At 43.2% G+C, this 72089-nt stretch overlaps 1 protein-coding gene across 2 annotated transcripts; it reads left to right on the top strand.

Annotated features, from left to right (window-relative positions):
• Positions 1-8356: 8356 nt before the first annotated feature.
• SV2B (synaptic vesicle glycoprotein 2B) lies at positions 8357-47702 on the top strand. Of its 2 annotated transcripts, XM_077828514.1 has the most exons (12): positions 8357-8897; positions 23980-24160; positions 25945-26096; positions 28715-28848; positions 29794-29883; positions 32389-32499; positions 33363-33451; positions 34725-34889; positions 41476-41609; positions 42818-43018; positions 45351-45510; positions 47519-47702. In XM_077828514.1, the coding sequence occupies exons 1-12, from the start codon at positions 8357-8359 to the stop codon at positions 47700-47702; spliced, it is 2142 nt and encodes a 713-aa protein (XP_077684640.1). The 2 variants fall into 2 exon arrangements, with proteins under 2 accessions (XP_077684640.1, XP_077684641.1); XM_077828515.1 differs by lacking the exon at positions 42818-43018 and having other exon boundaries at positions 8366-8897.
• The last annotated feature ends 24387 nt before the right edge of the window (positions 47703-72089 follow it).

Consider the following 72089-nt stretch of genomic DNA (forward strand, 5'->3'; position numbering starts at 1 on the left):
CATCCTGGGCACCGGGCCGGGCCGGCAGCAGAGCCCTAAACATTTGTGGAGCTGGGCCCATGTTCCTGAATATTGGTGGAGCACGGGCACCACGGGCCCACATAACTCACAGTCCATGCTCACAAGCTTCGTAATGCATTTCTCCTCACAACACCTCTGTGAGGTAGCAAAGTACTAATATCCTCATTTTACAAACGGGGAGCTGAGGCACAGGGACACTACGCCCCAGATCAAAGATATTTTGGAGCCTAACGCCCCTTGATTTCAATGCCTTTGAGGAGCTGGGTGTAAGTGAATTGCTCAAGATCACACAGGGCGTTTGTGCCGGAGTAGAGAATTGAACTTGGTCTGCCCAGCCCTCAAGCTAATGCCACCAACTGCTGAACCATTCTTCCTGTCACACGTAGGTAGACGTACAGCACTCAGTCTCACTTAGGTATCCTGCCACCACCACAATAATACTCCTCTAAATTTAGTATCCCTGAAGTCCAGGATATTGTCCAATGGGAGAAGCGGGAGCTCAGAATTTCTCAGAATCTGGTCCCGGGTTAATATAAATGGATTCATTAATTGTGTCCACATTAATATTCACATTCAGGTTGGAACATCAGAAAAACATAACTGCACAACTCCCCTTCTCCTAGTCAAGGAGGAGAATTTCCTCCCAGGCTTGTTTAACAACCTGCTCTGCGAATGCCGTGTCCTTATGGCCGCTGTAGGATTTGGGCTCCTTCCCAATGCTGTCAGCAGAAAGCAGGGGTGGGGGCGGGGAAGGGGTGGTTGCTTTGCTGAAGGACCTGTCCTTCAGGCAGAAGGCTAAACTGAGCTACCATCTGCTTGTGGGGATTATGCTGGCTGCTAAAGATCCTATGACAATATTTCTGAGTCCTTCTACCTGCCCCTTAGCATCTCCCTCCCTGCATCCTATCTGGGAAAAGAAGGGAAATGATCTGAATTTCTCCTTTCAGGTCTTGTCGCCCTCTCCAGAGTGTGCATGTACACACATACACACAAGCTTTTCAGTCCCTGTGCTCCCGGGACGGGGAACTATAGAGCTCTTGTCTCTTCTTGTCCATTCTATTCTCAGCCATGCTCTCCTGCGCCTTTCTTCCCTGGCAATCTGCCAAGAGGGATTACCCCAAGACCTACCTTATTCCTTTAACCTGTGGCTACATGATGAAGTGGGGAGGGAAGCATCTGATCTTTGGTGAATAAGAGGCTAGAGAAAACAGGACAATCCCCAGAAAAGGTCCTACTACCATTTACTCTTATATCAATGTGACATGTATAAGAACTTGTGGTAACATTTTAAGTTGCTGAGTACAAATTAGAAGGTACCTTGCTCACAGGATAAACAGGCAACATTTGGTCACAGACGAAGTAGCTCCTGGATGTGCAGTAAGGTAGTGCAGAGTAAGTAGTATGTAGAGGAGGGGTACTTTCAGAGTAAATTATAGCATGCAGAGGCGGGACTTAATGAAGGATACGTTTTGTGTAGAGTCAGGATAATTGGATCCTACCTAGTATTTGGTGGGGAGGTAACTGGAGTGTAAATACTGAATAGAATACATAGCGAAGGTTATTGTGCAGTATGTTTAGAGGGTAAGTACTGTGTAGAAGAGGGGTGTACGCTGGAATGCAGATTCACCAGCCAGCAGGGAGACTGGAACAATTTGTATAGTGGGGGTGCAGAGAACCATTGAACCAAACTGTAAACCCTGGATATAATAGAAACCACTTCAAGTCAGGGCATGTTGCAGCACCCCCTGCACCCTAGTTCCAGCACCTATTGACCCTCCTCAGCTGGCATAATATCCCAGGTACGAGGTCCCTAAGCCTCAATTTATTGTAAAACCCAGGTTCCAAAACAGGAGCAAATTAACTCAAGATACTGGTACTAACTCCCAGCCTCCTACGGCTTTCCCAGCTCCCGCCAGCTTGGAGGGGAGAGAACACCCTTCCCATTTCACAACCCTTCCTGGCTAATATGGAGAGACACTCCCTCCCTGCGCTGGGACTTCTCTAACCCTGGCTCCCTCCTCTCTGCTGTTCCTGTCTGAAAGGCAGGACCCCTTCTCTCTCGTTTCCTGTAAGTCACATGCTTGCACCTTCCTAGTCATGTATCCTGTGACTATAGCTGGCAGTTTTAAAGGGCTCAAGGCCATTAACAGACACTCACTGGGATGTATGCATGCACCTCAAGGCCCCAGTGTCCTGGTACAAGGAATAATTATAGAAGATCCCATTCTGGAATCCTTCCAATGAGTCATACAACTACTAAATGGGACTACGTGTGTGAGTAAATACACCTCAGCGTGAGTAAGGGTTGCAGACTCAGGCCTAGAGTAAATTATGCTCTGCAGAGGTGGGAGTAAAAATAGGGTAAGTGGTGCAGAGAGTCTCAGAAATCGCATGGTAAGTGGGGTAGCTAAGAGGGGTATTTGTAGAGTAGGCAGCATTTAAACTTGTAGTAGTGCTTAGATACTTGGGTGATGAGTACTATGGAAAAACTTAAGGTAGAGGGCTAGATATGTTAGCAAGTAGCAAGTGGTAATCAAAAGGTAAGTAGTACAGAGTGTACAGAGGTAGAGGGTAATTCCAGGGTAAGTATCATAGAATCATAGAATCATAGAATATCAGGGTTGGAAGGGACCTCAGGAGGTCATCTAGTCCAACCCCCTGCTCAAAGCAGGACCAATCCCCAACTAAATCATCCCAGCCAGGGCTTTGTCAAGCCTGACCTTAAAAACTTCTAAGGAAGGAGATTCCACCACCTCCCTAGGTAACGCATTCCAGTGCTTCACCACCCTCCTAGTGAAAAAGTTTTTCCTAATATCCAACCTAAACCTCCCCCACTGCAACTTGAGACCATTACTCCTCGTTCTGTCATCTGCTACCACTGAGAACAGTCTAGATCCATGTATCATGTAAGTACTGGAAAATTGCAGGGTAAGTTACTGGTGGACATATCCCAAGGAAAAGATAGAATTACCTGTAACTTTGCTTGGATTATGTGTTTGCTGCTGAGACATGAAAGACTCTCAGTGGCATAACTGAAGGGCTGCCCTGGTTAAACTGAGAGCAGTCAATAAATCACTGAAATGACAACTCCTCCTTCCCCCATGGAACAGTCTCACGGCTCAACATCTCCTCCGGGGCAGAGTGAAACAAGAAGCTGCTAACAGGACTCCTGACAGGCAGCTGCTTAGAATAGCTGGGGCTAGAGCCAGCACCCACTGAACCCAGTGGTGAATTTTGCTACTGATGTAAATAGGAGTAGGATTGGGTCCTCAATGCACACTGACAATTTGGGAGTAGATTAAATATACGATGCCCCAGTATCTTCTCTGTCCTGACATTCGTGGAAACCAGTCACTGGTTATGAAAGTGCCTGGCCAGTACCATGTGACAGAGGAAGGTTCAAAAGGAGAATACAACCAGCTGCTGGCTGGATACACATTAAAGCAGAGTGAAGTTGTTAGCAGAGGCTGCAGTGTCAGAGAGACAGCAAGAGTGTGGGAGAGAGGGGACCACCTGCAGGTTGCAGGGAGAGAGATTTCCCTGCTCCCAGGAGGGTGTGCAAGCTGCAGGGAAAGAGCACAAGTTTCCTGCTCCGGAAGGATGTGTGCTGCATTACTCCATGCCGCAGGAGAGGAGAGTGTGTGCTGGGTGTGTCTGCAATCTGGGGGAGTGAAGGCAAAGGCAGGGGCTACCGTATAGCTGTTGAGTAAGACAATGACCCATGTGCCACTGCCCTTGCCGTCCAGATCGGGCTCTGTGCAGCCAACAGCCCTGCATTCTGCAGAATAAATATGAACTGAAAAGCTTTTTATCTGCCAAGACCTGAATTATATGGTTCACATTCTCACTTCAACAGCTGATAATATCACTAGAGCGGCATTAATTTCCTGCATACCTGACAATGCCCTTGATGTAAGGGGTGCCATACGGTAGGGAACAATCCTGACCTGGCAGGGTGATGGTCTGTGTGCTCCCCTGTCTCCTGTGATTCTGGGTGACACACAGAATCCTCAGCTCATGTTGTGGCATCTTAGGAAAGGAGGAAATGATTTCCAGCTTTTTTGTTGTCAAAGGTATCTATTTGTAATGTTAAAGTCTTGGTATAAATTTTAATGGTATTCAGGCATCTTGGGCCTGTGGCTGATTTGGTATCTTAAAGTCTGTTGCTGATCTGGACTCTTGAAAAGTTCGTTAATTATTATTATTATTATAATAATTTCATTTACAAAGAAAGCTTTACAGTTCGCCTTTACAACAATCAGCAGGAAGCAATGTCTTGTTTTCAGAAAAGAAAAGTGGCAACTGAAACTCTGCCCAGGTCACTTTCTTTGATTTGACAGGCTGAGACTTGAGGTCACTTTGAAACATAACCTGCCCACAAAGGCCCCTTGAACAATTCAACAGCAGGGGCTAATGTTCTTCCCGATTCTTTGTACCAGAACAGATTGTTCCCATTTAAAAACCCTTCCCCCTTCTTTTTAGAAGAAAATATTCTCCGTGGAGCTAAATTTTCACTGCCTCAAAGAGAATAATATCCACCCTGGGAGTGAACCTTTGTGTAATGGAAAAGGTTATTTCATAAGCAAGATGGTTTTTTAAGACTCCAAAGGAGTCTGGGGATTTTTTTTAACCCACACTGGCAGCCCTTTAGCAATGAAACTCGAGATGTAAAGCCTGTGAAATGCCTCCGCTGGGCTGTCAGTATATTAACTTCTTTGCATATAAACACATCCAGAGTGGATGCAAATACTTCTCTTTACTGCAGCCTGCTCTCGAGTTGCTTGATCTTTCTGACCTGATTGGCGTGCTGCTCTTCTTGGCTTTTTCTTTCATTGATTGGTTTTTCACGGTCCTGGAAAATGCCCCGGCTGCCTTTTTAACCTAATGGAAAATGTATGGGGTGACTCAGCAAAAGGAAAGGAAATGTGCTTAATGCAGCGACAAATGTCATGGGAGCTAAAGCAAAGATAGATGCTCTGACAGTGTCCACGGAGAGATACTGTTACCCCCCCACCTTCCCCATAATGAGAAAGCGGCCTCTGTATATGCCATACATTTAATGAAACACATGCTGCAGGCTGCACACGGTTAGAAGGAGCAGAGAGACCGAGCTCAGCATCCTGGCCTCTTTCATTTCAAAAGATTCTCATTTTTCTATATTCCTTGCACTGCGAGTGGCCCCTATAAATGGCTGGATTGTGCCTGACTGGGAGGAGTACAGAGCTGGTTGCAACTAAAGTAGCTCCCAGAAGAACTGTGCCATGGGGAGGATAGTGAAGCATGCTCATCCCCAGCATGGCTGGTGAAGAAGGTGTGCAAGGCCATGCTCACACCTCCTTCCCTCCGCCCTTTGGAGCAGCGTACACCCTTGAAGGTACTAGCAGGGAGCATTCTGTGCTCTCTGCCTCCCCCCGGGGTGGATGGGGTAGGCAGCTCCCCATCCCTCCCTCCTTCCCTTCTACCCCCATGCTAACTCAATCCCCTAAACAGCACTGAATTCTAGAAATGAAGGATGCTTGCAAACTAGAAGGTCATGTAGTGTATAACCCTGCTGGATGATCCACCATGGCGTACTGTCCAGCACTAAACGTGGGGACAAGCTTTTGTCAGCACTTAATACAGAGCAGCTGGTTTGCTGCAAGACACAAGAGTCAAACCACTTGTTCATCAGTGACTGGCTGAAGTGAGATGATTCTTGTGTCAGCAGGGACCAGTGAGTATAACCGTGCCTGTGCACTGGTGGAGACTCAGTTACAGGGGCCTTATTGGCACACCTACCATGCCACAAGGTTATTACCTGCTGCTGGGAAGGCTAGTGATGCCACTTATAGGGAAATCATAGATCAAAGTTAATGTAGATTTGAAGGGAGATCTTGATTGGCATACCACAAATATGGCAGTAGAAACAGTAGTAACTGTCTATATTGGGACCTGTCTCTTTCCGATTGTGTGCCCATGACCAGCAAGCCGGTGCCTCCCACAGTTAGTAGGCTCCATAAGCAGATTTGAAGAGTGGGGCCCTAGATGAGCTAGAAAGCAGATCTGTTACAGGACACCAGAGCAACAGGAGCAAAAGCTGTTTTACTCTGCATGAAACTCCTGATTCGGGTGTAAACATAACACAGCAGGAATCACAGGGCTTTGCATAAACACATGGAACTGCTTGGAGGATCCCCATTTGTGCTCAAGGGAACTCTTTTCAATGTAGTATAAAAAGACCTTGCTCTACATGCAGACTCTGTTTTAATCCAAATGATATTTTCGACGCTACTTTGACCGTAATGCCTTTTCCTAGCATGACGTGAGTGGCCCCCTTCAGAGCATTTGACAATGTTGGCTTTACTGCATTTCCTATCAGAATTGTGTGTACGTAATTTCAGCTTTATGGCATTTGCACAGAGCCCACATGATGAGAGTAATATTCTGAAGTGCAGAGTTTGCATTGTTATGTTGAATATCACCTTTGCATGCCATACAAATGTATGTATGTGCATGTGTATACACACACACACACAAATACAAAGTGTGTATAAGTGTATATATACATATACACACAAAATGATAGTGCTCACAGGTTACAGATTATATAGATACGTCAGTTGATGGTTCGTTTATATTTTATATATTTAGGTTTGTGCCTGAAAGCTTAAAATGAAAACCAATCTTATACCACATCTGACCTATAGTAGCTCTTATAGCATGATTATACTGAATATTTATTTACTAACTGACGCCTTCTTTCAAAAACCTTGTTTTCAGCTCTTTGTAAGAATGGGAAAAGGCACAAGAGAGCCAACTGGCTGAAATCCACTTGAAAAATAATTGACTACAGGTGTCCAAAATCTGAGGTTGTTTTTAAAAGATTTGGCTTCACTCCATTTTCTCCAAAGAGGGTCATGATTCCATATTAACTTCATTTGTTGCTGACTGAGAAAACTTCTCCTCCAGTGGCTGCTCGAAATGGAATAAGTGGGGCATGGGTGGGTGGGAGAAGAATTTCTCTCTGCATGCACTGCATCTGTCAGGTCTTTTTGTCCAGATGGGGATACATTTAAAAAAAATCCATATAATAAAATGACATCTGCGATCTGGCTTAAAAAGAAAAAGTGTAGCTCCCTTTTTCTTTCATTAAGATGATGATGAGTGCCTAAATATCATGAAGGCTGGGCTCCAAGTTGGCAGACAGATATTCCTCTGAAAAAGAAAAGGAGTATTTGTGGCACCTTAGAGACTAACCAATTTATTTGAGCATAAGCTTTCATGAGCTACAGCTCACTTCATCGGATGCATTCAGTGGAAAATACAGTGGGGAGATTTATATACATAGAAAACATGAAACAATGGGTGTTACCATACACACTGTAATGAGAGTGATCACTTAAGGTGAGCTATTACCAGCAGGAGAGCAGGGGGGTGGGGGGGGACACACGACTTTTTGTAGTGATAATCAAGGTGGGCCATTTCCAGCAGTTGACAAGAATGTCTGAAGAACAGTGAGGGTGGGGTGGGGGAATAAACAAGGGGAAATAGTTTTACTTTGTGTAATGACCCATCCACTCCCAGTCTCTATTCAAGCCTAAATTAATTGTATCCAGTTTGCAAATTAATTCCGATTCAGCAGTATCTCGTTGGAGTCCTCTAGTGACTTAAAGGCAAGGGAACTGATCAATCAGCACCACTCAACACCATGATGTCCTCTATGGAAACCAGTGCTGTAGCTTTCTAGGAATGACATACTATGATTCAAGACAGTGTCAGCCACAAGTTGGGACATCAGTAGGGTAATCATGGTCTCCAACCATTTGATAGCCTTTATATGCCTCCAATAACAGTCTCTGAATGTTCTATCTCCTTTTTGCACCCTCAGATAGAAAAGAATGAGTTAGGAATGTTGTCTATTTCACTCACTGCATTTCTCCTCTCAATTCAATATTGTCTCATCACTGTTTCTCTTTCTTTCTCAGGGCATGGCCTTCATCAGCACAATGGATCAGAAAAAAGAACAACCTACCAAGTCTTCCTAGCTCCTGGTTGTACAAAGTTGCTGATCCCTTACATATCTCCAGTCAATAGTCCCAACTACACCTTCCTTCCTACTGAAAGAAGCAAGTCAACAAAGTCTAGCTCAAACTTGAAACGTTACCAAAAGCCCTGTAAAAAACTCTCCCCTGAAAGTTTACAGTCATTCTCTTTGTGAGCTCAGTGCACTGTGCATCAGATTCCAAATCAGAGGGAAGTTATGTTTGTGTAGCTAGTAGCAAAGATTGCACAAATAAATAAACACGCGTATATATTCGAGATTATACACACCGCACTATACTGTGTATAGAAGTATATGCTCAGAATGGATGATCGGTATAGAAACAACGCAAATCTGTATCAAGGGGCTAAGGACATTGCTAGAGAGGTGAACCAGGTGTCAGATGACTACCGGTATCAGGATGGCAACTATGAAAGGTATGCACCTTCGGATGGCTATCACCATGATGGGAATGAGCCAACACAAGAAGAGGATGCCCAGAGCGATGCCACGGAAGGCCATGATGAGGATGATGAGGTCTATGAAGGAGAGTACCAGGGCATCCCTCACCCAGATGACATTAAGGGCAAACAGAAGAAGAAAGCCCCTGCCATGGCCGATGAGTTTAGAGACAAGGCTGAACTCATAGCCGAGCAGATGGAGGATGAGGAGCAGCTTGCCCACCAGTATGAGAACATCATCGAGGAGTGTGGCCACGGACGCTTCCAGTGGACACTCTTCTTTGTTTTAGGCTTGGCACTAATGGCAGATGGGGTGGAGGTGTTTGTGGTTGGCTTTGTTCTGCCCAGTGCTGAGAAGGATATGTGCTTGTCCAGCTCAAACAAAGGGATGCTAGGTAAGTGCCACTGAACAGCCTTCCTTCAGACGTTATGCAGCCGGGATGGATCCAAGCATAGCTTATTCCATAGGGCAGGTTCATTCAGGACCCTCCCCCTTTTCCCCATCCTGACTCACTCTCACGGGGCTGAGGATGGCTAGATGGAGCTGATTCCAGACCCTGTCCCTGCCCTTCCATTTGCTGTTGGGAGCAGGGCTGCTCAAGAGCAACATAACAGAATCACGCCCATCCCCAGACACTGAATGTGCTCACAGCTCTTGTACTCACAGCCCAGGACAAACCGGGCACCTGAACTTGAATTCCCGCCCCTGCCAGGCAGCCTAGTCTGCAGTTTCCAGAGAGCAAGTTTATTTGTAGAAAAATATTAGGCTTATGTAAAGGACAAACATGCATGGAGACATTCCCAATCCGAGCACCCAGGGAACCAGATTTCAACCCTTTTAGTAGCTCAACTTAAACGAGAAGCTCACAAAACGGTGTCATCCAGGTCTGATGGAGCCTAATGTAGGTGAGTCAGTTCACCTATATATTAAACTGTGTTAAGTAGGTGAGCAGAACCGATGTCCCAGAGGATTGTTTCTGTGAATCTGCCTCCCTCCCACTTCATTTCCATCCCCAGGAGGATGAGCTTCCCTTAGACATATTTGTTTATGTATGGGACTCTCCTATCTAATCAAATCTAATCTAATGCCCTTCACTGTGCTATCTGAGTGGTGTATAAATGAGGGGGAAAGAGAAACTTTCTGATCAGGCTTGAAGAGGAATGGATAGATGAGAATGAGAAGAGACATAGGAAGGCAGACAAGGGACACGGGGCTTCTCTGCAGAGAAGAGCACTCTTGGCTGGGGCTTGCCGCAACATTTTTTGACTGGAAAATTCAGTTTTTGACTAAATGTTATTTTTTGTGGAATTGTCTCCTTTCCTTGAGCACCTGGAAACCAAAAACCAAAAGAGTGTTGGGGTTTTGGCATTAGCAGCTTTCAGCTGTTTTTATTCATAATAATGATTGTTATTTGTGAGTCTGAATTTTTTCAGTTGTCCGGGTTTGGGTTTTTTGATGAACAGTCAGGTTTTTCTGCAGAATTCTCCCCCATTTTCTGATCAGCTCAACTTTTGGGCCAAGATTGAGGAGACTGAGGGGTGCATCAGAAAGGAAGCCGCAGCTAGGTTAGCAGGAAGTTGTGCAGAGAGACACAGAAAGGTTCCTTCAGATTGCAGATCTGCAGAGACGACGTCTCTCACGCTGACAGTGGCAGAGCGTTCCGAAGGGTGATGAGGAGGCCAGTGCTAGATTAGGGTAGGGAAACAGAAAGAGTTTCATTTAAAACCTCTAAAGGACAGTCTAATCACAACTGAATGGCTCTGATTCTTTGCATCTTTCTTTCCTCTCCACTGCGAATACTTTCCCAGTGTGATGATAGCAGAAATTCTGCAAAGTCTCAGTGAGCTTTAGAGAGTTACCAGCTGGAGTCTGAAGTCAGCATTTGTATAAATTGGCGGCATTTGTAACAGTTTTGAGCTGTGTCTCTCTCTCTCTGTCACCATGGTGCTATTGAACAATGGAGCATCTAGTTGGTGCATATCCTTTCCATCTGGTGATACAGCTTCAGGTTTTCACAGGTATCCCTTCCTCTGTGCTACCCCTTATGCCTGCAACTCCATCCCTATCACATTCTCCTTTTAAAAATCTCTCCTGAAAACCTCCTTTTCCCATGAAGTCTAGTCAACATTAATCAACCCTCAAACTGCATGGTTTGGTAGTAAGTCCAACGTTTGTCCAGTCGGCTCAGTATGAACCTGCATTGTATTGTGTGTCTCTTTGAACTGAAATCTCCTTGACTGATAGGATTCTGCATCCTCTGTGGTTGGTATGGTGCGAGTGGACTGAGAGGCCTATCTGAAATAACAACATGCTGATCTATAAGGGCTGGGTTCTGCACTCCTTACTCAGGTAAAATGCCCACCAAAATCAATGGGAATTTCATCTGCGTACGAAGTACAGGATAGAGCTCTATCTGGTTTAACACTCACAGAACTAGGAAACTTTATGCATCAACTCGCTTTTCATTTTCTCCATCCAGAGGCAGAGGTGGCTGCAGCTCAGTTCTATTCCTGGTGCATGTGTAGGTCTCATTTTCTTATCATGTACCTTCCCCCATGGCTCAGTGTTCCCCAGCTGCTGAACTTAGGCCTCCACATCAATTTGCAAGCTGTCACATTGTCTCCCCTGATGCTGCCTTTCTCACTAATGTTCTTCTCTTTGCCCAGACTCCATGTCTCTTTGCCCAAAGTCCAAATTAGCAGAGTAGCTGTGCAGTCATTTCCCTTTGGACACCGGATTCTTAGCTGAAGCTGTTTGCTAATGTGTACCGGGTCAAAAGTAGCCTATGGAGGATTCCTCCTAAATCTGGGGAATGAATTTAATGTCCCACATGAGATTAAAGAGTCGGCCTGTAACAACAACCAATTGGTTTCACTCCTGTCTTGTCCCCTTAGGCATTAAACAAAGGTTTATTTATTTTAACTGAGGTTGAAGTTGAGTGGAACAGTTTGAATAAAATAATTTTTTCCTGAAAACCTTAACCCAAATAAGGTATAGACTTCCCCAGGCCCCTAGGAGTCCAGGCTTGTCTGATAATGATACCCAGTCAGGCAACAATAAAGGAGGCTTAAAAGAGAAATGAAGCAACCATTGGAGTATCTGAACTGGGATGGTTGGGTAGTGTGTGCATCCATAGTGGTGGTGGACAAATCTCCCAGGTTTGTAGCTTATATCCTGGCCTGTGATCCCAGCCAGTTTACTCCAACTGAAATTAACTTCAAAGCTTGAGCCAGATCCATCCCCCATTTGCCACTTTAGCAGTACAAAGGGAACAGACAGCTGCCCTTATAAGGACCTCTCTAGCTGGTGTAACTTAGCTCAGAGCCACTTTTCTCTCTCCTATCCAACCCCCAAGTCCTGCATCAGCTGCATCACCCCTAATTGTGCATCAGCTGGACTTGGGGGCTGGGCATTTATTTATTTATTTCACTAGTTAATCTCCCCCCACCCTCTGAAAGCTTTTTCAATTTTCTAGGGCCAAAATGTCAAAAGAGATAAGGTCAGATTTTCAAAGGAGATCAGGATTCAGCAGCTCCCATTGGGATGCTTCTGACCAGCTTTCCAGCATGTTGTGTGGTGAGAACCTTTGAACAACTGGCCATTTATTTTGTTGTCTAGATTGGAGCTGAGATCTTTTAAAAATCTGACCTTAGAAATTTCTATCTTGGTGGAGCTCAGTTTAACATGCACCAGAGTCAGAAGGACCGATAAATCCCCCCCCCCAAATATCTTTGAAGTGTTTCTAGCCCAACCAGAGGTAGAGAGTACCAGAAGTCTCACGAGGAAGCTTGTTCTTCTGTTTTTCCCAACCCAATACTTACCTTACTCAACGTTCACAGAGTGCAGAGGAGCTTTGGGTAAGCAAGCAAACTTTTTGCATGTTTATCCAATTACAGCTTATAGACCAGGTCAGGTTCATCTGTCTGCAATTTTTAATGAAGGGGGATGGCATTTTCCTCCTAGTTCCTTCTCACTGGGAGTTCTCCTTAAGGTTAAAAGGGGCCTTTTTAGAACTTGGTTTTGCAGTTTTTCCACACCCCTTTCCTAGTTGTTTTGGGAGTCAGATTCTGGAGCTTGTATTCAGAACTTTGAAGAGCCAGATAGGGGAGGTGCAGAGGAAAGTGGACGACACCAATGGGGTATTTCCCTACTGCCACTGGTTGATGTGGGATAGGAAAAGGTTCTCAAATTCAGTACATTTTTTTTTAAATAAAAAAGGTTTGGCTAATATAGTCTCAACTGTCGGTGGTTTCCCTCCTGCAGCGGGCTTAATGCATGTAGGGGGAGTTGGCTTGGATTCTAGGGCTCTGAGATAAATCGACATGAAAAGAGATTGTGCTAAGAATGGCTTAGCAAACACTTAGCCTGCAGAGATGTGCAGGAGTATGAATAATGAATACTCAATGACACAAATACCCTCTGGCTCAGGAGGGTTCTGTGCCCTTGGTGTAGGATTTCTCCTCTTCTGAGCACCCAGGAGGGCATGGCATGTTAGAGCAGGCAGGGCTGGAGCTTAGCACCTGAAGAGGAGAACTATAAAGGTGCTAATGATGGATACAAAAAACCAAGCTTCCTCAGAACCTTTCTTGGCTCAACTTCGCTGGCCACACACCAACTACTCAAAGAAGGAGACAGAAGTCAAACCTATTCAGGAAGCCCAGAGCTTCTGACACATGCTCATTTCCTTCTGAGTATTCCAATTCTTTGATGTTCTAGGGGTTGTACTCTGGCAAATTAGTCTTGTTAACGCTCAGGGTTCAATGATACTTACAGACTGACTTGTCAGAATAATGGTAGCAATCAAAGAGCTCTTTTGGCTCAATCTGTGCCTAATGTGCAATGATAATCTGCAAGAGTGTGTCTGTGTGAAATGAGCAGAGGTTTTATTACAGTGGGCATGGCTTTCACTCAAATTACCATGGCCCCTGGGTCATTATACGCATGAATTACTATCCCTTACCTTTTTTACATACCAATAGAATCAGCACAAGGGTTCATATTTATTCTTTGGTGACTGTTCTTGTCATATTTTTTGATAAGGAAACAAGATCAGGTCATTCAAGACAGAGCTAAGTTTGCTTCCAGGAAGCTGCTAATGTTTGCACATATGAAAGTGACTCTTGTTCTCTTGGTCATGGGTGGAGGAGAGTGGGCAAATTGAAAATTAATGGGAGAAATAATCAAACTATTTAAGAAAAGAAGAAAGACAAATTGCAAGAGCTAAAAGTGGAACTGCCTAAAGGCCAAATTGGTGAACTTTGGCTTTTGCCGAAAGGATGTTTTGCCTTTAAATCCCAGTGTTTTGCATAGGTTCTGGACCTGGGGGTGCTGGGGGTGCTGCACCCCCTGGCTTGAAGTGGTTTTCGTTATATACAGAGTTTACAGTTTGGTTCAATGGCTGTCAGCACCTGCACTATAAAAATTGTTCCAGGACCCCTGGTGTTTTTCATATTTCTCCCATCAGAAAAAGTGGAAAATTTACCAAAATTACAGTCAGCTTGAGTAAAAACTGCAAACAAACAAATGCCCATAGAGTTTCTTGAAATGTGAGAAATCCATGTGACACCTCTGAAATTTCATAAAACATTTCAATTTTGTGCTGAAAATAAACAGTTCTACTTCAGATGCAAATTAACAGCTGTTTTAACCCCAGTTATTCCTCATGGTAAAGAACAAGTATTTGGGTTTTCCCTTGATGTGAAATGTTATTTCAAAGATGAGTGCTGGGGAAATTAAAAACCCACACCTACTGCAGTGAATATTTTAGCATACTGATGGCACTTATTTTTAAAATTTTGTGGGCTGAGAAGTTTGCTAATTTCTCACCAGGTTATTTCCACTTATTCATCAGACATTTCTGCTTTAGCTGAGTCTGATGCTGTAATAAATAAAATAATAATAATAATAATTAATAAATACATAAATAAATAAATGTATTAAATCTACTGCAACAGACGAGAAAATTCCTGCCTTGTGACCGGCTGAAAACAGTTCTGTGGTGAGTCAGTAAGTTTGTATTCACTTGAGAATAGGGTGACTGGATGTCCCAATTTTATAGGGACAGTCATTTTCTTATATAGGGGCCTATTACCCTCCACCCCGTCCCGATTTTTCACACTTGCCTGAGAAGTCCCCCGACATGAGGAGTGACTTGAGAAGTCACCCTACTTGAGAAATTTCTATTCATTTTGAGAATACTGGCATCTGGAGGAATATCAATCAATCAGATTATACCTTCAATGCATGCATATTGATTGGCGGTACAATGTGCATTCATTATTGCTATTACTAGCATCTCAGGGAGTTAATATTATCAGTTATTTACACAGGGCAGTAAGTGTATAAATACTATAAAAGATGCATAATAGTATCTTTCACTTCCATAGTTAGCACCTTTCCTATGAGGAGCTCAAATAGTTTAAGCTTTGCAAATCCCCAGTGAAGTAGGCTGATTGCCATCACTTTACAGAAGAGGAAACTGAGACAAGGAGAAATTGAATGATTTGTACAAGGCTGCAAAAGAGTCCACATCAGTGCTGAGAATAGACTTCAGATCTTTTAGGTACAAAGCTGCCCTTTCTTTCTACAAATTAATAATAATCTCATAAAAAGAAAAGGAGGACTTGTGGCACCTTAGAGACTAACCAATTTATTTGAGCATAAGCTTTTGTGAGCTACAGCTCACTTCATTGCATCTTTTTGCGAATACAGACTAACATGGCTGCTACTCTGAAACCTGTAATAATTTCATAGTAATAATTTAAATATAATACTATCTTCTGGATTTTTACTCTAATCTCCTGTTTAGAATGTTGGAGCCACACTTAAAAATTCTGCTGGTAGTTAATGCAGGTAGATAGGAAGTCAAGCCTAGCTGTGTGAGTTGGTTTAAAATGGATTATGTAACAGTACACTGGCTTTATCAGGGTTTATTATCCCTTTGAAACACATACTGGCCCAGCAGCTTTGTCTCTGTCATTATTTACTTGTTGTTTCAATGAATCCTAATTAACATCACGAGAAACTTCAGTATCTTCTTACCACTTACATTTTTTCTGGATAAACATATGTAAACCCAGGAATGGCTCCCTGATGGCTGGGGCCCTACCAAATTTGAAGTCCGTTTTGGCCAATTTCACAGTCATAGGATTTTAAAAATGGTAAATTTCATGATTTCAGCGATTTAAATCTGAAATTTCACAGTGCTGCAAACAACCATGTTAGATCACAGATGCTCTTAACCAAGCCAGAAAACTCCGTACTGCTGTGGTTAAGCTTGTTGTGTAGCTGGACACTTAGAATCAGTTTTTTAGTGCTGCTGTTCATGATTTTGACCCAAATCTGCTGCTTATGAATATTCTGTAATATTTTTCTTAAGATTTTCTGCAACACTTTTGCCTGCAAGTTCACTAGAATCAGCGGGCACGAAAGAGGCACAAACACAGCAGATATTCCAGTCAGCGTTGGCCAATATCTTCTTTGCAGTATTTGCACCTCTGGTGCTCTATCGAGCCGTGAAGGTAGAGCTTGGTGCAGCTTTGTGCAGTGCGATGATTGTCTCCTCATTTGTAAACACAGCAGTAATTTTATCTGACGTGAGCCAAAACGAACAGCTTTTCAGTTAATGGCAAAGGATTAATTTGGCTTCCTCTACTGAAGACTTCAGTTTAGCAGAGTGACTAGGTGTGAGGGAGAAAGGGGGGGGGGAACCAGATGGTGCTATGAATTTTAAATTGATGGACAAGACCCGTGGGGGTACTTTGAAAGACACGGAGCGCAAACACCCACTCACTTTCTGTGCTGGTGGCACCCGGTGAAATATTCAGCGCGCATTTTCAATGCCACGCTGGAAGATTCTGTGGGTTCCTAAATCCACCTTTGCTTTGACTTTGCAGAATTCCTTCAGAATTCCCAGCAGCCATAGATCACTCACAGCTAGTTTATAATGTTCCCCCCTCTCCCTTTGAATAGGAAAATCCCACTGTTATTATTTTAGGTGTGGTGACTCATTTTTTAACTGGTAGGGTAAGTCATTTTAAACGGTAGGTGAGCTATCTCCGCTTCTGTTTATTCAACAAAGCAAATGCTATATGAACCAATGGGAATTTTCTTTCTGTATCATTTGATTGCCATTTGCCAGGGCAATGAGATCTATAGATAAAGCAGCAACTGTCCTACAAGTAAAAGCACATAGGAAATATCAGGAACCAAAAAGGCCACCTGAACCAACATACATGCCTTTTGTTTGGCTATTTTATTTTACATCGTACAGATGTTCAATGTACCTGCTCCCTTCAATCCCCCACCCACAATCTTCTGCAAGAACAAATCTACTCAATTCTTCCTGAGTTTCCCATTTATTCCCAGGTCCTTAGACCATAGGTAAAATTTTCAAAAGCCTCTAATTGAGTGTAGAGCCTATATCCCGTTGACTTTCAACGAGACTTAGAAGCTAAAGTCCCATTTTCAAAAGTAATTTTGGCACTTATGAACCTAAGTCACTTTGGCAATTTTGAAAATTTTACCTTATGTCTTTTGGTTTCTGAAACTAGGACAGTTTGTCTCTAACAACTTTGCTGAAATATTATAATAATAGTAATAATAATAAATTAATAAGCACGTAGCATAGTATAGTATTATATCCAGCCTTTCTTATTCATAGATTCATAGAGTTTAAGGCCAGAAGGGACCATTGTGGTCATCTAGTCTGACCTTCTGCATAATACAGGTGACGGAATTTCAACAGAGGTCAAAATAATTTCTTAATTTGGAAACTTTGATGATGGCACCTCAAAGTTTTCCTCTTTTTCAATGGGAACAAGCCCAATGCCTTTACATTTTCTGCATAGCTACAGCTGGTTGAATTATTCATAACCAAGAGTTTATTCTTTGAATTTCACCTTTTTTCTTTTGACAAATATTTTCTGAGCAGATTGCATTTTTCTCACATGTATTCATTATTTTATATTAGTCACAGAATAATGGCTGCAAATAATGATTGTTCTCTAAATTGCTTGACAGCTGTTACATTTAATACCCAACATCTGTGCTTCTTTGGTTAGTTTTCTTAGGTCACACAGTATACTTCTATCCCTGGCTGGATGACTATAACTTTTGGAATGAGGTTTCTGGTGTGGACTCTCATGTTTCCAAATTCAAAATTTGTTTCCAATGAATATCCTTTAATATTTTCATAACATTTGCTATTTCATTGGACATTCCTGACAGTAAATTTGTTCCCTAGAATATTCTATGAAGACAAAAAGCAGGAAGAACACAGCAGGAGGAACTCAGTTTCAAAATCTGATCAAACTATTTTGTCCAGTTCTGCTTATAATTTATATTTCCAAAACCTAATATCACGTTTGTTTCCTTTTGGAGATTATAGAATTGTTGCTGCGGGACCATGTTCACAATATTCCAGAAAGGATTTAACACACAATGGTCTTAGAAAGTAACCATATTCCTCTTTCGTATCCCTTGTATCAGAATCTAATTTGCCTTTTTGGCTGCAGTGGTATATGCACTGGGTTCATGATTTCAATGATCAGTAATCCCCAGATCCCTTTTGTGCACAGTACTCTGGATGACAGTCCCACTAGGCTATTATTCTGCAAGTTGGTTTCCTCTGCACAGACTAATTAATAATGACTGTACCTTTGTTGAGCTGATCCTCATTTGCTCAGTCACCTAAGTAGCTGTGATTCCTTTTGATTCTGTCTGCTCTGATCCTGACTTGCTTTTCCTTCTGTTTTGTGTCTTTTACAAAACAGGTGATCTTCTTTCCATATCCTCATCCAAATCATGTACCCTTTCTGTAACTGGCCTCCTGCACAACGCCCCCAGAAGAAAAACATGGAGCACATTTTGGAAAAGAATAGTAAATGATGAATATCATTCATTGTTGTAGGATGTCCATCCAGGAAAATTGCTGTTTGTAAATTTTCTTTCCTTTACTTGTTCTGGCACTTACCCGTGGAGTGTTTTAGTGCAGCTGCCCAAATGAAGGTTTTATGTTGTTGGCTGGGATGTGTAGTCTTCACAAAAGGACCCCCCCAACTGTCCATCATAATAAATCATTCCCTTGATTTCATTTCAGCTGTGGAGTGGGTTCTACTGTAACTGATCACCAGTGCCTCAGAAACCAGTGAAGTGGTTCGCCTCTGATAGCCACTGAAATGATGGCTGCAGATCTTGGTTGTTTGAAGGTTTTAGGGGCTGGCTTGCCCATTGCTACTGCTTTACAAGACTCAATAAAAAAAAGTCTGAAACTGAATAGAAGCCATTTCCACTGAGTTATGTTTCGCAACACTAATCAATAGCTTTAATGCATCTTACATAGAACTCATCTTAACAAATGCTGTATCACAGAGAAATAATCTTGAGGCCCACCTTTAGCTTGGGTTCCTGAGCTCACAATCTGAACTGTTCTTCATCTACAATAGCAACTCCAGGGTCTTTCTTGGACTGCTTCTTCCTGTGCAGTTGTTGCCCCTTTGACACACCCGCACACACCCACCCCCACCCCCATAAAGCTGCCAGTATGCAGTGACTTTAAACTCAGAGCACTACACTCTCTGCATCAGCTGTCTCCCTGACACCAGCAGTGCAATCAATTCAAATCCCATCATTGATGAGAAATAACACTATTGGCCAAATCCTGCTTCAGCCCCAAACCAAGCAAAGATACACATGTGAACAGATGTCTGCCCTTCTCCCCTTCCTGGAGCTGAGTACCTTCAGCTGGGTCGGAGCAACTGCTGTTGCCTAAATAGACATCTGTACACTGGAGTTTGGAAAGCAGGATTTGGCACAAGGAGGCCTGACTACAAGTCTCCCCCACCCTTGCCTGCACAGTAGCCTCTCTACTCCCTTAGATGACATCCTGAGGCACTAGGGCGATGAGCCTCAGTTCTGCCCTTGGGGAGCAAAGGGTGCCAATAAAGAGCGCACGCAGACATTGTTGCAGACTGACAAGTTTGCACCTGCAGTGTGTCTGTGGTCACCAGCTGTGGTGCACAAAGCACCGCAATATCTGCTTCTGCGTCACACAGGCTAATACAGGATAAGCCGCTTTGTTAAATAAAATAAGGAAATGAGTGCATCAGGGCAAGATACTAGAGTGCTGATGCTTTTGCAGAACCGTGGATCTGCCTCAATATTATCACTCCTTTAACAAAGCCCTGAAGTCCACCAGGTCTCTTCTTTGCAGAAAGAGAGGAAGCAGCATTTGCTTCAGTCCAAATGGCTGAGTCAGACATTTTATAACCAATGGGACTTCCATAAAGTATCCAGAGTATTGGAACAGTTGCTCATTCACTCTGAGCTGGGCGGCCACTGCTGGAAAACAAATACCCCCCAGGGCCGGGCACCTGGCTCCCACGCCCTCAGTCAGGGTATGCAGTTATAATAATAATAGATCACAGGCCAAAGAAAAGAGTCCTGGAGGTTAGAATGCAGCAACCACCTCCTGAGCAGATTCATTGTTGTTCTTGTTGTTTTTAAGAAGCTTTGGATGAACAGCTGCCAACCTGAATTTTCTCTGCCGAAGACAATCAACCCTGCCTGATCATTCATTTTTAATCTGGGTGCAGGAACGTGGGTTTAGTGGTGCTGCATGAACATCCCTTATTCTGTTGGCTGGGCTTATCAGCAGGACAGGTGACTGTGACACACCAGCCAACCCGCCTGGGATGGGTTGCCACTTCCTTCTCCTAACTGGAATCAGAGCTGCTCCAGTTTGTGGAATCAGTGTGTCTCCCAGTGGCTAGTGTAAAAGTCCTAATACACATGGCAGCCCCTGGAGATTCGCCTTCATTATGATTTTGGGTATTGTATGTATTGCTACGGTGTCTTCCAAATCTCTAATTTTAGTGAATGTGGCAGAGGCCTGTGTTTGTGGAGAGAGAGGCCCTGAGTTCCCATGCCATGTGAGTGCTCTTTTTCTGGCTGCCATGCTGTCTGTATATCTGTAGCCAAGATAGGTGAGGTCATATCAATATCTCTTATTGGACCAACTTCTGTTGGTGAGAGAGACCCGCTTTCGAGCTACACAGAGCTTTGCTTCGGGTCTGGGAAAGGTACTAAGAATGTCACAGCTACATACAAGGTCCAACAGATAGTTTAGCATAAGTAGTTAGCACATACTCTAAGGGACCAGTCAAAGTAAAGTGCCCCGTTAGAATATGTGTTAACTACTTATGCTATTACTTGTCTAACCAATCAACCTGGATGGAATTTTGAATATCAAATAGCAAATGTGCTCAGAGATCTGTTTGTGATCCAGCCACAGAATGAAAAAGAATAATTGGAAAAAAAATGTTGAACAAATCCATACAATGAATACATGAAAGGAAATTATGATTAGGTCATGGAAAGTCTGTGAACAGAGAAAGAAAACTAAATAACTCACTTTGAGTTAATCCCGCAGCTCTAGTTAGGGGACGGCAGTGGTTTTAATAGTATGTACTTTCCCAAGATATGATTAACATATGCCCCCAAAAAATCAAGCTAATTTACAATCCAGAAGAATATCGGAGTTGACGGTGCCAGATGCTCCCCTACATCAATCTGCTGCCGAATGGTTGAATGGTGAGTGCAGTCATCATCTTAAGTCAAGTCATTTATGCAAGAATGTTCATTATTGTTCCCTGGTCTCCCACTGACAAGTTTTTTTGACAGGAGGTTTTACACATGATAGGACAGTTCCTGAGATGCACCGGTAACTGTCAGTGAAGACAGGCTTTGGTTCAGGGACAGGGCTGAACCTCTAAAGGATCAGAATTTTTCTTTAGCTAGGCATAAGAAAGGACACTTTTACCAGAACCTCTTTGGTCTAAAAACAGGGCTGTAAATCATAGAAATGCTGGGCTGGAAGGGACCTCAAGAGGTCATGCTATCCAGCCCCCTGCGCTGAGGCAGGATTAGGTAGATCGAGACCATCCCTGATAGGTGTTTGTCGAGCCTGTTCTTAAAAACCTCCAATGATGGAGATTCCACAGCCTCCCTTAGTAACCTGTTCAAGTGCTTAGCTATCTTTCCAGTTACAAACTTTTTCCAAATAGCCAACCTAAATCTCCCTTGCTGCAAACAAAGCTGATTGCTTCTAATCCTACCCTCGGTGGACACGGAGAGCAATTGATCATTGTCCTCTTTATGAGAACCTTTTATACATTTGCAGACTATTATGTCTCCCCTCAGCCTTCTCTTCTCTAGACTAACATAGCACATGTTTCCCAAACATCTTCTCATTTTTTGTTGCTCTCCTCTGGACTCTCTCCAATTTGTTGACATCCTTCTTAAAGTGTGGTGCTCAAAATTAGGCACAGTACTCCAGCTGGTGCCCCACCAGTGCTAAGTAGCATGGGACAGTTACCTCCTGTCTTACACATGCCACTCCTAACACATCCCAGAATAGCAGACTCTCACAGTATCAGCCCTCTGAATCATATATGGACACCTAAATGGGAGCGGGCTGGTTGTTGGGAGGTGCTGAGCACATTCATCTCTTTGTCTCCAGCAGGAGTTGTGGGTGCTTGCCCATTGCCCAGTTTGGCATCTGACTTTGCGTCCCAGCTTACAGAGGTCCCAGGGAATCAAGAGGCTTGTCTCATGGTGCTTCATCTGGGATACCATCCACATGTTTATCTTATGAGCATCTCAGTGCCAATCTGTTTGCACATCACTCTTGGTGCAAGATGGGTTGGGCTGGGTTTCCTTCTAGCTGTTTCCCCAGTTGCTTAGTGATAGTAGTGTTGCATCACAATTAAGTGAGCTTAGTTTGCCTTTTCTGTTTTAAAAATGTTACTGGCTGATGTAATCTGGACAATGTTATAGATAGAGAGACTGCAAACTGCAAAATCAGGGCCATTCCAAGCTTTACAGGTGGGACTGTTACTGCAGTGGCTGATCAAAGCACACCAGAGGTGCGTAGAGTGCTCTGGCAACCAAAAAGAATACCTGCTGGATTTGAGGATGCTCATTGCTTGCTGAGTTATTAACAGCGCCCAATCCGTATTCTCTGTCTTGGGGCTGATATTTTAGTCCTGGTTGGTTGGTTGGGTTTTCTATCACCAATCTGTCAGCAGGATGAGAGGCTGTTGCGTGAGTTCACCTCCCTTCACTTGGCCCGGGGTTTTCTGCCTCACACTCCGTGGAGAAAATTAAATAGAGGAAGATAAACAGTTTGGAGATTGAATGATCTAATTGTCCCTTCTAGTCTCAGAAGTCTATGTCTCTATGAAATACAGAGAGGAAAGGAGGTGATACACTTAAAGGGGCACTCGGATGAAATATGTAACCTGCAAAGAAAATTCCCATTCCTTTAGCTCTCCCTCTGCCCTCTCCCGGTTGCCTGAGTTATCATCAACCGCCACACAGCACCCCTGCCTGTGCTCCCTCAGCACCAGTTGCACTGAGAGGGGTTAGTAGATATAAGATGTCAGACTCCCGTTGAGCAGTTAGTGGCATGCAGCAGGGACACGTGCATTTTAACTGATCTGCTTATGCCTGGCTCTGGCTGATGTGCCTAGGGAAGAGACGGCTGCGGGCCTAGTCAAATGAGACAGCTCCTGAGGCTTTTTTGAGGGGGCGGAAATGAGGTCTCACCTGAAGCTGAGTGAATTGGGTGTTTGTTGTTACCTTGAATTGAGTCAGAGGAGGGTCTGAGAAAAATAATAATATACTGAGTCCTAATAACAGCCCTGGGAGGCAGGCATCATTATCACTGTTGTACAGATGGACACGCTGAGGCTGGGAGCAACAAACTCAAGGGCACATGGTGAATTGGTGGCAGAAGCAGGAGTAGAATTCAAGCATTCCTGGCCTCTAGCCTCATGCTCAGACCACTCAGCCACACGGACTCTCTAGAGAGCGGATCCTGGAAATAATAAACAGCCAGGTGCCTGAGGGGTTTACATTTGAGAGCTGGGCCTACCCTGTTTGTAAAATATTATTCTTCATAATGAACATTTTGTATCCTGAGAGCACCCACTATATGCCAGGAACTTTCCAAAGAAATATGACTGCAGGTTCCTCCAGACTCATGGGGCTTTGAAAGTCCAAGGGTTGGGAAAGCGACATAAGTTGACTCCCTCTGAAGTAGCCTGAGCCTGAGGTACCATTTTGGATGTCACCGGAGGGCGTACTCCATCTGAAAGCTGTTTGACTTTACAGCTCCCAGAAATCTGATGCTCAGATGAGGATGTATGAGTCCATCACTAGCACTGGTGAAGCAACTTTGGCTTGACAGGTATCTGGCAAAGGGTGCTATTTCGGTCAAGTAGAAAGTGAATGTGTCAGACACTGACAGGCATTCAGGCTGGTGAAGTATTTCAATATTTGCTAACAGGGCCTTGGTTGGTGGCTGGTTGGAGGAAGTGCTCCAAACATTGGATATGTGTGAAATATTGACTTAATTGCCCTGTACTGCACATGGGAGAGGATGTCACTCAGCTCCCTGTCTTTCTTTCCTCTAGGGCTCATAGTCTACCTGGGAATGATGGTGGGAACTGTCATTTGGGGTGGCCTGGCAGATAAACTGGGAAGGAGGAAATGCCTCATCATATCACTCGCAATCAACGCTGCCTTTGCATTCCTCTCCTCCTTCGTCCAGGGATATGGATTCTTCCTCTTCTGCCGCCTTATCTCCGGCTTCGGGTGGGTAACACTCTCTTTAGCCTCCCCGCTCCAGGCTGAGGTTTAAGACAGGAGAACCCTTCCTTTGTGCTAGACGAGACTGCACAATGATTTGGGATTGCCAGCTGAGGAAATGGAAGGACTGACTGGAGAGGTTCTACACAGCATGCGTGTGTTGTAAATAAAATGTTCACATCTCCCTGGAAGGATTTAGAGCCAGGCAGGGAGAAGACACTAGACAAGGGGGATTATATAGTTTGTTTTCCCTTAAACAAAACAATTTAATGCTTGGAAAATTGACAGTCAGATATTCTGAGGTCTTAGCCAGAAAACAGGTGCATAAAAGGAAGCATCTGTTCACCACTTCAGGATAAGACACCTCAAAGTTGACCTAAGAGAACTCAGTCACTGAAATCTCAATCTTCCTGCTGAAACTGTGAACATGGGTGCTGACTGATGTAGACTGCAATGTAGACGCTTGTCTACTAGGACTGTACTGAGATCTCTACCCATTTCATAGGCATGAAACAACATTAAGTTGGTAACAACTTTCAGTCACTACTGACCTGCTCTGAATTTGAATAGGTGATTTAGAGGTGACAGGATCTGTAGCTTTCCCAAGCCATACAGTCTCCCAGATTGCTGATACAGTGATATGGCCTGGCTTATACAAAGCATCAGGAAGATACTTTCGGCAAAGACAGAATTCCAGAGCTCACTCTTTATAAATGTCCACGTTATTAATAAGGAGAGAGGGGAGGGCCCATACCCTCTCATTTATAGTCATTTGGAACTTTGCCTTTTAAAAGGTAAGCTTTTGTTCAGGAGAGAGAACTTGTATTAAACCTTTGACAAGAGACTGCCTTATCCTAATTCATTCCCCCCTTATCCTAATTAAGCCAGGAATGACTCCACTGACGTCAGTAAGGTTACCCTGGTGCATGTGATATGTGAATTTGGGCCCATGACCAAGATTTTCAAAAATGGCCAAGTTTTTCAATGCCTGGCTCGAGACACAGTGTGGGGGACTGATTTTCGAAAAGAACGGAACACTGAATTTGTGAAACTCAGGCCGTTTATGGTGTCTCAGTTTGGACACCCCAAAATGGAGGAACCCCAAATCATTTGAAAACATTGGCCCATTTTAAAATTGCTAATTCCAAAATGTTTTATAGAACTTCAGAAATATTTCGTATGATCCCAGCACTCCGGGGCTCCTTTCATCTCTGAGTCATGAGGCAGCTGAGCTACTCTGACGAGATGGTGAAGGGGATGGGGAAGGGCAATTGCAGAATGGGTCCTCCCTTGTGTGGACTCAGTCAAATTTGACTGGAGTCACTAGCAACCAAAGGCTGTTATTGCCTGGCTGTTTGCTGCCCCAGTGAAATGAGTTTGTGCTCTCCTGTGCAGTTCTCCAGTTTCCTAGGGCACAAGCATCCAAATCACAAATGCTTTGCTGAGCATATCCATGTCCCCTCGAGGCCAGGTTAATTCACATTGTTAAAACAGGAAAGTAAAATCAACTTTCTGCTCGTGACAAGCTTCCTGTGCATCCTTCACGTTTAAGAACAACCTGGTTTGGGGAACTTCATATTATTCTCTCATGACTCCCTGAGTAGAGAGTCTGTGAGAATCGCTGAGAATTCCAGTGAGTTCCTGAAAGAAAAGCTACCCTCCCACTGCGGGGCTGTAACTCTGGAGACCTTTACTATAAATGAACCCAAACCTATGAGGCTCCAGATGTGCTGGTGACACCTGTTTGGCAAAGTCCTTTATTCTTCCCATGTGGTGTTTTCTCTCCTCAGCATTGGGGGATCCCTCCCCATCGTCTTTGCTTATTTCTCTGAATTCCTTTCACGTGAGAAGAGGGGGGAACACCTGAGCTGGCTCTGCATGTTCTGGATGATTGGTGGCATTTATGCCTCTGCAATGGCTTGGAGCATCATTCCACACTACGGTAACTGCTTTGTGCTTTCGGTTACAGATAACACCCTGCGCACACACGTATAAGGACATACAGTTAGTGCGTGGCAAGCTGGCATGTACATCTACAGTGCACCAGCCTGCTGCAAACTAACTGTCTGCGTGGACTCTGCCACTGGGCACTAAAAAGTCCATCATGCACTTCGACCTACTCCCGTTTCAGATTGGAGTAGCTTAAAGTGCACTATGGAAAGCTTAGTGCGTGGCCGCATCATGCACATGGCCAGTTAGTGGTTGGCAGGCTAGTACGTTGTCAAATTACACCCCAGCTTGCTGCGCACTAACTGTTCGTATAGACTAGCCCTTACTCATAAACAACACATACACCATCTCGGGTGGGCTATCGATTCTTAACATGATAGTTGTAAGTTAGCCCTGCAGCTTCTGTGATGTGTAAAACCAGAATCCGACATGCTTGTACCAACTGCAACCAAACTCACCCCTGCCATCCTGGAACTTTCAAATCCCACCTGCCTTTTTACAGGAACTCAAAGATAATCAGTGGAATTCATCCTGCAAGTCAGGACATCCCCAGCAGTACAGGAAGAATTGTCTAGCTGTAGCATTGTAGTTGCTATTGTGATTGGGGCCCTATACATACCGATGATAGAGAGAAATTAATTGAATGATTGATACTTAGGCAGGATGATGGGTGATGGCTCCTTTATGATAAAAGCCTCTAATACATCACACCTTTGGTACTTCAGATTATAAGTGCTGGCCTCTCTCTACGAGTGGTCAAACCCAGCATCACAAATCCACACATTCCTGAATTTGGGGATAGTTTAACTCAGATAACTTCATGGCTCATGTCCATGTTGACTGCAGAGCTGAGCTAAGCAATTATCAATAAATTGTAACTCTGCTGAACACTAATATCAGGGCTGGGGAGCTAAGCAGCACATTATCACAGTCAGTACATCCCACCATGCCTTAGCCAGATACCAGTGTATTTGGGGTAATTTTTGTGTGTGAATATGTCTCCCTAAAACGTATATTTGCTGGGATCACATCTGATTTCCACTGATTTTTCCATGGTGTTGAATATGGTAGAGAGAAAGGACTCTGAAATGTACATTACCACTATGAGGAACAAAAACCTGCATGTCACATGGTTTTCCTGGTAATTCATTTGCATCACCTAGGAAAACATCAGACTGTCAGTATCTATTGAGAAAGATTAATTCCCCTAGTATCCAGTATTGCCAGCTGTTTGCAAAATCCTGATTGAGAAAAGTAGGACAGTCCAAAAAGATCATGAAGAGGGACTATAATATCTATCTATCTATCTATCTATCTATCTATCTATCTATCTATCCACCCACCCACTCACCCACCCATCATACAAGCTAAAACTGCCCTCTGTATTTAGAAAACTTCACGTTTTGGCCAGAAACAGGCTGTTGGAACAGACATGTAAACTAGAGTGCAATGATGTCAGGCTAAAGCACATGCATTATTTGCAAACAGGGTTTTAAAACCCACGCCTTTAAAGGGTAATATTTCAATTTTGCAGATTGGTCAGCATTGTCCATGTCACATGTTGGAGCATCTGAGCCCCATGCTGTATGTTTTTTTCCTTTCCAGTATCCCTTTGTTCCATATTGTTTGGGAACTCAATTGAACGTGTGTAGCATTGTGGTTGATACAGTTATCATTGCTGCAAAAGCTGTAATGAGTTTATTTCAATATTATGACAGAGAGTAGATTATAAAGAAACATTTGAAATAAACATCCTCCCTGAGATCTGACTGTGGGAAGGCAAACCGAGAAAGAAAGAATTTTGGTTCATGATGTTTTCTGTGTGCCTTTGATTAAAGTTTGATTACACCCCCCCCCCCCCCAAAACCTGCTTTGGTCAAGCTGCCCTTTGAGTTTTAAAGTGTCTGTGCTGCTTTCAGACTCCTCCGTGCCCCTTGTTTGCTGACTATGTGGCCTGGGCAGAGCATGAGAGAGAGCCCAGAGTGAGGTGTGGCCTAAATGCAGCACTAGACGCAAGGATCTCCTGAATTTGAACCCCAGCTCGGACACTGATTTTGTATGTTTGGGGGAAATCATTTTGCTTACCTGCCCCTGCTTCCTCTGTAAAATGGGAACTAATGCTTCCCTTACAGATATGTTGTCAGGCTGTCTCGTAAGTGCTCTGGAAATCAGAAAAGGGCTACATATTAGAAATTCTCTGTAATGTTATGTAAGGAGGTCACAGAAATGTAATAAAATATACCAGTGGATCCCATGTCACCCTTGCTAGGTTCTCGCTCCATGGATGCACAGTATCCTTAGTTTTATTGCATAGCTCACTTCCAGACTGATTTCTAAACTTAAAGGTAAAGGAAGATTTTAAAAAGGCAGGAACTTAATAATAACCGATTCCATTGTCTGTGCTGAGCACAAACCCATGGAGTGTTATCCATCTGACTGTCTGACGGAATCCACAGAGGAATTCATTACCAGGCATAATAAATCTTTCATCAGACAGGACTTTGTCAGCCTATCACCACCTTGCACAGAGCCCGTAGGGTTCAGTTGGTATCTGAGAGAGAAATCTGACTAGATGGACAGAATTTTCACTCTGGCTTTTGTTGGTCGTAGGCTGGGGTTTCAGCATGGGAACCAGGTACCACTTCCACAGCTGGAGGGTATTTGTAATCGTCTGTGCTCTGCCCTGTATCTCTTCACTGGTGGCACTTAAATTCATGCCGGAAAGTCCACGTTTTTTGCTAGAGGTAAGATGACTCATCTGAAAACTGTACTCCAATATCAATTAACAAAGGAGATCTGGTCCTCACGTGTTTCTGGCTGTCTCTTCACTGCCCTCTCCCCAGCCCCCTGGCCACACACCCAGTTTCATTTAAAACTTAGAGACTCTCTGTATTAAGGTGCTAATCACATACTTTCATCATATCACCTTTTAAGGTTGACATCTGCATCACACAACAAGCAAAATGCAGACACCTGGGATTCATAAACCCATCAAAGGGTTTGCGTACCTGATTAAAACACAAGCACGTACGCTTTGGGAATGTAAATAGTAGAGCTGGGCAGGAAGAGGAGTGAAGCGCAAGAAACAGGAGCATGATAAAATACATGGTGGGTTGGATCTCAGACCCAGCAGGGGAAGTGCAGTACTCACACAGCTGAAGGGACAGCATATAATTATTTATTGTTATCACCTTGCACTTACTGTACATAGCACCTTTTACCTGAGGCTCTCAAAACAGCTGACATACACGGATTAAACCTCAGACCCCACCATGATGTAGGTAAGCATTATTTATTCCCATTTTATAGATGGAACAACTGAGGTACATAGACTTGCCCAAGGTTACACAGCAAGTCACTAGCAGAGCTGGGAAGAGAACCATGTCTCCTGACACACCCTCTGCTTAGCCTGGAGGCAACACTTTGCCTAACTCCTGCCTCCCAAATAATAGTTACAGAGTGGTTTCCTTCTTCTACTACAAAACTACTGCACAGTCAGCAAATATAAACCTTGATGGTTCAGCCTTCTGCCCTCTGCTTCTCCCCCCTCAACACATGACGCGGCACGGCACGGCTCCGTTACACCCAGGCCTCCAGAGCTGGTTCCCTGTGTCATTTTTAAAACCACATGGCTGTTGACCACAGTATTTAATGGCTCACTTGAGATGTTCTTCCCTTGGTGTTTCCAGATAGGTAAACATGATGAAGCCTGGATGATTCTCAAGCAAGTTCATGATACCAACATGCGGGCTAAGGGGGAGCCGGAGAGGGTGTTCACGGTGAGTGTGGTTTCCTTCAGGAAAGCAGTTCGTTATACTGTGGTAAAGGGGTCACTGGCACGTGAGAGTCTTCATAGGCCAGGGGTTGGTTTGGAATCTGCTTTAGTAGGCTTCAGAGCTGCCTTATTCTCCCCCCTGTGGTTTCCGGCTTCTCACACACTATGTGATCTCCAGCAGCCAGGAGGAAGAATGGGAGAAGATAAGGACTGCACACTTCAGGTCATATACCAGCCTTGTTTTGCGGTGATCAGTGCCAGGAAAGTTTGTGGGAGTTGTATATGCATAGGAATAAAGCACAGTGGATAGCCTAGCGGCTTTCCAGTTATACTCAGACAGCTAATTGCTCTGTTCTAGGAGCAAAGTAAACGAGAGGGACATTACTCATGTGGGAAATCCGGACGACTCCTTTCTCCATTCCAGCTTCTAATCAAACTCTGATTAAGCTCCATGTACCTCCTAATGAGCTTCCTGAACCCCATCTGCCTGGTAGCCAACCTTTAATCTCTCTGAAGGAAAGGGAGGTGAATGATTACTACTCACTGGGCCAATGCTCGGGTGAAAAATTTGAAATGGGCAAAGTCTAATTCAGTGAGCTTAGAGAAGGCGTGTGGTGGGGTTAATTGTTAATCACAGTGAGTGCATTGTAAACAGTGAATGCACCAGCTAGGGAATGCTCCTTGAATTAGGTTGTTATGTATGAGAAGGCACATACCCTTAAAGGAAGAAGGGAGGGAAGAAAAATTTGGCTGCAGAATTCAGCTTTTTGGTGCAAAAAGCCCGATTAACTGGTAAGAGGAGTTATGGAGGAACAGTATCCATAATGAATGAGCCCATCAATAATACAAGAGATTAATTTACTGTACCTCCAAGTGTGCTAAGACTCCAGGGTCAGAAAATGGGCTTAATGAGCCTGAGCTATTTCCAGGGCACAAGCTATTCGACTGCTGTGAAAGAAAGAAAGAAAGAAAGAAAGAAAGAAAGAAAGAAAGAAAGAAAGAAAGAAAGAAAGAAAGAAAGTTATCTGCTCCTGTAAAACTGGGATGGTCAGATCAGTTATGCTGCAGATCTATAAGCTGTGGCCAACTGGATACTGCATGTTTCAGATGCTCTCCCCTCTGTGCATGCCCCTTATTAAGGAGCTGTCCCCACCTCTCACCTTTAATATACAGTGGCAGCCTCAGTCCACACCAGCTTCTCTCCGATTTGCACCAGGATAAACCGGGCACATTCATGTTATAATGTGAGACTGACCATCCTTGAGGATTTAGGGCCCTCTGAGCCAATGCTGCTCCTGGATTAAAACCATGTTTTGTCTGTCACTCCTGTGTCAAATCCATGTGTACCTTGCTCCTGCATCTGATGATCCTAAAGGCATCTGCTCCTGTTAGGACTCAGTCCGTCAATCTATACTGCACTCATGAACACTTATTATTCCAACTAAAGATGTCCTATTTGCTATGTGTCATAATGGTCTGAAATATTGTACTTCATATCTGGAGTTTGGCTGTTGAATCAAGACTTACTGAAACCTCTTGGCACAGACAGACAATGAGCTCTCCTTGCCTTGTACTTTCCACGTGAAGTTGTATTTTGCTAATTGGCCAGCAGGAGCCAGTCAGTCATGCACCAGCTGTTACTGGGTCAATTCCCAGATCTGACATTTAAACAGTTCCAGTCAGGAGAACATAGACACTGTCTTATCGAGTTGGGTGAATCATTCATACTGAATGAATTATTCAGTGAATTTCACCTCTTTTTCTGCATGTGAACAGACTGTGATTTTCTTGAATATGTTCTTTACTCAAAATTATTCACCAAATACTTTCTGTTACTGATTCCTAGGTTATAACCCATTCACGAGCACTTACTTACAAGTATTCAATATTCAAAATTCAGGCTATTTTGACTGGACAAATTAGTCATATGGTATGTTTTTATTCCCTGATTGGATGAATTTTCTGATGCAAACATACACATTTATGCACTCAGAATTGACTTTCCACAAATGTTCTTCCACTGGCACTTAAAATTTGCTGTTAGAGAATGCTTTCGCCAGTTGCATTTGAGAAAAGAGAACATGAAAGCAGTTGAAGCAAGTTTCTTTAAAACTGTATTAACTATTCACTGAAATTTTTTGGCAGTAATTGTCAGCTCTAATTACCTGGCGGATTCTTAAAGACATCAAGATTACATAGCATAAGTGTGTTAGCTTAACGTGTTGGGTGTTAGAATTACATTTTATTATCAATCTAATAAGTGAAGATTTGAGGTTGATGTGAAACATTTGAAATGTGTCACAGAGGGAGACAGAGAGAGACTTTTAGCCCATGAGAAAAACTCAGTATCCAATGGCAACACATCAAGAAAAGATAGCAGGGGAAAATGCTTTGGCAAACATCAGAGAAGATTGCTTTGCAGGAGGCAGAGAAGGAATTGTGCAGAAAACAGAGAAATGGTTGAATCCATCTAGGGTCAATTGCTGAAACTTTGGTTTGTGCTTTTCAGGTCGCCCACATCAAAACTCCAAAGCAAATAGATGAGTTTATTGAAATCCAGAGCTCAACAGGGACATGGTACCAGCGCTGGCTGGTCAGATTCACGACCACGTTCAAACAGGTATGGAGCATGAGGACCATCCCACAAGAGCTTTCAATGTGTTGAGATTCTGATTCATATTCACAACATCCCTCGGGTTACTGTGTAGGATAAATGGGCCTGGGCTCTGGTAGCATTTGCTATACTCCCCTAACCCCGATCTTCACCCTGTCTCTTCTTAACCCAAGCCACCAACGAGTTCCTGAACTGATTAGCCATACACAGCATATCAGTTAAGCTAATATGGGTCAGATCAGAGCATACAAGTATCTGATTTCCCTTCTATTTGCACAAACAGAGAATACCATCCCCAGTGAATGAATTAAAATTCTATCTGCTTAATGTTGCTGCTTGCTAAGGCTGAGTCTCCAGCATTATAATATAAACATTTTGGCCAGCTACGGATTTCACACCTGCCATTCTGCTGCCCACCACGACAGCCCACAACTTAATAGCAGCTGTGGGGTTAAACCTAGATTCTTAGGCTCCAGAAGCACAAGCTCCTTCCACTTGAAGTAAAGAAGAATCTCCCTTAGCTGTTAGCAGTCTAGGTTCCATAAGACACAATTTAGTAGCTCCAGATCCATTTAGTGGAGGGCAGTGTTACATGTACACATTAGCCAGCTCATTACAGATATGCTTATACTGAAGGATACTGGAGCAAGGCTTCATGAACATTGTCCCTTCAGGTCCTCATATGTATCTCATGAATCTATCCCTGTGAACACAGTTTGGAACAAACACTGGATCAAAGCAGATCATCCATCTTCCCCAAATGAGCCCTCTTCACTGTTAATATTAAATTCATTATCTGGTCAGAAATGAATCTTTCAAGATCTCTGCTAGGATTTCTCTGTGACTGAAACCTTCCTGTGGATCTGTAGGTCTGGGACAACCTGTTGTATTGCTTGACAGCCCAGTACAGGATGAATACACTGATTCTGGCTGTGGTTTGGTTTTCAATGGCCTTTAGGTAAGTCCCTCCTCTAACTTTCTCAAGAAACAGTAGCCATCTGAGGGCTTAATTGTTGCAGTCAGGGTCCATCTACTATGAAATGTGCTCTCAGCTTTTGTGGGATTAACTGTGCATATAAATAAATTGCTACAAAAATCAAATTTTGTCCCCTTGATCCTATTTTAAAGAGACAGAGCCAGTGAAAAACTAGGCCATGGTCTACTAAGTATCTACGTTTTACTCAGTGATCTAACTGCCCATAACAGAGAGTTTAATATACCTTGAACAAACCAGGCCTTGGGGAAATGTTGGTACTGCATGGTTCAGTAGTCTTATATGGAGTCTTTCACTTCTAGGTCCCTTGTCTGAATCCTGTCTGTATTAGTAGTGTCGAAAAGTAATTCCTACCAGCTGGCTGGCTGTTCATTGGTCTGTGTCAACTAAGAGGGTGGATTTCAGTCCACTTAAGAACAAATAAGTGTCCACACTGGGGACACCACCCCCTGATCTGGTGATAAAGATGAACAAATAGTTTATAACAAAAAATGGTTTGTCCTTTTCTGTTCATAGAACATCTATGAATGGATCATGGCTTTCCTGAATACAACCATGATTCAAAAGTATTAGAAAAATGTTAAATGATTTTCCTAAGCTCGGTGGCATGTACTATGCTGTTTAATTGTGATTAGTCACATACAGCACATGGTATAGTTTCTGATCCTTGTGCAGCTGAATGTAACTTATGGTCGGGTTTCTGGTGTTAATGCTCATGGGAAGTGAATTTACAATTCTCTTTTATGGAGAATTAGGGAATGTGTAGTTAATCTTTGCTTTCCACAAGGAGCCATCCCAATGCAACTTGATTGCACTTGTTCCAGAAGGTGAACGCAAAAGAACCACAGACACGAAAAAGTGAATTTGTTAACAAAATTGGAATTCAATATATATAGAATATTTTTACTGTATTTACCCATCTCTTGTTGGCACCAATGGTGCCTTCTTCATTGGGAACCTCAACTGATAATTCAATAAGGGCTGAGAATTCCCTAGAGACTGAACTACCTGCTTGTCACTCCAAGGCAGGTTTTGCCATTGTCCATGACATTCCTGTGGTGTGGATAAATGGAAGACTTTTCTCTCCAGTCTGTCAGTCTGACACTTTCCCCAAGCACTAAATTTACCTAAAAGCATTGACAGAGAACCAAAAATTAGAGCTGCTTACAAGTCAGATATTGTCCAAAATATGTGTAAACTTTATCCTGAACATGCCCCTTTCCTCTCCTTGCTGCAGTTACTATGGCCTTACTGTCTGGTTCCCTGACATGATCCGATATCTCCAGAATGAGGAGTATGAATCCCGACTGAAAATCTTCGAGCGGGAACATATAGATCACTTCACCTTCAACTTCACAGTGGAAAACCAGATCCATAGGAATGGGGCATTTGTCAATGATAAGTAAGTGAATGTGACCTGATTTCCTTTATATCTGGGGGGTGAGGGCATATGGTTCAATAAAACTTGGCACATATCATTTCTAGAGAAAGAGCTGAAATTTTCAAGCATTTGAATGCTCCCCAGGCTTTACCTCATACTAGTAAGGGGTAGCAGTGGATTGGACATTCTAGATCAGGGATCGGCAACCTTTGGCATGTGACCCGTCAGGGAAAGCTGCTGGCGGGCTGGGCCGGTTTGTTTACCTGCAGCGTCTGCAGGTTCAGCCGATTGCAGCTCCCACTGGCCGCTGTTCACCGTCCCCAGCCAATGGGGGCTGCGGGAAGCGGTGCGGGCCGAGGGATGTGCTGGCTGCTCTTCCTGCAGCCCCCATTGGCCTGGAGCGGTGAACTGCAGCCAGTTGGAACCGCAGTCGGCCGAACCTGCAGACACTGCAGGTAAACAAACCAGCCCGGCCTGCCAGGTGCTTTCCCTGATGGGCCACGGGCCAAAGGTTGCCAATCCCTGTTCTAGATCATTACTAGTCTGGGCATGTTGGTGATCACCAGTTCATGACTCTCTGAAGTTTTAGAATACAGCCAGTTTTTCAAACTAATTAGACAGGCAAATGCTGCAACTGCATGTGCAAATTGGGTAATTACCTGGGTAAGTTGCCAGTTAAGCATGTTTACTGTTTGTACACACAGGTACCTGATTTAAGCATGCAGTTACAATAACTGCATGCAGAAATTAGACATGCATGTCTACTCAAAACTACATACCTTGGCCGTTGTTTGAAATCCTGAAATCTTGGCTATTAAGTTGCCATTCCATAGCAAGGCAGTCTAGCATTTAGTGGTACTGTATAAATAGGGCCCTCAGCATCAGGTGTGTCATACAGTCCCTTTCATGTCATGCTGCCAACTTCCTAGGAAATCTAATTGCTCTTGTGGCTGGGGCCAGACTAAATGAACATTTAGGGTCAGGCAGAGAAGAATGATAGTCCAGTGGTTACGTTCTATCCTGTGACCTGTGAGACCCAAGTTAAATTCCCTGATCTGCCACAGACTTCCCGTATAACCTGGAGTGAGTCACTTAATCTCTCTTAGTCTCAGTTCCCTGTCTGTACAATGGGAGCAATAGCACTAGCAATAGCTCTTGGGATGATGTGAAGATAAATCAATTAAAAGGTTGTGAGGTGCCCTTGAGGGCCATAGAAGTACCTCAGCTAGATTGTGTCAGGTCCTACTTACGCCACCTGTAATTGCCATTCTTATAGTATTCGTGTCTGCAGTGCATGTGGTCTGATCCCTTGGAAACACTCCTGGGGAGAAACGTAGGGTATGGCAAGGGATGAGGAAGAGGTGGGCCCATGATCCTGTCTCAATTCTCTACCATCAGGCTGGCAGCAACAAGGGAGTGTATAAGCACTTCTGGTCTGAAAACACATGCGTGTGGATTTGAAACTCATTTTCTATGAATCCTTATGCCTGTGACCGTGACATCTGTTTTCAGCATATATGTTTTGCCAGTTGAACTTAGTCAGCTGGATATTTGAGAAAGGTAAACCCCAAGCCCCTAGTAAAGCCATGGACACAGCCAATGAAACATTATGTAAATTAATAGTGGAAAGGATATTTGTAGGAACCATCTTTTTGCATTATTCACCCAGCTAGGCATAACCCTCATTCTGTGGGAAACACCACGTGCAAACCTATGGAGCATCAAGGGCAGCTTTCTACAGATCATGTGGTCTTTCTGCTCTGCTCTCTCTACACCCTAACCCATTTATCCACATCACCAGTCCTAAAGAAGTGTGTTTGAGGAATTCCTTTCCCAGAATTCGTCTTCTAACAGGCTCACATGTCCTTGTGATGGGACCTTCTTCGTCTGGGACCAGTGCATGTGGAATCAGAGCAGGCATTGCTTTCCTGGGCCTCTTTGGATCCAGAGGTGGCTTTCTTCTCTTTCCTTAGGACACACTGACATCTAGTGGTCCTGAGCAAGAAAGATTTGTTTTCTTTTTAAATATACTTTCCACTTTTGCTTCCTGAAAGCCAACACTTCTGTGCTCCCTTAAAACCATTATTTACCATGGCCACCATTCCGCACAATCCCAGTCAATATGAGTTTTGCCGTTGCCTTTGTATCTGACTCACAAACTTCTCCCACACCCACCCTTGCCAACTCAAAACAAAATATATTGGCCAGATCCTTAGTTAACGCTTTAAAGTCAACGGAGCTATGCTGATTTACACTAGCTGAGGATCTGACCCTATGTAACTGTCAAGACATGTATTCGTCATCACTGTGATCAGTTTGTATGTGGTATCTCTTTTCCCTACCCTGGGTCTAGTTTTTCTTTTTGGTCTTTCTGGGCTGAAAGCTCTTTGGGGCAGGGACTGTGTCTTCTTCTGCATCTGTGCAGCATGGAGAATGTATTGGGCACTACCGCAATATAAACAATGAAAATCATGGGGGGAGGGGCTGTGACGGGGCAGTGTGCCACACCCCTGTCTTTTCCACAGGCTGCTCTAAGACCTTCTTGTTTGTAAATGCCACTGTTTAGTTAATTTTCGGTGTTTTAATCCCTCCGCCATACATAACAATGTCTCTACACCTTTACACGCTGTATCTCAACTTTCTAACTCCTTCTCCAAAGGGTGGGGAATTAAGGTGACTCTACTTCCGAGGACTTCCTTTGTTGGGCTCTTGTAGCTTTCTGGTTGGTTTGTTTCTCTCTCCCATTTTCTCTTTCTCCCCCAAACCCTCCTTCCTGTGCCCTTTTGTACAGCTTTCCCTGTTAATGCCTAATTGGCTCATTGATTTACTAGCTCCAATCTGGCCTGGTAATCAGGTACACCTCTGTCCAATTAGGCCTTTTTTAGTGGAACCTAATTAGTACAAACAGTGACCAGGGTGCTGACTCAAGTGCTAGCCCTCAGCACTCTGTTACAGGGACCATGTCCACATGTCTAAATGGAAATTCACCCCATCGCCTTCTAGGTGTTACAACATAAATTACTCACATACTTCCAAACAGACTTAGACTCTCTAAAATCTCAGCTGCACATGTGTGTCCTGGGAGGAATACATTATGGACCCAGAGTTACCATCCTACAATCACATTTTGTTTTTTTCCTAGTAGTTGAAAACTACATGGCATTCCCTATCGCTATTGTCTGTTTCCATTTGTCAAACATTGTTTTGGGTTACTTCCATATGTTTCTAATGGAACTTGACATCAGTGTGGCCTTTTTATGGTTGCTTCTTTGTTTATGCCCAATCATCCTGGGTGAGACCACTACTGCAATAGGATGCAAATTCTCCTCTTCCCTCCCCAGAATCCAACCTAACAGGAAGTGTGTTCAGTGGTTAAAGTGCAGGGCATCCAGCCAGGACTCCTCTCTCTGCAACCGAGTAACTACATGACCTTGGATAAATCACTTCATTCCCTTTTGCCTTCCAACTCCTCCAGCTACCCTCTATTTAAATTGGAGATAATGTTGACTGACACTGCTGTGATGCTGTTGTGAAGCTTTGTTAATGGATGTCTGTAACGTGTTTCAGATGAAAAATGCTACAGAAGGACCAGTTGATAGACTCATAGACTTTAAGACCAGAAGGGACCATCATAATCATCTAGTCTGACCTCTTTCACATTGCAAGCCACAGAACCTCACCTACCCACTCCTGTAAAAGACCCCTAACCTCTGGCTGAATTACTGAAGTCCTAAAATCATGATTTAAAGACTTCAAGTTACAGAGAATCCACCATTTACTCTAGTTTAAAGCTGCAAGTGACCCATGCCCAATGCTGCAGAAGAAGATGACCCCCACCCCCTCCCGGCCATGATCTTTGCCAATCTGACCCGGAGGAAAATTCCTTCTTGACCTCAAATATGACAACCAGTTAGACCTGAGCATGTGGACAAGACCCAACAGCCAGACACTTTGGAAAGAATTATCTGTAATAACTCAGAGCCCTCCCCATCTAGTGTTCCATCACCAGCCATTGGAGAGATTTGCCACTAGCAGTCGCAGATCAGCTACCTGCCATTGTAGGCAGTCTCACCATACCAACCCCTCCACAAACTTATCAAGCTCAGTCTTGAAGCCAGTTAGATTTTTTCCCCCCACTACTCCTTTTGGAAGTCTGTTCCAGAACTTCACTCCTCTGATGAAGGAATCAAAATGGTTATCGGTCTGGCCTATGGGAACTTACGACAAAACCCTGGGCAGATCCAAGGCTGTTTGGTAGCACAAAGAATTCCTTTAGACTACAATACAATAGAGTGTCTTTTGGATCTGGCCATAGAAAGTAAACAGACTACACCCCAAATACCCCCCATCCCACAATCTTTTTTGTTTGTAAACTACTATGAGGGCACAGTTTTTTGTATCTGAATTCTCATAATGCAAAATTAGAATATAGGATATGGCCCAAGGATGTGTGTGTGTGTGAGAGAGAGAGAGAAAGGGGGGGGTATTATGGCAATTTCAATGATGTGTGTGGGTGCGGGTGCACATGCGAGTACAGGTATTAAATGTTCTTCCCTTTCAGCCCTCCCTGCATGTTCTTTTGCCTTCCTGGTCCTGCTTTGCATCTGGACAGGCTGATGCTCTTCAGCATTTGTGAAAGGAAATAAGCTTCATTTCCCTTCTGCGGTAACCTGGCAAGTTTCAGCCACAGTTAATATAGTTAGGTATTCCTTGGTAGCACTTGGGAGTAGCTTCAGAACTATTATCTCCCCACTAGGGAGCAGCCACACGCTGGATTGCAGGACTGGGACAGTGTCTTGGTGAAGGGACTGGGAGCTTGATTGTGCAAAGGGCTGATTATTCAGCTGAGGTGCTGAATGTCCTCAGCTCCTCCTGACTTTAGGGAGCATCAAGGATACTTGGCATCTTGTAGGATTGAGCTCTGGGTGGGGATGTGACCAGACATTCATCTCTTCGGGGTGAAAGGAGCCGTCAGCCATGTGATTAAGGGTTAGCCCAGTCCCTGTTTGGTTCTTTCCTAGTGCAGTAACTCACTCAGAAGCTGCTCAGACTGTGTTTCAGCACTACCTGTATCACATCCTGATATGACTTATGTCTCCATTTTCCCGTCAGCCCTTGGCTGTGAGTTAAAACCCCACTGGACGCCACACAACTGCCCTATAACTCCTTGAAAGATGACTGTTCAGAAATCAAACTGCCGGGAGAGGGCTCTTTACAGGCCTTGGAGAGTAAATGCCTCACAGACTATTACTGAGCAAATGCAAATCAGCCTCAGTTTCGCTGTAACCTCTGAGACCTTCCTTATGGAACATAGAGCTTGATTAGTCTTCATGTAATGTTTGAGCATTAATAATGTCTTTTTGAGGCCTCTATTGAGAAGCATGTAGCATTAATTTAGTGGAGTAAAAACATCAAACTAGCAGATGCTCAATTAAACTAAAGTGCTGGATCTTTATTCAAAGCTTTTTATCTGGTGCCTGCCCTGGTCTCATTAGTTTGGATGATAACACTTGCACTTACACATACACACTCTTTTACATCTTCTAAGCACTCCCCACATATTAGCGAATAAATTTTCACAATACCCCTTTGAGATACTGCAGGTAAGTAAGAATAGTGTCACCCATCTAAGAAGTGGGTAGCAGATGTCAGGGCCTTGCAGGTTGGCTTCCCATGACAGGAGAAATCAGCGATGCGGAGCCTGAGTATATTCTTAGTTTAAATTGTTTTATTTAAACTACACACAGTAGTCCTTGAACAGAGGCAGTCGCAAACAACATGCAGGTGAATCCCTTCTTCCAAAAATCTCAGCCCAGGACCAATGCCTCATTCCCAGGAAGCAATTCTGCTTGAAGAATTGACTCTAGTTGAGAAATTAAGGCAAGAAGAAAACCTAATTGCTGTTTGCAACAGCCCCGCAGAAAGAAACTACATCACAACACTAATAACAATGCTGCATTTCTTCCAGAAATGAATAGTGCTCGCACAATAAGGAAAAGAACTTTGGAAACAACGTGTAACAGTGCCATCTGGTGATTCCCTCCATCATATTGTACAGATGGGGAAAATAAGGCACAGAGATGTTATCCAAGGCCACAGAGAGAAACAGTGGCAGATATGGGACTGGAGATTAGGTGTTTGTGCCTCTGAGACCTCATGCTTAGCCCAATAGATCCAATGGCCTCTGATAAAGGATATTTTTATTTACCCTTGGCAAGGGGATGGGAGGAAGAACAGGGACAAGAGGCTCTGCCCAGGGACAGAGAGAGTGCTATGCATTGCTGCTGAGTGATACCTTCTCCAGCTGATCCAGCAGCAGTATTGATAGGAGCTGTATCCAGTCCTCCTTGGCTGAAAGGGTGGATTGGTTTGATGTGAGGACTCTGAGGAGTGAAGCAGGTGCAGGGAATCCTAGATGACATATTTCTACTAAAACAACCCCTTTCTTGCATTCACAGAACACTTTTCCTCAGGAACAATCCCATAAACAACCATTGTCACTCTGTGTGACCACAGCATTTGCACGTTAGGAAGTTATTTGAAGGGTCACTGAGTGCTTTGTGCTTACTCACTGTTACTTGGGGTGGCTTCTTTTCTTGCCCTGCAGATTTACTAAGATGAAATTCAAATATGTGACATTTGAGGACGTGCTGTTTGAGGAATGCTATTTTGAAGATGTGACAGCCATCGAGACCTTCTTCAAAAACTGCACCATTATATCCACTGTCTTCTATAACACTGGTAAAGGGATTCCTGGCTTGGTCTAGTCTGTGGAACAATGAACATGTCTGATTTGTGATGAATGGTTTGTAGTGGTGCTATAGAAGTGCGTGTGTTGGGCTGTGACAGTGATCAGGGAATAAGAAGGGGGAAGTCAAACAAGAGACCAGTTGTGGTGTTAGCTCTGTGACTATGGTGAACTTCTGTAGAACCAGGTGTATATACTACAGTTGCCTTAAAATGTAAGATGAACTAGGATTTTCCCATTTTTCAAGACCCGAGCTTATCATTCCATGCACATATGTGTCTGAGTCACAAAATTTACATTGAGATCAGGATTTTGCCAGAGGTTAAGACTGCTTCCATCTGTAGCTTCCATCTCATCTTTAGTTTCAGGTAGCACTTGATGAGGGCTTAGAGCAGATCAGACAGCTGAATTCCCAGCCTTCCTTGATTGCACTGCTTATGGTGTCATTGACTGTTGAATGACACCATAAGCAGAAACCCAGAAAAAATGAATTCAGACCTTGGCAAGTTAAAGTAATAGGGGAACTGATTAAACAATTTTGGCTGAAGATAGTCATTTCTCAGCCCATATCTAGCTTCTGATTTGGGATCTCAAGCAGCTTAACTAATTTAATTGATTCACTTATTAATTTAAAAAGAGCTTTTCACTTCCCCTTTAACTGAAAACAAACCACTGGATGATGGAAATTGCAGACGATAGCACTAGCTCCTGGGTTATTGCTCATCACTGGTTGAAATGCCAAGCAATTAGGGCCAAATTATGTCTGCTCCAGCATGGGTGCATTAAAAGGGTGCTCCTCTTCCCTCTAGTGCAAAGGGCAGGCATAATGCTGTAGCCAGCACTCCCCAAGCACTGAAGGGTAGGGAGATGATAGACCTGCTGACAGCACTGAAGAACCCAGAGGAAGCTTTATGAGGCAGTTTGGGTGTCTGTGCACAACCCCGTTCCCTGCATATCAGCTAATGTAAAGAGGTGTACAGGCTTATATCTGTTCTACATGTGTTGCATACAGTGGCCTTTCACATATTATGCCTGCTTCTGGCTACTCAGGCATAATGCCTCCAGCTACCTCCACTCAGGCAGGGAACACCTTTCCACTCTGATGCACCTGCATCTAAACTGAGCTCTGAGAATGTACCTTTATTCCCAGCTGCTGTTGCTGCTACTTTGAGGGTCCAGTCTTTGTCTCTTGCCTTCTCAGATCTTTATGAACACAAATTCATTGAGTGCAGGTTTATAAACTGCACCTTCCTGGACCAGAAGGAGGGATGTCACCTGGACTTCGAGCAGGAAAACGACTTCCTAATTTATCTTGTCAGTTTCCTGGGTAGTTTGTCCGTGTTGCCTGGCAACATCATCTCAGCACTGCTCATGGACAAAATAGGAAGGATAAAGATGATTGGTGAGTGAAGATGATGGTCAACTGACATGTCAACAGTTGGGTGCGTGGATGACCCTGGGCATGATAAAGGCATACTGTGAATACACAGGTGTCTGTTTCTGTGCGCACAAATGAAAAATGGTCCGGCTAAGTGGGCAATGAGTCACTCCAATACCAAATAAAGCAGAGGAGTCAATGGTTCAGTGAGTAGGGCACTAGATGAGCACTTAGGGCACCTGGGTCCTATTTCATAGATTCCAAGGCCAGAAGGGACCATTGTGATCATCTAGTCGGACCTCCTGTGTTACACAGGCCATAGAAATGTATCGCTCTGCAACTGACCCACTGTAATAACTTGCACAAGTCACTCCCCCTCTCTGTGCATCTCCACTCCCACCCTTTTTGTATTCTGTTTATTTAGACTGGCAGCTCTTCATGGCAAGGGTTGTCTCTCACTCTGGGTTTGCCCAGTACCTAGCATATGGGGCCCTGGTCTTAGTTGGGATCTCTAGGCACGGTTGTGTTGATAGTGATGCTAATGCTGATGCAGATGCCTGTATCATCCTTTGTGTTAGAGGCGAGACAACGCTTATTTGTAATTGATATAGAAAGAGATTCTTTACTATAGCTTTTGGACACAGAGAGGACCCTATAATTCTCTCTCAGGACCTCAAGCTCCCAAACTGAATAAACTCAGACTGTACCTAAATCCTGGACTGGATCAAGCATCCATGGACTGGATTACTGATTATGCTACATACTGATAAAGGTGTCACCTTCTTGTCTTGTGGGACTAAATCCTCATTTTATGTGACTGTGATGCATACACAGGGATTTTCTGATGTTGTTTCACAAAGTGGCCAGGTAATGTCATCTAGTGCCTATATAGCTTAATCACATCGTGGGATGGCAGCACCAAGCTGTATCAACATCAAAGTAAATTGAGAGCTCTTGTAATGGACATGGGACACACCCAACCAAACCAAAAGTGTCCTGTGAAAAAATTGGGATAGCTGACAAATGTTAGAGCTAAATAAAAATCAGAATTTCCTTACTGCAGGAAATTCTGATTGTTCAGCATTTCTTTTCATCCCAAATTGGGAGAAAAGGTTGAACTGCTGAAACTTTTCACAGAATGAAAAGTTCTGAAAAAAATTTGAATTTGAAAAAAAACCTCACATTTTGTTTTGGCATTTTTTATCAAAACAAAACATTTTAATATGCCCAAGCTGAAATATTTCATTTTGGTTTGTTGAACTGATCCAAAATACTTCATTTCCAATCAGTTCAACATGAAACTGCGTTTCCCTGTAGTGGTACATTGCTTCATGGGAGCTTTAGTTCAGGTTGCCTGAAGCCCCTATTATCCCCCATGGGCTATGCTCCCTGACCTACATCTCTTATGATATACCCGAAGTTATGTGACTCTCATGATGCACCATGTCACTTAGTCAGAGGAATGACTGTGTTGCATTGTGGGAGATGTAGTCTGGCCAGGCTCAGCCCATAGGAAAGAAAGGGGACCCAAACTACAATTCCCATGAGGCAATGTGCCACAACAAGGTAATTTAGTTTTATGTTGAACTGACCTAAAATGAAACATTTAGTGTCAGTTCAACAATCCAAAATATTTTGATTCAGTCAAACTGACCCAAAACAAAATACTTGGTTTTGGTTTTCCTGACAGGAAATAGAAACACTGGAAAATCATCCTAAGGGAAAATTCCCAGCTAGCTCTTGCAGATATTAACAGTGTAGCCACTATATCATTGAGGCTAATGAACGATGAATGTTCTCACTTTCTCCCTTGGGCTTGTGCATAAAATTAGAGCCCCTATGTAAATGTGCCAGGCAGTTAAATAACATCTTTATAATTAAGGGAGACCCCAAGTGCTTTATACCATTGACTGCAAATTAATCCTGAGATTACTGATGAGCCAGGTGATTTGAATGCCATATAAACTGCCCTAACTCCTCACCCAAAACTCAAACCATTTTTCAGCTTCAGCAACCTTCAGACAACTCTTCCCATTCATCAGTGTTCACGTTGACTTGCCTCTGCTCATCCTGGGTCCAGCTGGAACTCTGCAATACCACACGAAAGAACCCATGTGTGTGATATCTGCAGGGTGAGACTATTGGTGACATCAGCCTAGTACCAGATTTCCAGCCTGTTTCCTGGCCCCAAAGAGCTAGACAGCATCATTTGGGTGCTGAGCTGAGTCTTGTGGAGATCACTCATCTCTAGGGAGAAAATCCATCATCTGAAGACACTTCTTATTAATGGTGGATTTGGCTGCCCAGAGATGCCAAGAGAATGATGCCAAGCTTTCTCTCCTTACTTCCCCGGCAGGTGGCTCGATGCTGATTTCTGCAGTGTGCTGCTTCTTTCTGTTCTTTGGCAATAGTGAGTCTGCAATGATTGGCTTGCAGTGTCTGTTCTGTGGGACCAGCATTGCTGCCTGGAATGCCCTGGATGTGATCACCGTGGAGCTCTATCCCACCAGTAAAAGGTAACTATGCTCAGAATATTCTTCTCTTTGATTTCTATTCTCTGACTTCAGGCACAGCCACTCTCACATCTTAAGAACCCGTTATTGAGTTAAAATGTATGCGATGGAAGGGTTTGTTGTTTTTTAAAATCTCAGAGGACCTACTACTTCTGTGGCTACCTTTGATCAGCACAGGTATTCAGAAGTAGAAGTGGGCAAATAACTGATTTGTTGGTTTGGTGGCCGTTCTGGAAAAAAAAAAAAGAATCAGAAAACCCCTAAACAGTTTGGGTCTAAATGAATCTAAAGATTTTCAGCACTGTGAGTGAATCAAAGAAAAGCCCATTTGGGGTCTGTTCCAGGGTAGGTGGGTAGGATTTGAAAGTGGGTCTTCTACATCTCTGGTAAGTGCCCTACCCACTGGGTTCAAGGTGATGTGGAGATGCAGATCAGGGGAGTGGTAATAGCAACCCTACCTCCTCTTCCTCTGGCTGTTTTGTGAATGGCCAAAATGATCTGTGTCAAATTCACAAATCTTTTCCAGTTGACCAAAACTGCATTTTCTATCTAATAAACTGCTTTCCAAAAAACTGTGCCCAGCTCTATTCACTAGCCTTATTGTACATGTAATATAACTTGCGTACATGTATTTGCACAGGCAAGTGTAAATTACGCACAGACAGAACTTGTATATGAAGACTCTGTCAATTGCATGCATGTGATTAGAGGACAGGTTGAAGCCCCTTTGGAAATGTGTCCTCCAGTTTCTTGTCACAGTGTACCACTCCTGATTATTTTAGCTTCCAGCTCTTGCAGACAACCCATAAAGATGTGGATTTGGGAGATGAGGCACCGTATTCAGGTTTCAGGAGTGAGTTTTTGAGAGAAGAGCCTGTCTACATCAGGATAGTGACAAGTCTCTTCTGCCCTTTTCAGTCTATTGATGACGGCTGTGAGGGAAGTACTGGGACTGCACTGTGACAGCAGTGGGCTCAGCTGCTGGGTGAATCAGGGTGTGTGGGAGCACTCTGACTCTCCAGAAGTTACTCACTCTAACCAGCACTTGGAGTGGCTTTGATAAGCTCTAGAGTAAGCTGTGCTCATCACTTTATGTCCACAACCAAACATTTATCCATGACGTGAACTTGCTGGTTTATTTGTAATGAAAGAGGTGCCAGGGCTCAAGTAACTTTTTTACTTTCATAAGTATTGCAGCAAGCCCAGAGGTGCCGGGGCTCTGAACTGCCAAGCCCAGAGGTGCTGGGGCTCTGAACTGCCAAGCCCAGAGGTGCCGAGGCTCTGAACTGCCAAGCCCAGAGGTGCCGGGGCTCTGAACTGCCAGGCCCAGAGGTGCCGGGGCTCTGAACTGCCAATCCCAGAGGTGCCGGGGCTCTGAACTGCCAATCCCAGAGGTGCCGGGGCTCTGAACTGCCAAGCCTAGTGGTGCTGGGGCTCAGCTGAGGCACAAATTAAGCATTGCGTGAACTCCAAGAGATGGTGGTGTGGAAATAAATAAAGGCTCCCAAATATACCCTGCCTTTCCCCCCAAAAAAAGTTCAGGGGCATTCATTCAGTCTGGCTCCAGTTACTTGCTGGGAGCATAGACTCTGCATATCAGATCAGACTGTTGGTCTACTCAGCCTGCCATCCTCATGCCAGCAGTGGTCAGTATCTGATTTTTCAAAGGAAATTGGACGCTCCATGACATGCACCTGAGCAAATGTTCAAGTCTGCACTTGTGGGGATGGGGAAATTCTTTGTTGACAATTGCTGGCGAACAGCATGTGCTCTGATGCATGAGGTTCCATTAACTTCCATCGCTCAAACCAGTCTTCATTAAGAGCGTAACCATTACCACACTGGATGACAGCAGTACCTGCTGCATCATCCTATAATTAGAATAGGAGCTGCTAGTATTAGAGGAGTCGTGCAATGACACAACTCTCCTTTACCAATGGTAGAACCAACCAAATAACCCGCAGTCCTGTCTGACTCCTAATCACCACTTTCTGCTCTTCCTCTCCTGCAGATCAACAGCCTTTGGCATCCTCAACGGTCTCTGCAAGGTTGGTGCCATCCTGGGGAACTCTATCTTTGCCTCCTTTGTCGGGATAACCAAAGTGGTTCCCATCCTTCTGGCCTCCTCTGCGCTGGTTGCAGGAGGGCTGCTAGCCCTGAGGCTACCAGAGACTCGAGAACAGGTCCTGATGTGAGCAATTGGGCAGCAGGGAAATGAAGAAGAGCTACAAAAAAGAGCCATGTCTAGAAAAATCAAAATGTCCATTTATCCTTTTCTGCGGATACCTCAGATATAGGGAGGGGGGAAAAACAACCCCTAATTTAAGACCATTTCCCATCCATGATTGGCTCTTTGCAACCAGGGTACATACACACTGCAGCACTTTGCTCATTTGCTTTAGATCCAACCCACACTGGGGAGAGACTGAGGATCTGTCCTTCCCATGCATGCATGGGCATAACTGACACAAATATTAACAGCAGCATTGTGTGTGCAGGAATCAAGGGGGAGAACAGATTCAAACCTTTATATGCCCTGGATGAGTTGCAAGAAAACATCTGCATTTACAAGTTGTCTTGACTTGCAAAAGAACTGGAAGATAGTTAACAAACCAACTCTGCTGAGGTTAGGTCTAGCTTTGGGGGTCAAGATTTCCAAAAATGACTAGTAATATGGAATATCTTGATTTTGGGGGGCCCAATTTGAGACACCTTTCAGGGGCCTGATTTTTAGAGGGTAAGTGCTCAGTGCTTTCTGAAAATCAGACCCCTTTATATTATCTCTAGTTGGGCACCCAGCATCACTAGTCATGTTCTTGAGCCTGGATTTTTTAAAAATAAAAATATATCATATTTCAATTTCTAATTTTAAATCTCTATATTGTTCTCACCAAGAAGAATCTAAAACTAAAACAAAACTAAAAACCAGTCCCACTAACCCAAGACATCCAGAGCAATCCCTAGGAAGAGATGTTATTCTTGTCTAGTCAACAGTTCTTTAATGGTGTTGATTTTAGGATATTTGTATAATAGGATTTTTTTTCTGCCTAGTTCTGTTTAAGAGAAATTGGCATGATGTTGGGGATTCTGCAAACCAAATGTGTATATATTATGCGGTGTAAATAGGGGACAATTTTTGTTTAAAGTCTAGAGGATGGTAACTACTAGAATTTACCAGCATTTTAGCCATATTAGTTAAGGAAAATGATGTGTGAGTTTCCTATAGATTTGGGTCTTATTGAAGCACTGTAAGCACAATTATTTATAGCTTTTTAACCTGATGTCTAGAGAATGCACTTAGCAAACTTTCATTGTACAGTACATTTAATTGTCTGTTAAGTGGGATAATGAAGTTTTAAATTCTGTAAAGATCATTCTTGGAATTCCTATGATTCCTCATGATATGACTTTGGCTTTGCCACACAACTAGACACAAAGTGATACAGTAGAACCTCAGAGTTATGAACACCAGAGTTACAAACTGACTGGTCAACCATACACCTCATTTGGAACCGGAAGTACGCCCTCAGGAAGCAGAGATAAAAAAATGCCACTACAGTACAGTACTGTTCTGTTGTTAAATGTAAACTACTAAAAAAAAAAAGGGAAAGTTTAAAAAAAAGATTTGACATGGTAAGGGCACGTTTCATTTAAATTAAGGTGGTTAAAAGCAGCATTTTTCTTCTGCATAGTAAAGTTTCAAAGCTGTATTAAGTCAACGTTCAGTTGTAAACGTTTGAAAGGACAACATAACGTGTTCAATGCCCGTTCCCCAGATGTTCGTAACTCTGAGGTTCTACTGTACACGTTCAGTTGCATTTTTGGATATATATATATTTTGGAAGCAAGAATGAAAGGCAAAAAAATAAATCTTCCGCTGCTCATAACAATATAGATAATGCTAATCAGACCATTAGCAGGCACAGAGGCGGGCTGGCATCTAATGGGACCAGATGAGTCATGGGAAATTTGTGTCACTTATGACAGTTTGTGACATAAAAAGCTGTTTGGTACTATTGCCACCGTCAAGTTTGATGGAGAAGTGGCACAGTGCAAAGGAAAATCAAGGTTCCCATTTGTGCTTTTAAAAATCACTGGTTCACATTTGAATCCAAGCTGAAAATTGACAAAATCCACAAGGATTTCCCCTTTACCAACAAGGCAGCAGTGAAATGAGTTATAATGCCACAGTTACCATAAAATAATGCATCTTACTATACAGAAACTACTAGGGATGATCACTAATTTGGCTAACAGATCACTAGAAACTCACATGCTGATTGGATGTTGGAGTTATGGGGATCACTTGCTCTTTGTTTTGCCTTTTTCCCCATCCACCCACTGAGTTGAACTGCCTTGTCCACATCCTCCCTCTCCTCTTTCATGACCTCCAAAAGCCATATTGATCTCCCCACTGGGTCCCCTGCCTTTAAGAATAGGAAAATGGCCACTCTGAATCCCCTGTACCTGGGGTTAAAGACTTTAAAGTCTAACTCCTCTGCTGCACAGAGGCAGTTATATATAAGCAGTAACTCACATTAATATTGTCCCCTGATAGCTGCGGGATTCATTCATGGCACCACTGTAAGGAGTATATTTTCTACAGTAGAAGTATACAGATATATGTAAATCATGGGAAGCAAATGTTTCTGTGACTTCTTGGCCCTGACACTAAATCTCCATTGGGTTTCACTGTTCTGTGGTCAGCTCAAGCAAGGAAATTGCAGTATATAATTGTGAAACTCCCAGGTTACAACTGGCTGTGGATTTTTCAGATTTAGGTTGAGGTTTATGAAAGTGATAAAATCATGAGCTGCTGTAATAATTCTAGGCTTCTTATGCCTCGTGTCTTCAGCTTACAGATAGCTTTGAACCCTTCTCTACTAGTCTTCGAAAGGGCTAGATCCAGCTTTCTTCATGCACAGCACCCGTTCCCTCGGAAAGACTGAAGCTAATGCTGCTATGTCCTTTTAAATATGGCAGCAGTACACGGGCACCTCCTTAACCCCTTCTCTGCTACTGAGGATTGTGTCCGAGAAAGCAGCGTTCCCTAAAAAACATCCCATCCTTGCCCACTGCTGGAGGTAGACATGTACTTCAGCACTGAAGAGATCACAGACTTCCTTGTGATTAAACCACTATAGGGCGACTCACTCCATTTGTCTCGGTGTACTTAGGGAGAATGTTTCATGTTCTGGGTGATTGTGTTGCATCACTCTGTGATGTCGAGTTCATCTCTATTTATTTTACTAGGCATTGTTAGTCAGGTAAGTATGTAGTGCCGGGACATTCAAAAGTACTAACCTGACCCAATTGTGTTCTGCACTGACTTTGTACAATGACTGTAGCCACAGTGTTTATATTGAAAAACCCATCAATTCCCTCCTGAGGAGGTGGAAACTGAGAGCTTCAGTTATTGGAAATGGGGAAGTAGGAGATGGTCACTGAAACTTTAGAAGCCTTTCTTCTTCCGGGGATTAATCTTCCCCAGAGTCTGCATGATGGAAGTTTGGATTCCATAGGTTTGTGGGGACAAAATACTAAGCAGTAGACAGTGGGTATCAGGCTTACACTAGCCAGGGACATCAGCTAGATGATATAAAATGCCTGTTGCCTCTCTAATGACTATGAATCAATCACTCAGAGGTGCACAGGATGCTGCCCTTGTATCTTGATGGATGGTACAGTTCTTGTCTGTGAACTTCGGATGAGGAGTTCACCAGCCCAATTCTAACGTGAAAGCTTAGACACACACTGCATCTGATCACTAATATCACAATAGTCTGAGAAGGGATGATACAATGCTAGGGATATAACAAAGACTGTAGCATGGGGAAATAAAGCCTTGTTTGTTCTTATTACAGAGATCTGTCAAATCCCTAAATACACCCTCAGCACATCCTGTTTTTTGTTCACCTGCAGCCCAATTATCTCCCTGTAAAGCTGCACCCAACCATCCAGTGATTTTATCCTCACCTTACTGCCTTGTAGTTTTTAATTAGACTTGGGGCCAAACCAAAATGCTGGATCTGCGCGTATGCTGAACTTTGGGAATGTTTGGAAACAGATCTGAATTTTGAGCTGCTGCCAACTCCTTTTCAGAATCAAAACCGTGGATCCCAACAGCCCTGTATGTTGGGAAAGTTCTGATTTGGATCTAAATTGTGTGGACTGGGCCCATCTCTACTGTTAAATCTTTTCCATATGGAATTTCTCAGACAAGACCAATATTTTACCTGCCTATTTCTGGTATTTGCTACAGTTAAAGGTCATCTCTAGTCTTAGAATGTCCTGGATACACTGGACCATCCACAGCGGGGACTGGTTCCTGGCTATAGGAAGCCCTCTTAGTGAGCTTCCTTTTCACTGAGTATTCGCTCCCCAAAGCAGTTAGAAGATTTCATAGACTTTAAGGCCAAAAGGGACCAGTATGAACATCTAGCCTTACCACAGGCAATAGGAATACATAATGAAGAGGGGTTCTGCCTCAAACTCCATGGATCTCCAAGGATCAGCCAAAGGCCCATCTGGCTCTCTCCATTCACACAGTCCAGGGCATAATGGGTGAGACACATGCCCTACCACCTGGCCAGGGGAAGCGAAGCATGTAGAGAATGCCTTCTATGGATGACTCTAAGGGGTACAATCTGGCCCTCTGTGCTGACTTTTCCTAACTGTAGAGTGGAGTTGATGAGACTCACTGGCAACACAGGGGCATCCTGAGTCTTGATCTATTAGTGTTTGTAAGCATGCTGAGATCCTCAGGTGGGAGGTACCAGAGAAGTGCAAAGGATTACTATTAGTGCTGTTCTTCATCTTATTAGAATAAAGATGCCATGGCACTTACTGGAGGATGCTAGTCTGAGCATCCTGGCCCCATTCTAATATGGAGAATTACATACTGCCTTCCTAAGTTCCCTGTTGCTTTAATTGAATAGAATACTCTCCATCCCTTTCTTTACCTTAGCTGTGCAGAGCTTCCTCTTGCTTAGAACTGCCTCATTCAACCCCAGTGGTGGCCACAGTTTGGCAGAGGGCGAGGTGACCTCTCTCTGTGTATACTGTCAGCTGTAATTCAGGACCGCTCTCTGAGACTTTAAAGAGGCAATATATGAACCTGTCATAATATTATTACTGAAACATGAGCCACAGATCCAAAATCTGGAGCTAGATCCAAACTTCTTCTAAGTTGGTAGTGATCAGATCTGGGGATCCATTACAGAGATAGGATGGAGCCAGATCTGATCATGGGATTCTATTTGGGGACAAGTGCTCAGATTTTTAGTAATGGAATTTACTTTCCAGAAGACACACACACGGGGTGTTCAGGCCAATGTGTAACAGAACCCCATGCTCCATGTGTACTGGCAAATCTCTCTCTTACATGCTCACCCCTGTATCAGCAAAGGCTGCTTTTAGGGGGGAAACAAACCAGGAAGTGTGAGACAAACGAAACCAAACCAAACCCCCATAACTTCTTTGCTGTATGTTATTCTAGAGCTCTCTAAACTTGTATGCATTGTATGTTTCACTGTAAATAAATATCCAGTGTGGTACATTTAATGGAATGTTTCGTGTAGATGTTCTCTCAGCTGACTCTGTATGTGTGAAATGGCCAATTCCATTTCCTTGGTTTCTTTTCTTTATTTTTTAAAAAATGTTGGTTTGATCCATGTCTGACTGTCACTGGAAAATGGAGTCATAGCAATGGACTTTGTTTTTGTTCTGTCACATTAAAATCTTGAAGAAATAAAACAAATTCTTGCCGTGTCCATGCTTCAATGTATAGCTCACCTTCTTCTACTAGGGCTGTAGCTGCTGACTGTTCACCTCAAAAATAAGGGTCTTCATTGGATGTAGGCTACCTGTATCCTCCCTGCCAATCTCAACTTGATTAAGTCTCATTCCTACCACTGTTTTGTCAGGTCTGATATTTTCTAATGTACTGTACAGAAAACCTCGTGTCTTGAAAGCAACCAATGGAGAGGGCACCCAAGAAAAACAATGACCTCCAGACACAGCAAAATTGTGTCTTATTGTAAGAAAAGACTTCATAAATAAACATTTCTCTTTATAAGCTAGTACCACTGTCACCGTGACTCAGTGGGTCACAACTGAGAATACCAAATTCAGGACAAACTGCCGAGAAACACAGCAGGACACACACCAAAAGTGGTGGTTATTCTCCCATAAGATATACCAAACCAGCAACAAAAGCAAACTTCTGTCTCACCGCACTGGCTAACAAGAAGTCAGAAAAGCAGTCTCCTTAGGCATTCCAGTCCTGGATTCAACACCCAAACACTAGACTTAAATATGAGTGGTTGTTTAAAACCAATTTCATCAAACAAAAGGGTTCTTCCGATCCACATACCCAGGTCAATATACAACTCAGTTCTTACCCAATAATCACGCTGTTGCCAGTCCTTTAGTATCTAAAATCTAAAGGTTTATTTATAAGAAGAAAATAAAGAAGGAAGGAAGGAAGGAAGGTGAGAGTCAAAATTGGTTAAAGGAATCAGATATGTACCACAATTGCAAAGTCCTTGGATCAGGCTTGTAGCAGTGATGGAATAAACTGCTGGCTTGTTAAGTCTCTGGTGCTTCCAAATCACTGGAAGGTCCTCAGTCCCTTAGTTAGAATGCTCCCATTAATATAGTCCTTAGTCCAGAGGTTTGAGAAGGGAAGAGGCAAATGGAGATGTTTCCAGGGCCTCTTATAGTTTCTCTCAGGTGAAGAGAAACTCACTGTGCAAAATTACAGGTAGCAGATGGTGTTTGGGGTCACATGGGCAAGTAACATGTCCATGCCTGATTTCGCTTGGTCACAGCAGAAGACATTACCTATATTCCAAATGAAATGTTCACAGGCAAGTCCATTAAGTGTAGATGGGCATATCCCATGGTCCATTGTGAGTTAAGTGTTCCTTGATGAGCCATTTACCTTGAATAGTCCCTTCAAGATGAGCAGGCTAAATACCTTGTGGGTGCTACCCAGGAGCAAACATATTTGAAATACAGGTATAAAGCCAATACTCAGAACTTCAAATACAAAAATGATACATGCATACAAACAGCATAATCATATTCAGCAAATCATAACTTTTCGATTGACACCTTACTTGACCCCCTTTGTACAAGATTTGTTGCAATTATATAACAGTGGTAACAACAATGATCTACATGGTCATATTTTAATGAGATAACATCACAACCACCAATCTAAAACAAAGCTATATCACCATGGAGTCATCCATATTTTCCACCTGTAATTATGTGTAGACATGGTTTAGGACATGCAGATATCTAAATATTTAACTGTGCTTGAAAATCAGGTACATAGACATCTAAGTGACATTTTCAGACTCAATTAATGGCTTTCTGTGCAAAAAGGGAGGCCAGATTGACAGACAGCAGGACACAGAGCTGTAGACAGACTAGCACATAGTATATATGTGTACACAAACATTGTAGCCATGTACATTTATTATTCATCACACAGCCCCATAACTGTAGAGGTACTTACAGTCAAATTAAAAGAACATATGCTACAAGGAACAACAATTATGCACAAGGAAGCATGGATATATCATCCACATGGAGATCAGAGCAGGAAGTCTGAAAAATAAGTGGGGCTCAGACACAGATTCAAGCTATATCTACTATATAGGATGGAATGCTGGGCCTGCTGCACAAAGTTCAGTTCTGGACATAAACTTCAGTGACGTTTAGAAGGGCTTGGACCCAGGGTTTGACTTTGAACCATCTCTGATGTGGTGCTAATGAATTTAGTTTGCTGAAAGATGCTACAATCAGTGCTCAAGTTCTCTATCTACAGAACAGGTGCAACAACCTAAAGCGAATCAGAAACGTTCAAGGACAAAGAAACATAACACATTGCAACTGGAATAAATGAAACAAAGAGGTAGCTCCAGCTCGATTGGTAAGACAACTTCCCTAATCTGAGACTTACCCAGGTCCCTCAGCCTTCCAGTGGACTGCAGTTCTACAGGGTGAACCAAAGTGAGCATTTTTCTAAGTGAGCTGTTAGGGACTGAACTAAGCTGGTCTCAGCTGGAGGGCACCCTCGGTATATTCTACAATAACTGTGCCTGCAGGTAGGGTGCAGAGTTATGGAGTCAACATTTGATAAGCCCCTTATGTGTATTCTTTATTTATACAGGGATTGTGCATTAGCAGCCACCATCAAAAAACATTTGCCTACCAGAGGCGGGTCTTTAAATAAAGGCCAAAGAGATTTGCACTGGAAGCCTTGGAGATGCTTTAAAGTGGTCCTTACTGCAGGCTATTTGACATTCTGCATAAGGAAGAAATCTCAGTAAGTAGGAAAATCCCATATTTGAATTTGTAGACAGATTTGACACAGGCTCTGTACATATTGCTACCATCATCTGACCTTCTCCGGCTTCTCACTTAGTGGCTAGAAAGTGCCTCCTATTTTAAAACAGGCTGAGATTCTCATTAATCACCAAGAAATGACACAAAAGTCTCAAATGTTTTCACTGTGGCACCTCACCCAAAGTGTGACTGTCACAGAAGCTTTGGAGAAAGAAATAACAGTGAAACTGAATCATTTTTACCAACTATTAAAATCGGGGGTACGTCTAAACCATATACCTGAACTGTGAGGTGGTCTGAAACTAAATCTGGATCAAGATTATTGGGAAGCAGTCCCTTTGTTATTAGTGGCCTTGGATCTTAACACCCCTCTAATATGGTACTTTCAAAGTTGAGAACAGCTTCCAAATTTTGCAATTTTGAGTTTCTTTCTGTTTAAAAAGCTGGAAAGGGAGAATGATTGGCTCAGAGAATTTGCAATAGGAGACAGAGTCCTTGATTTTGAAGTTGTTGGCTGAAATTGATCCCAATTTGGTAGCAATAAAAATCCTTGCCATGTGAGGGCTGCTCAGGGGGTCTATAGGAAATGAGTTTGTATTTCTCAGTGCAGTTCCTAGTGAGCAGGTGTCTACCACAAAAGAAGAACTGATTAAGTGATTTGCAACAGAAGCACTTTTTCTGCCACCTTCAATGCACTGAGTGGATTTACAGCAGCATACCATAACACATTATGAGCATAACAATATTTATATAGCAGTTTACATTTTTAAAGCACAGTGTAAAAATTAACCAATTACTACTCACATCTCAAAAGTTATAACTGAACTGGAGAACATTTTATTCTGTAGCACCTGCTTGGCCTGTTATAGTAAATAAAGACCATATGTATTTGTACACACATACACACATGGGCTAAACAGTTACAGACTTTAATTGCATTTTGTCTCTGCTGATTTTCTCTCAAATTCTTCCCCATCTTGCCTCTGAAATAACTTAAGTCTCTTTGGTACCACTAGATGGCAGCATGTACATACAAAATAGACTTCTGCTGGCCTACAAAGATCAGAGAAAAATCATCGTCTTCTTAGATGTATTGTGATAGCTCCCAGGACCTCTAGTCATGGGACAGGACCTCATTGTGCTAGGCACTGTATAAACAGAAGAAAAAGTTAGAAATATGCCAATATCGTTTAACATGGAAGGATGGAATTAGTATGGAACAAAAATCTCAGGGGATAGTCCCTCCCCTACAGGCTGAGAAGGGTAACCTACTGGTGGAAAGAAAAGGAGTACTTGTGGCACCCTAGAGACTAACAAATTTATTTGAGCATAAGCTTTCGTGAGCTACAGCTCACTTCATTGGAAAGCTTATGCTCAAATAAATTTGTTAGTCTCTAAGGTGCCACAAGTCCTCCTTTTCTTTTTGCGGATACAGGCTAACACAGCTGCTACTCTGAAACCTGTCGCTACTGGTGGAGTTAATGTTGCTGTCCTAGTCTTGTAGAGGAAACCAGTAGGAGGAGTTTTGTCCATTTCTCTTTTGATTATTCTCTTTAACTGGTTCATCTCTTTTCCTCCTCTGTTCCATTTTTCCTTTGTGACTCACCCTCAAACACCCATCTTGGCAGGATGAATCTCACGCTCCCACCAGCCACAAAGGATGTGTGTGTGTGTGTGTACGCTCACAGAGAAGTGGGTTGTGGGAGGGAAATAATGGGACTTGCAGCCATACTAAGTGGTATAACAGAGGCAGAAGGATTCAGCCCAGGAGGCCAGATCATGCCCTATAGGTCTCATCATCCCTATACAGCTTCCCCTGTCTCTGAACACCCGTCATGCCCTTGGTCTCATGGTGAAATTACCAATGACAGTATTAACTCCTGAGCAGATTTCCTCCATACTTTCGAACGTCCCCTTAAGGGAGAGCTCCATGAGGTAATACCCACTGGGTAAGCCATGTTCTCCCTAGCTCACAGGAGCTATGATGACTGGGAAGAGACCTCATTGGGCAGGAGCAGTTCAGAAGCTCAGGTAACTAGATAACCCTGGTCAGAAGCCCTGAGAACCACCCGGATCTCAAGGGATCAGTGGTATTTGATTAGGTAAATGTCCAGCTTCTTCCATGCTGGGCCCACCTCTATGCTGATGGAAGAATTTGCTGGGAAATCCACAGGGGATTCAACAGGGAGCTTTCTCCATCTTGCCTTCTAGGTTTTCCTGTGGGAGGTGCAGGATCTGCCTAAGGAATTTTTGGCTTTTGAGGGGTGATTTTTCTTTCAGTGCCCACATAATTTCCCCTCTAGAGCCAAGGTGTCTCCATTGGTTCAGTAACCAACGTTGTGCTTGTGAATGCAGCAAGCTGATCTGCAGCTCTGAGCAACAATCCAACCACAATAACAAATTCCATTTGCCAAGACATCCCCAAGGGCTGTTTGGGCGAGGCACAAGAATTGAATGTGCTATCACAGCTCTGTCAGCTTAGCAAGTACGGCTCTAAGTTCCCTTGGGTCAAATCAGTAGCAATGTTGAATAGGAAGCTGCCACACAATCATTGTTCTTGACTATGACTGAATTTTAAAGAGATAGAAAAGCATTGTGTTTACAATCAGCTCTATGTCCCTTTCATCTATCACCTGCATTTCTCCTCTCCCCTGTTAGAAAGGAGAGTTACACGGAAAAAACAACAAAACAGGAGTTTTATTTCACAACTGCTCAACCCCATGTAACCTGAGCTGCTCCTAACCTTTGGCCTGAGACAACACAGACTTATTATTGTGACTTTCCCTGTCTTGGCCAACATACCAGGGATTGAACTGGGGGCCTCCAGAACTTTAAAACAAACAAACAAACAAACAAGAAACACAAGCTACTACCATTTGAGCTAAAGAGCCACTGATTGCTAGCTAAAGGCTGTAACAGATTCATATATCCTGCAGATTGGGCCCTGAGTAGGAGCTGTAACACACATACCAATGCGTTAGAGCAGCTGGTCTCAAACTGTGGGTCAGGACCCCAAAGTGGGTCGCGACCCTGTTTTAATGGGGTTGCCACGGCTGGCGTTAGACTTGCTGGGGCCTGGGGCCACCGCCCAAGCCCCACCACCCAGACCAAAGCTGAAGACTGAGGGCTTCAGCCCCGGGTGGCGGGGCTCAGGTTAAAGGCCCTCTGCCTGGGGCTGAAGCCCTGGGCTTTGCCCACCACCTCCACCCTGGGGTGGCAGGGCCCAGGCTTTGGTTCCCCCTCCTGGGGTCATGTAGTCATTTTTGTTGTCTGAAAGGGGTCGCGGTGCAATGACGTTTGAGAACCCCTGTCTTATATGAGTGTGATGGCTACAGGTTTAACATTCACTAGTTTCGGCCCCCATTTTAAATCTTGTCACAAAAAAGGTCTTTTTAAAAAAATGAAACTCAATTGATATGGAAACCTTTTACATTATTTTTTTAAACAAATTTCAATGTAAGTAGGATTTTTATTCAAACAGGGCCCAATCCTACATTTACTGAAATAAAACAAATATTTCTGTCAGCTTTAACTGGCTTTGGATCAGGCCCACCTTCCACAGTTCCTGCACTAGTTTTGCAACCCCAAAGAAAGGTTTTAGGCTAGTTCCTGCAATGACTATAAAGGGAAACGGACTAGAAACCAAAATGAAACCAACCAGTCTAATTTTACTGACAAAGCCCTGTTAAATGCAAAGAGGAAATAACCAGCATGCATGACACAAAGTACATTTGGTTTTAAAAATTCTTGATTTGAATAATCTAATAGAAGGAGGGAGATTTTTAAACCAATCTGTCTCTCTCTATAAGGTACCTCTCACCTGGGTATTTAAGTTCTGATGCCAACAGATGAATTTTATACTGACAGTCTCTTTTTGAGAGTCAAAAGACTGTGTTTTCCTGGAAATATTTTTGTTTCAAAACAAACGAGTTAAGCAGGCATCCAGTCAATATACAATATCCAAACAGAACTGACTTGAAAGAGAATTGGCCACATTCCTGCATAGTGTAACCCCAGTAAAGTGAAGGGAGTTGCACCAGGGCTGAAATTGCCCAATATTTTTCATGAGGCATCAAACTGCTGTCTATGACAAACTGCCTCAGGCAGGACAGCAACTGGAGCAGGTCCAAAGGGGCCTGTGTGAATTCAGAAAGAGCTGATATTTCTCCAGAGGGAGCTCTTTCTTAACTTTGAAATCTTCTGCTTCACGCTGAGAAGAGAATCTTGCACTTGGCTTTTCAAAAATCTTCAAGTGCTGAATTTAGCACTTTCATGCTTTTTATTCCATGTTCACAACAAGCGGAACAGAAAACCTTTGAAAACTTCCTAGCAGCACCTTTCCCTCTCACAACTCCATTATCAACAAACTGCTCCACAATGACCAACAATGAGACTGGCAGGACACAGTTATGTCTATACGAATATCAATATATCACTAGGAAACAGGGCAACCTTTCTGGCAATCTTATTTTGGCCATATACAAACAGATCTGAGTGCAGTTCCCTGTCTGGCACAGACTCCCTGTGTAACCTTGGACAAGTCACTTAATTTATCTTTGCCTCAGTTTCCCTTCTATGAAAAGGAAATAATAATACTCTCGTTGCCTGTCTTGTCTCTTAGGGCATGGATTTTCTCTTGCTATGTGTAAGTATAGTGTTTAGCATAACGGGGTCCCAATTTCAATTGACACCTCCACGCATTGCTAGAATACAAATAAATAATAATAATAATAAAAGTGCATAGATATTACAATATTGGGCACTCTGCAAACACTGACAATAGATAGCCAGGCATTTATAGCTTTTTTACATTTTTGACATGGTTTATATTTAGCCTTTTAGTCTGATCCCATTACCTTTCTCAAATTTACCTCTGACCTCAGCCTGTCCTTCCTCCAGTTCAGCTGTAATTTCTGTCCTATCCTTTGCCATCTCTGTATAACTGAAATCTCCAGCAGCTCCTTGGCACGTGTTGGTTTCTTCCTGGCTACCATGTAAATAATTGACCAAAACCTTGTCTATTCTCTGTGCTAGCAGGTTGCTTCCACTTTGGTGACAGTTTATCCCCTTCCCTAAAGGTGCCTAATAAATGTCATCCCTTGCATACAGCCAACCCAGGATTGGGGATGCACAGGTGAGCCCAGAACACACCTCCCTGCCATCCTGAGCTGTCTTTTTGCTCCTCAGTCATAGCCAAGGGTCTGGCTCAAAGTTTTTCAGTTTTTATTTGGATTTTCTTTACCTGGGCTCCTCAATGACTAATTTAGAAGCCTGTTCCCCTGCAATGCCTCATTCCAATCAGCCCATAATACCCCTGCTCACTCTGTCTGGGTGCCTGCTCTGCTCAGGAATATGGTGATGTGACTTCTAAACATTACGGGTCCCAACATACTCCACCGTGATCCAGTCAGATGTGGGGAGGGTCCCCAGGTTCCATCCCTGAATGTTCACAGTTGCTCAAGAACTCCAGACGCTCCCAGGAAACATCATTCTGACATATAGACGTGTAACACCATCTACACGTCCCGAAAGCAAAAGGTAGCCCTGGTAGAAGCAGCACAAGTTTCCTTTGCACTGCCCTACCAATGTGCCTCAGTCACCTCCACTCAAGATGACCATCTGGTGCTCTATGGTTCTTCAGTGCCATCTCTACTGAGACCACCAGTACGTGGCATTGTTGTGAGGGGACCCTGTTGAGCTCAGCTGTTGAGCTGGGACCACTTAATGCCTATCTGTCCTCTAGGAACCATGCTGAAGTCACCAACTAGCCTTCAGATTGGAACAGATTTCAAGCACTATTGATCTCAGCCACATTCAATCCAATGATTACTAAGTGAAAGTTTCTATACTCCGTTACTAATTCGCTGAGCCACTCAGTTCCCTAGCCATAAGCACACTATCCTGTGCAGAACAATGTTTCCAAAATCATAGAAAAAAGAGATAGAAAAGATCTAATTAGGTCATCTAGTGTAGACCACCTGCTGATACAGGTTTGGTCCCTTACTGTCAATTTAACGTTTGTTCAAGCTAAACAGAAATGAAGTGAGAAAATAGATTCCTGCCTGATGGCAAATCAAAGCTCCTTTGTGTCTAACACAGGGGAGAAACTGATCAAGAAGAGTTCATGCTGAAGTGGAGTTTACCTCTGAATGATTGCGAAGGTCATTGCAACCTTCGGTTATCTACTGTGGATGGAAAATTTACCTGGGATGAACTTTGTAGCTGGGGTTCCACAGAGAAGGAATTCAAGGACAAAAGGGGTACAGACTATCAGTACTTTTTGAAATCTTCACTGCAGTAAATCCATGATATCTGGTGTTCAAATCAGCGTTTTTGAAGCTACAATTTCTCATTGTACTTCTACTTTGATCCCAGAGTAAAATCATTGTGTGGAATTTTTGACATCACAGTCAGCTCCACAGCAACCAACAGAGAGTATAAACATAATCATAATGCTTGGTGTAGCGTCTTCCTTTGAGAATCGCATTGTATTTGATAAGCATTAATGAGGCAGGGAAGCAGGGATATATTACCCACAGTTGTTACATGAGGAAACTGAGTCAGAGAGAGGCTTAAGTGACTTGCCCAAGTCACACAAAGAGTAGGTGGACAAGAACCCTAGCACTCGATCTTTTGCTTTATCTTCCCCTGGATGTACTCCTCACCTGGAAAGATTGCTTCCCAGCAGTATTTGATGGAGAGGTTGGGCTGTGAAGGGAAAAAGCTTTTAGACTGGCAACAGCTGGTCCCCTTGCAGTCTCAGAGGGAAAGTCAAAGACTAGACAGACCAGGGAAAATGAACTATCTTCTCATCACTACAGGTGCTTCCACTAGGGCAGGGTTGAGACTGTTGGTTGGGTTGTATGTGGGAAGTTTTCCCTGATGCTGCTTGGGTTTTATCTATTCTGTAGAGAAACAGAGGACTTTGTGCTCCAGGGCTGTCGGTCTTGCACCATTCAACAACAACAGCGGCGATCCATAGTGCTGACTGTCCATAACCTGAAGTGAGCTGTAGCTCACGAAAGCTTATGCTCAAATAAATATGTTAGTCTCTAAGGTGCCACAAGTACTCCTGTTCTTTTTGCGAATACAAACTAAAATGGCTGCTACTCTGAAACCTGTCATAACCACATTGTATGGCTTTATTCTAGGTGTCTAAGATCTCCACTGGATCTTAGTGTTGCAGCCAGGTTCATTGTGGGCTACTGCGTGACAGCTGCCTGTCCGTGACTGGGCCGTGACTCCTCCTGACCTCAAGTCCAATCTTCAGAGCTCGATGTGCAGGGGACTTTGTCTCTTAGGTGGGTTTCTTCAGCTGACAGCCTAGTGAAAATCATGACTGTCCTGAGAATTTCAGAAACGGTGGCAGACATCTCTCACTTCTCAGAGAAGAATTTCTGTTCCAAATCTCTGCAGCTGATAATCACGCATGAGCAAACTCAGAGATGATAAGCCACTCACAGCTCTCTCTCTCTCTCTCTGTGTTTTATTCCCCCACACCTTCAGGGATGACTTCCCAGAGGATCCTCCCTTGTCTGATATCACTGAGATCTGGGAACTTGCTGCAAAAGTAATATTGATTTTTAAGCAAGACTATGTAAATCTAGCATGTTTGGTTATTGTAGTTCCAGAAATTCCCTTAACAACAACATAATCATTAAGTCTGAAGTTCTTCATATAAAAAAGACACTGTCCAGGAATGAATAAATGCTGAGCCCATCACCCTAGTGTGTAACAACCAGGAATTCCATAGGCATGACAAGGAAACAGAGAAAGCTGCAGTGCCTCTGTTACAACAGAGGATTGAGAGACAGGCACATTTTAGCACAATCCCAGATTTTAAGTCTTGCCCATAGAGCCATATGCTCTGTTGCGCTCAGGTGGCACAAAGGGTCCAGAAAGCACCAGATCTGTCTAGCTGAGAATTCTCCCATTGTGGGGAAGCCTCAGCTGGTGCAGAGCCTGAGTAGCCAGTCCTCGCACACCACCCCTCCAATTCAGCCCTGGCATAAAGGTATGTGCCAGGGCAAGGAGGAACATAGAATAAGGACTGGAAGGGACCTCGAGAGGTCATCTAGTTCAATCCCCTGCACTCATGGCAGGACTAAGTATTATCTAGACCATCCCTGACAGGTGTTTGTCTAACCTGCTCTTAAAAATCCCCAAAGATGGAGATTCTACAACCCCCCTACACAATTTATTCCAGTGCTTAACCACCCTGACAGTTAGGAATTTTTTCCTAATGTCCAACCTAAACCGCTCTTGCTGCAATTTAAGCCCATTGCTTCTTGTCCTATCCTCAGAGGTTAAGAACAACTTTTCTCCCTCCTCCTTGTAATAACCTTTTATGTACTTGAAAACTGTTATCATGTCCCCTCTCAGTCTTCTCTTCTCCAGACTAAACAAACCTATTTTTTTCAATCTTTCCTCATAGGTCATGTTTTCTAGATTGTTAATCATTTTTGTTGATCTTCTTGGGACTTTCTCCAATTTGTCCATGTATTTCCTGAAATGTGGCGCACAGAGCTGGACATAATACTCCAGTTGAGGCCTAATCAGTAGACAGGAAGAATTACTTCTTGTGTCTTGCTTACAATACTCCTGCTAATACAGCCCAGAATGACGTTTGCTTTTTTTGCAACAGCGTTACACTGCTGACTCACATTTAGCTTGTGATCCACTATGACCCCTAGATTCCTTTCTGCAGTACTCCTTCCTAAACAGTCATTTCCCATTTTTTATGTATACAACTGATTGATTCCTCCTAAGTGAAGTACTTTGCATTTGTCTTTATTGAATTTCATCCTATTTACTTCAGATCATTTCTCCAGTTTGTCCAGATCATTTTGAATTTTAATCCTATCCTCCAAAGCACTTGCAACCCCTCCCAGCTTGGTATCATCCGCAAACTTTATAAGTGTACTCTCTATGCCATTATCTAAATCATTGATGAAGACATTGAACAGAACCGGACCCAGAACCGATCTCTGCAGGACTCCATTCGTTATGCCCTTTCAGCATGACTGTTAATCACTGATTACTTTCTGGGAATGATTTTCCAACCAGTTATGCACCCACCTTATAGTAGCTCCATCTAGGTTGTATTTCCCTAGTTTGTTTATGAGAAGGTCATGCAAGACAGTAACAAAAGTAACAAAAGTAACAAAAAGTAAAGTCAAGATATACTACATCTACTGCTTCCCCCCATCCACAAGGCTTGTTACCCTGTCAAAGAAAGCTATCAGGTTGGTTTGACATAATTTGTTCTCGACAAATCCATGCTGACTGTTATTTATCATCTTATTATCTTCTATGTGTTTGCAAATTAATTGCTTAATTATTTGCTCCATTATCTTTCTGGGTACAGAAGTTAAGCTGACTGGTCTGTATTTTCCTGGGTTGTCCTTATTTGCCTTTTTATAGATGGACACTGTATTTGCCCTTTTCCAGTCTTCTGGAACGTCTCCCGTCTTCCATGACTTTTCAAAGATAATTGCTAACATGATAACATGCTGCACTCTGGCTGTGTTTAACTGGAATACGGTCCCATAGGGGCCATTCCCAGCCACCATTAGCAAGAGGAGGCCCCAGGCTGCTTTAACCTACACCAAGGCCAAGACATAACAGGTTCCCAGCAACAGCAGAGAGGAAAATAGCCCTAGTGTTTGCTGACCTGCGGACTCAGACAATTCTTCCCATCAGCCCTTGAGCTGTCCAAGAGATATGGTAAATTATCGGAATCATCAAGAAATATCATGGTGAATTATCAGAGTAATGGCTTCTGAGATGCTTTGCTTTCATAACACTGACCCATTGTTTCCTTGCATCCCCTCTTTCTGTCTGGTATATTCATCTGTCTCTTCTCTTATATGTAAATTGGAGTAGGGATCTTTTTTTTCTTGTGTGTTTGTACAGTGCTTAACAAAATAGGGCCTGCTCCCTGAATGGGGCTCCTAGGAACCACAGCAATACAAATACATAAAATAATAACATATATTTTGAATAAGTTCAAGCAGTTCGTTTTCAACCAAGCAACTGGCAAACAACAGCTCACTCAACTCACAGACTAGAACATGCTCTTCGAATGAAAGCTCAAGCACAAAGCAGAGAGAGGAGTGATGAAGAGATTTACAGACTACCTGTCATTTAAACCAACGATTCATCCGTGATCAAGGTTATTAAACAGTGAACAAAACATCCAAATCTCAGACAATATGAAGCAAAATGAAAATGTCATAAAACAACTAATTACCAGCCTTGCCTCAATCACTACACTAAATACTTCCAGCCTAACAAACCACAATTCCATTTTCTCCTTGTCAGATTGTGTAATTGATATTTGCATCGGCAGTACCAAAACAAAAAATATGAAGGTGTTGATAACTTTGCAGTTGCCATCTCTTAAACCTTTCAAAAGATTGTAGGGACAGGATGGCAGTGAAGGACTGATACTCTCATAGTGGGATGTGTAGCAATTCACCTCTATGCCACCTACTCACACTGAACCCCGACCTGTAGTGAGTTACTGTCTGGTTGCCTATGTGAAGTAGACCAGTGCTCTTGGTCCCTGTACCTGCAGGCTGTAGTTGGGAGCTGGACCTTTGATTTCATTGAGTCCGGATTTCACCCAAAGTATGTAAAAATTTCACCCTCCACAATTATGGAGCTGAGTCTGGTTTTCTTGGATCACTCTTCTCTTTCTGCTGTTTCCAAAGGAACTCTTTTGTGGCCAACTAGCCTTATAGAGTACACAGAGTCTGCAGGGTGAAACAATTGCCAGGATCCTTGTTGAAGCACTGATGACTGTAATCACTGCTGGTCCATAACTTGTGCTTTTTGAGCCCATGCAAGGATGGAGAGTAGTGGAGGGCTTTGCAAATCTCCTAAACTAGGAGGTCATCGTCAATAAGAGTCATTTCCCCGCTCCACAGCTAAGATCAAGTAACAAGCAGTAACTTTCATTCGAGTGTCCCTCATTCACACGCAGACAATCTAGGCAAACTTCCCCTCAGCCATAGCTCAGAGCCTAGCTTCGGCGGTGCCTGAAATGTCAAGGGCTTTAATCTTCTCCATTGCTGTTTACACCCCTGTTCTTTCAAGTTTTGCTTTCACGAACTGTAATGGGGCTGGTTGGCTGGTGAGATGCAAATGTCCCACAGAAATAATTTTAGTTCTAAAGACTTGACAACTAGGACTTGGGTATTTAAATTGCACTACAGAAACAAAAATGAGAATCCATTTGTTGAGAGAGTCTTCCTCTCGGGTGCCACATAATTGTTATCCGTTCCACCTCCAAAGTGACTCAAATCAGCCTGGTGACATTTGTCACAATGAAGGCAGTTATTAATAGGCTGCATATTTATGAGGCTCCTTTACAATGCAAATTGCACTTCTCACTGAGCCGCCTTCATACCTGCTTTGGGGCCACTTTATCTGCATATTCCTGACATCTCACCTCTGCCTGGCATGAATTCCCTTAGAGGAAGGAGGGGGGAAAAACAACCTCAGCTGGTCCTCTCCAGAGCTCAAAGTTTGAAGTATCCAAAAAAACAAACAAAAAAAATCACTCGAGATACTGGTGCAGAGTTGCAGAACACACACTGTTCTAATAAGAATGCAAACAAACAAGTATTCACAGGATAATGTAGAGTTACTATTAATGCTGTGAACAGGATGAGTCCCACAGAATGACTAATATACTGGGCACTATTTTTCTTTCCATCCTTACTACAGGGGAAGTCACTGATACTCATGTCACTGACATACATCCCTTTGTCCATCTATCATCCATCTGTCCACTTGTCTAGCCATTGATCTGTCCGCTCTCTATTTAAATGCTGGGAATGGAAATAAGATTCAGTTCAGTTCTATCCAAGTAAGACTTGGACTCTCCAAAAAGACCGGAAGAGTTACCTGTTGGGTTGTCTATCAGGAGAATGTTGCTACTCCTCCACTGGGGGGAAAGTCCAGAGCAAGCAGACAGATCTTGCAACAGTCACTATAAGTGACAAGAATCAGGCTCATTCTGACCTCCAGCGGTAAGGAATTCCATAGATGTGAGCCCTCCATCGAGAATACTTCACTTCCACTATCTATGACAGCTCTATCCTCACTCCATAGAGTGAGAGGCAGTCTCTGATGGTCTGTGCTGGAAGAAGTATTTTCTTCATGTCATGCTTAGAAGGAGGTAGGTATCTTCATGATGTACCAGCTGCATGGCCTTCATGGCCTACCCTGGGTAGAACACAGTGCATTAGTCTAGCCTGGAGGTGACAAAAGCATGGAACATCATGGTTAGGTTCCTCATCCAACATGACCTGGAGGCTGAATTATGCTATGAAAATCAGTGGGCAGATATCCTTCATAGATATCCTCATCGTAGGGGATGAGGTCATAACTCCTACCAGATTGTGCAGATTTTCTTCTGGAATGTTTGACGTGGGTTCTTCACAACAGGAAGCAATTAGACCTAAAACTGAACAATCCATATTGATGAAATGGCTCTGTTATGGTAGTTAGGACGTCAAAGAAGCTATGGCCAAGCAGACGAGGGATCTCTTCATCTTCTTCCTATACTCCCATGCTGCAGCTATGAACTACTTATATAGAGCCAATTGTGTTTAGAATCAGTTTTGCATGCATTTCATGCCTTCCAGCTTCATCTATCTAAAAAGTCAACAGTGTCATCAGCAAAGACCCTTGTGTGTAGGGAGCGGTGGGGAGAGAAAGGATGAAGACTGGAGACACCCAGGGGTCACTGCTTGCACCCCATGTTGGGGACATCAAGCACCCTTCATTCTGAGCATTGAAAATGGAAAGAAATTCAGGGGGAAAACACAAAAGAAAATCTGTAAATGTAAATCAGTGTACAATAGTAACAAGGACCTGAGGGAATTATTCTATCTTTCAGATGAGATCAATGTTCTGACCTCTTCTTGTCACTAAAGTGAATGAATGACATGTATACATACATAAATGTCTGGCACAGAGCACACTATGGGCAGTTGTCGAAAATATTCAGTACCCACAACAATGGCCAGATTTTCAATAGTTAAGCAACTAATATACAAAACTCTTCAAAAATCAGCCCATAAATATTGTAATGAGAGCTTCTGGGTGTAGAATGCTTTGAAAATCTGGCTCTTAGTTAGGTGCCTAAATGGAAGCTGAGATCTTTTGAAAACCTAGTCCCAATTGTGTGTGCTGAGCACTTGAAAATCTGGTCTTGAGGTCTTTTGTAAAATACATATAAAAACCTTGAGCTAGTTATGTATTCACACACCCCATACATTATTTCTAAATAGATTTTGATACTCCTTAGAGTCAAGGGTGATATAGAAATGTAACTTATTATTAATAATAATAACAATTATGACAGCCTGGGTTTCTGAACCAGAACATAGTCTCAGGCCATCAGTCCTGCTATTTTATTAGTAAGGCATGAGTCTTGTGGTGCTAAATGTATTAACGTGTAGATGACATCAGTGCACCGTTATGTACTTGTCCAAGTGCAGACAACAGCTAAAACTGGGGCCTGTTTGTTCCAAGTTCATGATGCAGATGTAGTGGTTTATTATACGCATATTCTCATCCCTTTTTTATTTGTTTTTTGTTAAGCTAAATGACCTCATTAAACCTCACATTTATTTATCCTGCTGAAATACTTTTTGGGCAATCCAAAAGCCAGTAATCATTGTCTGAAGACAGTCATCTGCCTTCCTAATGGATCTCGGTTACTTGTGCAATTGATTAATTAAGGAAAGAAAATCACTGCTGAGACTGGGAGAAGCATCTGCAACTTCAGCAGCCATAGAACTGAACTAGCAGCTCTCATGTAAAGCAGCTGAATTTCTTGTTCATGTATCCCTGTCTTCAATAAACTCCTTCCTCCATATATCAATTTAGGTACTTATACAACACCCCAACACCATAAGATCTATTTCAGTACTTATATAGCACCCCAACTCCATAGCATCTCTGTGTTTCCCATGTATTTAAAATTGGAGAAAAAAATAATTTCTCCCAGTCTTGCTTTCCAGCTGGTAGGAAAAACACAGCTAGATTAATGTATGGGTTTTCTTAGTTTGTTTATGCTTGTGTCACATGTTTCTGTGTGAGAGTGGATGTGTTGTGGGTGAAGAAAGTAGTGAGGGAAAGCTTAGTCAAATAAGTGACTTCTGCATTTAGTTCTGACTGTGGTGAGGCCCCTGGTCATTCTCATTTCTGACCAGCATGACTTCCATAGTCCAGGTCCAGCTCCTCCGAAGATTCTGTCTCAGGCACTCACCAGCTTCCCTCATTGTTCAACGGTTCCTTGTTGGACTGTATCTTAGTTATCGGGGTAGGTCCTGGTTGTGGTTGGGGGGAGGAAAGAGATGACAACTCAAATAGCAACCCTATGGAGTGCTTTACACATCAGAACAGAGATCTAGAACTGGGAAGCCAACGCCGAGAACAGAACACCTTTGTGACAGGTTGGTGGTGACGTGTGTTGATAAGCAGTTGGGCTGCTGTATTTTAGACCTGTTGGAGCTTTTCTGGGGTGTGTGGCTTTATACCTATATATTATGAGCAGCAGTAACTGCGACTGGTGGGCATTGTGTGGGCTCCAGTGGTAAATTGGAGTCTAAATACATGTACATAGATACATATTTTGCACAGTCTCAGTGACAGCTTATGAAAAGTAGTCATGCAAATGCTTATACATGTTTCCATGCAAACCTTGTCCATCTGATAGTCTGAAAATTGGCACCTTGTTGTTCCACCAATCTCCAGTTTGAGGAAGGCACCCTCACATTGTAAAGTGATTCTATTAGTGTCTTTCAATGACATTTCAGCTCAAGAGTATGGCTGATAGAATAGGAAATACAGAACTGAGTGTCCTACAAAATCTGGCTTTCTATAAGGTTCACAAATGTTCCAGTCTGCAAGCCTTAGCCTGATCTTAGACAAGGCTCCAGGCACATCCAAAGATCAGGCTGAATTTCTAGTGCGCTAAATGAGCCACTTCAGTGTGCTGAAAACTGACTGAGTTAAAACACCTAATCAGATCTGCAGAGAAATGTCTTGACCCTTTTAAGTGCTGAGCCACTGGCAATTCAGTTACATCGGGCCAGATTAAGCTAAGTTGTAATTGTTAGACGTCTACACTGTTCAACTCATTCCCTTCATTTACATATTAGACACCCCCCATTAGGCACCCAAAAGCTGCTGTGCCATTTTGTGGGATGGTAGATGAACCTTTAGGACACAAACGGCTTTTTTACAAATCTCTCAGCCAAATTTTCTTCATACTAGAAAACAAATAGTTTTACCATTTATGAGCTCCACAAAGCTAGGGCCCTATTGAAGGGGTTCTTATTCAAATTTTAATGGCATTTTACCTTTGTACCAGTCGTTCATGGTCTGGTCTCTATCTGGCCCCAAAGAGGTTGTTTCTTGTGCAATGGTGAAGAGCAGGGTACAAATGGGACAGTTTTAGTTACAATCATAAGATCCATAGGGAAAAATTGCTGAACTTTCTGCATTGCTCTCCTTTGGCATCAAATCACGACTTGCCCCCAAGTTTCAGACTTCATCTATAAATTTGTCTGTGAGGACACCCCATTGAAATATACAGACACCTCATGGGTTTTAAGACAGCCACAACTAACTGCTATTTCAATGCTTCTAAAACTGGTGTGAAGTCTTCATAAATGTATTCCACAGAGTTCTTCTGATTTTGAAGGTAAATCAATCCCCCGTTACCCAAGGTTCCTTGGAGCTCTCTTTGTGAGTGTCAAAGCCTCGGAGTCAGCTGTGTTAGGTCGCCCCTGACTATTGTGAACAGTTTTGTTCGCTATAAATTTGTGTCTACACACTAAGGGAGCTGGTGCTACCCAAGGTCCCAAAAGCACTCCTAGAGTGTGCTTATGTGCTTTTCTTTAAACGAGCTTAATTCTAATTGAAGTCAATGGGACTTAAGTGCATGCTTAAGTGCTTTGCTGAAGAGGGATGGATTTAAGCATGTGCTTAAAAGTTAAGCATGTGTGTAATGGCTCTGCTGAATTAGGGCCTATGTACCTAAGAGAAATAGAGAGAGAGTTACAGAGCAGCTGGCAGTGCTGCCTGAGTATCAGTGAGGTTTCTATCCAGTGAGCAGTTGAAGAAAAGGAATTAGAAGAGGAAAATTTTTGATAAAATTAAGGGGAGGAAAGGAGACAAATAGCTGTTCATTGAGTAAT

This window comes from Eretmochelys imbricata, chromosome 10 (assembly GCF_965152235.1).
Source record: "Eretmochelys imbricata isolate rEreImb1 chromosome 10, rEreImb1.hap1, whole genome shotgun sequence".
Taxonomy (NCBI): domain Eukaryota; kingdom Metazoa; phylum Chordata; order Testudines; family Cheloniidae; genus Eretmochelys; species Eretmochelys imbricata.

What these genes read in the sequence shown, in the direction of transcription:
- SV2B (XM_077828514.1), top strand. Translation starts at nt 8,357, where the DNA reads ATGCTCAGAATGGATGATCGGTATAGAAACAACGCAAATCTGTATCAA. An exon ending in GAGCATCATTCCACACTACG is followed by an intron (nt 26,097 to 28,714) that starts GTAACTGCTTTG and finishes TGTTGGTCGTAG; the next exon opens with GCTGGGGTTTCAGCATGGGA. An exon ending in TCACGACCACGTTCAAACAG is followed by an intron (nt 32,500 to 33,362) that starts GTATGGAGCATG and finishes GTGGATCTGTAG; the next exon opens with GTCTGGGACAACCTGTTGTA.